We start from the raw sequence: 72089 nt of genomic DNA, 5'->3' as shown, positions 1-72089 counted from the left end.
ATTGGGCTTATAATATATCGTTGGAAAGGTCTTTTCAAGCCCCATCCAACTACACTATTATTGGACCCTTATCAAGGACCAAAATAAACTGAAATGGATATTTTCAAATAAATAAAACCATTTTCAAAAACAGAGAGAAAAGAAATTAATTAAAACTAAACCGCGACACTTGACTTTCGAATCACTTTCACCTAATTCGATTATGTTTCGACGCACAAGGCATTCATCACTGGGTTTGGTTTTGGGGAGACACAAATGGGTGTCTACACTTAGCCTCTCTTATTTCATTTTAATTAAGGAAGACTTATCTTTTAATCCTTAATAAGCAGAAGGAGTCATCTAAAAAATAGCTACAGCTAGCTCAAGGTATTATTTTCTACTTTTCTCAATTTCCTTAATTATTATTATTATGCTAATTAATGTGTTTGTTTTCATGTGATGTTACCAATAGGATTAATGACGATATTAGGTGCTAAATTAGCCCTAAATCTTTCATTACTCGATATTAGAAAGCCAAGCCTACTGGTGAGGTGATAGGTTATAAAAAAAAAAGGGAGTTAATTGCATTTTGCATTTCATTTTTTTTTAATGCATTAAAAATATAAAGTGTTAATGCATTCTTATGTTTGTCTAAGATATATATTAAGAATAATTTTCTTTTTAAGTGAGTCTAAAGACCTAAGGAAGTAAGAGTTTATGTAAAGGATGTTCAAGGATAAAGTGTAACTTACCATGTCCTAAAGATGGTCTATGAAACAACCCTTACGCCCAGAAAAAGTTCCATTTCTTTATCTCAAGTGATAGAATTTTTCAAGAGCTTTCCAATTTTTTTCGATTTTTCTATAATTTTTTATGAATTTTTTCGTTCAAGATATCTAAAACGAGAAAAAGGCACGTTTTTCTTAATTACCTTCTTTTAAAAAATTGAATTAATTTGTTTTTAAGAAACTAATGGTATGAAACCTATATTACACTATAGTAAGTAATTTTAACTTATGGAACTTTAATTTTTTTTTCTTTTATTATTATTAGGATGTCTTAATTTAATCTAAAGATGACTTTTGAAATAAAAGAGTTTTAAGGAACTTTAATTTAGAGATGACTTTAGAAATAAGTGTTTTAATAAACTTTAATTTTTGTTCTTAAATGATTGTTTTTGAGGAAACTTAATCTTATATTAAGATGACATCGAAAATAAATGATATTTTTGACGTAGGGAAAAGTAGGTCGTTATCTAATCCTCCCTAGGGCCAAACAAATTTATAATCACTTAACAAACCTAAATACAAGTATAGAGGTAAGTCAAGGGTCGAACCACTAGGAATGGTTATGTTCAAGTATTTCCAATTAACGCCTAAGCTAGGTCGAAATCGAAGATGAAAGGTAACACTAAACAACTACCTAAACCAAGAACCAAACAAATGAAACACAAGGGAATGGGAATCAACATGCATTCATGATAATCAAGCTAATAAGGGAATCAAGCAATGCAAGCAATGTAAAGACAAATAGTAGGAGCAATTAGGAGCATTCAATTAATCATCCTCATACTCTCTAACCTAGATTTCTCTAGTGCTAAACAATAAGAAGAAACATAATCAAATACTCAACCAATTATGATCAAATCGATATCAAGTGGTCATGTCAATCAATTCAATCATGCAATCAAGTTAAGCATCATGGTTAGCTACTCCAATCAAACTAGACAATATGCAAACCTCTATTAATCAGTTTAATTACAACACAACAACTACTCAAATTCCCAAATCAATCTCAACAATCAATCATACATGTTTACCCAATCCCTAGCAAAGCAACTACTCAAGAATCAACATCAAATCAACAAGCAAGCAAACACAATCAAATATCAACAAGAATTAAAGAGGAACTACACTAATCAAGAATCATTCACTAAAACCAAACCCAACAACATGAAATCAAACAAAGCAATAAAGAGGAGAGAGAGTGAGAAATGCTCGTTGATTGATAATGGAGATCTTCAATACAACTTTCACCTTGAATCTTCAATCTCTAAAATAACCATTGAAATCCCTCAATTTCTCTCTCTAAAACTACTCCTAAACTAACCCTAAAACTAGAGTGAGAAGCTCTTAACTAAGCTAAGAATATGAGAGAGAAATCATAAGCTAGTCTAAATTCATCTTTTCAAAAGGAAATACAAAAGTATAAATAAGCAAAGAAGAGAAAGCAGACGGCCGCGCCATCTCCTTAAACTTGCCTAGGCGCGGAAAAATGGGTACGGAAGGAATAACGGACGCCCCAGGCTGTCTGGGAAGGTGTTGCGCCCGCGGGTACTATATCCTGCTCCCGCGGAAAAAGGTGGCTGGAATAGAGCATGAAGGAAACCGCGCCCGCGACCAGCCCGCGGGGGGTTACTACCCAAAATCAGCCTTTTTTGTGCAGTTGGGCCTACACCCGCGGCTGGCTAGCCCACGCCCGTGGGTCGCCAGGCTACGGCACTGCTGCTTGGTTGCTATGCTCGGGCTATTGTGATGCACTACTTGGCCGAGCTTGTTCGCATGCTTGGCTTGTCGAGCTATGCTCCGTTGACTTCATTGGTTGCACTTGAGCTTCCTCCTCAATATTTGAATCCCGGGAAACCCGACACACCTACAAAATAAGCCAAAGAAACGGAGAAGTGAGAGAATAGCAAAGAAATGAATAAAATAATAAGAAAACCATTAAAAACGCGCATTTCTCTAAACTCACACACAAGCACGCAAATCAAGCATTATTACCTAAAAACGAAACATAAAAGGACAAGAAACATGCATAAAACTACGAGCAAATCTACCTTAGAAACTTTAACTTTATTTTAAGACGATTTTAAAAATAGAAACTTTTATAATTTTATGAACTTTTTAATCTCAAACCCTTTTCATAACACATGAATGAATCATAACTTTGCATACTTGTTTTTAATAAGTAATGATAGTTAATATAAGGTTATGGCCTCATTTCCAAACATGAGGTTAAGATTAATTATTTAGTTGTATAAGGTTGTAACAATTATCTATCTCCATAAAAATAAGCTCATATCCCATTATAAATACCAGATGGATTAATTGACAATCGGATATGATTAAATAGTTTATTGTTCCCTTTTATTTGGAAGTAAGACCTTGATAGGTGTCGTGTTTTATTTGGCCAATTCCATTAAGCCTAAACACATAACCCTTAAAACTTTACAAAAACTACCCTTGAGTGATTTTAAACTTAAAGTGAGATTATATAGTGAACCCTTAAAGTTTCACTCCAAAAAATACCTTGACCCACTAAAAGTCGTCATTTGGGATGCATTCGTTGAATTGTCTTATTCAAAAGACATTTTTGGTGATCACTAATCGGGGTGATTTTCCTCAACCAAGGTGGTTCATTTTACTTTTATGAGTGAATCCGTCAAAGATCACTAAAATCCCACTTACAAAAATGGCGTTTATGTCAACTACCCAAATTAAAAACCCAATGGAATTGGTTATTTAAAACACAGCATCTATCAAACTACGAAGGTTTTGATCTGTGAGTGGATTCAAATCCCGCTATGATCGGTACGTAGTGCAACTTTGGTGCTCAAATCTACCTTATATTAATTATTATATCATTTTATGTGACTAACATGCCTTAAAACTTGACTTTAAACAACGCATTAGTAAGAGCCCATTCTTTAGAACGGAAGAGAAGACGAGTTCTAGACGTTCGATTCTCTTAACCTAAATCCCGAACCCAAGACTATGCCTTAAAATTTTCTTTTTATGGAGTTAGCAGTTAGTTTTTAGTGTTATTTCTCAAAATTGACTATTTTACAATCCGTCCTTATTCGGGTAAAAATAAGGTGGCGACTCTAAGTTTTTAATTAAAAGTCTTGTTAGACACTTAAGTGGAACCTCTATAGACTAATTTGTCCACTAAAAAACCAGGTACCACAGCATGATTGAGAGCATGTTTAATTAAACTAAATGCTTAATTGAGTTTGAAATATTGAAAGAGAATTTTATTATGGTTCATATAATTTTTATTGATATTATAAGCATGGTAAATGAGCTAATTAAGAGTCTATGCACAGGAGGTTTAACTTATATTTTGGTGCCTAAGTGCACTTAAGGTGTTTATACACAGAGGGATGGGATTTGAGTGCCCACGTGCACTTAAGGTGTTCTAAACACTGAGGGATAGGATTTCTGGTGCTTTATGCACTTAAGGTGTCATTTAACACCGAGTTAGTTTAAAAAGGATTCAACAATAAATTTATATGGTCACTAATTATTCAAGAATTAAATTGGTATGTTTTATTGCTTGGATGATTTATAATATTGATTGTGTTATGATTGAGAGTCATCACCAAATCTGAAATAGGTAAAGCAACGTGAAGTGAAAGAGATTACGCACCAAAACTCTTGGAACATATATACCTTGAGTATGAACATATCACTAGTAGAAAAAAGCAATGGCAAGCGGTTTTGAATCGCTTGGGTTTGAGGGGCTTCCAATTGCCCCTTTAAATGGGGAGCGGTTCGAAGCGCATCCCATTTGAAGGTAATGGGAAGCGGTTTTGGCTTCGAACCGCTTCCCATTATGCCTAAAAAAAAAATTGTTTTGATTTTTTTTTTTCACTTAAATTGAAATACAAACAATTAACATATGTATAAACAATTTAACATTATTTTTATTAATCAATTGATGTAACATTACATTTTTTATAAAAAAATAAATAAATTAACAATACATTCTAATTTAAATTGTTGCTATTACTGCTCTTGTTCAGCCATCAGACCCTAACCACGCCACCACCAGCCACCAGCCCTAAGCCATACGCACCAACAAACACCAACCCTCGGCCACGCGCACTACCAGCCTTGAGCCACCAGCCCCCCTTTTACGTATCACCACCACCAAAAAAAAAATCACCTCACCCATCACGACCCCCACCAAAACCCTACCTAAACCAGATCTGCCTGAAACAAACCAATACAACCATACATCACCATAATTTTTTTTTAAAAAATCTCAAAAAACAAAATAAAAGGAAGAAAAAAGGGTTCATACCTTGAATTTCACCAAAACCCCGAAATTAGCTTGATTTTGGGTTTTAAAGGTCAAATTCGACCATGAAAACTCTAAATCTAGAGTTTTCATGGTCGAATTTAACATGAAAAACCTGTAGTTTGTTTTTGAAATTAAAACCCTAGAATTCCATGGTCGAATTCCACAAACAATAACAATTTCGTGAGAAAGAAAGAACAAATTAAAGAAAAAGAGAAAGTGAAAGAAGAGAGGAGAAAAGGACTGAGAAGAGAGAAAGAGATCGAAGATGAAAAGGAAAGAGAAGAGGAGAGAGAAGGAGAACGAGATAGATGGAAGAGGAGAGAGAAGGAGAATGAGAGAAATGGAAGAGGAGAGAGAGAGAGCATTGAAAGTGAAACTAAAGAAAGAGGAGAGAGAATGTGGAATGAAGGGAGAAGGAGCTAAGGGGGTTGGGCGGCTACTCAATACTCAACACTATTAGTATTATTAGTTTTTTTTATTTTAAGAGAATGGGGAGCAGTTCAATGTTCAAACCGCTTCCCATTACAATATTTGGGAGCGGTTCACTCATAACCGCTTCCCATTTGTATGCTTTTACCTTTTTTGGTGGGTTTTTGGAAGCGGAATTCAATAATCGCTTTTCATTTGTGGCTTCCCAATTGCTTTTTTCTACTAGTATATGGGGGGAGTTATGCGACTCTATGTTTGACCATAACTTCTACTGGGAGTACATGGAGTTGTACTTTCCTTTTTATTATGCGTAGGAATTCCGCCACTTACGAGTGGTTCTTTTATATCGGCATAGTTAGCTTCCGTGTTAATACCCCTTTATTGGGGCAGGTTAGGGGGAAACCCGTTTGATGCGTAATCAAGCTAAATAAAGAATTTAGTTATTTCATGATTGGTCATGTTGTATGTTGTATGCTTATAAACAGGTGCAACAAGGTAAGTTTTGGAATATTAGGATAAAAGTATGTTATTGTGTACTGTTTACACTTATGTACTCGGCATTGCTGATTGTTGTGTGTTTGTGTGTTTTTGGCCTTGTCTTAATCTTGGCCCTACGACGAACCATTTCTTATGGTGAGTAGTAGGGACAGTTAAAGAGAAGCTTTCCAGGTGTTGCAGCATATTCATATTGGGGGTTTAAGCGAAGAGCGAATCTTACTCTAGTTTTAATCCTGTATATGTGTTTGCTATTGATTATTGGCTTACTATCGTTTCTTAATGAGACTAACACATTACTTTTAAATATTCGTTTGGTTTTGAAAGAACCTACAATGGTTCCAAGTTGTAGGTTTGACTTTGTTTGACTTTACTTTTGTTTGGTGGACTCTTGGACTTTGACTTATTTTGAAAGATTTTGAAAATGTCTTCCACTATGTATCTTTGATAAATGCCTTAACCGCTATCACGGTGGCGGTAATGCCTTGGATATTTCCTATTTTGTATTTTAAAAAGTTTAAAATAGGTATTTTAAAAGAAGGGAATTTCTAGGGTGTTACATGTCCTTTCCAATTTTGCTCTAACGTAGCTCTTTTTAATATATTGCCGAGCTGGTATGTTGGGAAGGATATCCTTTCCAATTTTGCGTTGGTATGTTGGGAAGGGTTCCTTTCCAATTTTGTTCGGACGTAGTTTCTCATTTAGCTTTGTTTTGTTCTCAGGTATTCACTCCCAGGACAAAGAGGAAGCAACTGGCCTCTGCTTCTAAGGATGGATAGTCGTCCAAATCCCGGAAGACTATAGCTACGAAGGCTAAGTTTTCCCCCCAGGTGGCCAAGACCACGCCGCATGCTACTTCGAAACAGCCTAAAGGAGACCAACCCCAGCTGATACCAAGTGGGGGCTTCAAGTCTATGGAGCCGGAAAATGAAGTGGTGCTGACACCGTCTGGATAGGTGAAGAGGGAGAGTCGTCCCCTAACAAAACGGCCGGCAACATCTCTTGACTTCGCATGTCGAGGACATAACTATGTCTAAGGAGCAAGAATATTATGCTTCTCAGATGGCCAATGAGCAGCAAGGTCAACCCCAAGAAATTGGGGAGCAGCTGCAGCCTACTTGTTCGGCCGAGTTCCGTCTACCATCTCCTCCATCTTTTTCGGCAGGTATATATAGCACTTGCATGCTTAGTACTTGTACTTTGATTTTAATTGTCTAACTTTTTAAATTGAACAATTTTCAATATGGTAATGAACAAGCATTGAAATTCAACACAAACATCTTTTAAAGTGATAAAATTCATACAAGTATTAAAAAAAAATGAACATCTTCAGATATAGGAATGTATTTATTATAAAATTGCAAATGAACACCTTTCAATAGGAGAATGAACATCTTTTAATATGAGAATGAACATGTAATTTAACATAAAAAGAATAATAAGGATGTAATAAATTTAAGTGAATATATATTAATATGAAAATGTAAATGCAATAATATTTTAAGATCATAATTATTACAATTATATCAAAAGTTTATTTTGTTCATTTGTAATTATAATTCGAATATTTATCCTTCTACAGTTGAAAATGAAGTCAAACTAAAATGAACATTTATGATAAATTAAATTACTAGCCAAAATTCACCGAATAATATTTTAAATTCACAAAATAAAGATATTTATTAACAATTTATGTTTAAATCAAATTGATAATTTGTCTATAATTTAGTAATTATTATTTAAATGATATTCCTTCTACAAATGAGCATAAATTTTATCTAAAATGTGTATTTACAATAGGTTAAATTTACTTGTCAAAATTCACTAAAGTATAATTTTAATTAATAAAATAAGTAATACTAATTGGTAATTGATGCTTCAATTCCATAATTGAAATTGTTAATATGTCTTCAAAATTTGTAATTACATGAATATTAATCCTTCTACAAATGAACATGAAGTTCATCAAAAATGAACATTTATGACAAATTAAATTTACTAGTCAAAAATTAACTGAATATCTGGTTAATTCACAAATAAGTAATCTTATATTGATAATTGATGTTTCAGTTCCTGCTATCCAATATTCAAACATAATAATGTAATCGCTATTAAGACTCTAGTTTGTTAGTTTGAATATAAAAAAATGACTTTTGTAAAAAAAACACAAATTATCTCCAAATAACTAATCAATTGTTTGACTACTGTAGCAAGACGAATCACATAATTTCTATATTAAAAAAATAAAATCAATCATATAACCTTAAAAAATCTAAATCATAAAAGCACCTATAGTTTGTAATAAATTGCATCAAATTCATCACAAATCATCAAAGAATAATAAACCAAATGCAGATCAAAATTTCAAATTGGATTAAAAATTCAATCGCAAAAAAAAAAAAAAATAAAAAAAAAATTAAATAAAAAATAAATAAATTATATAAAAAACTTAGGATTTGTACTTTTTTCTTTCCTGAAGTGAACAAATCAACTTATAATTGATTTTACATCTCTCTTTTTGGAGAAATTTCTTGCAATTGTTCTATTTAATCATTTATATTAGACAATTGTGCTTGGTTTTTGTAGAAAATTTCGAGCTTTTTTGTGAATGTTTTTGTAGATTTTATAGGTTTTGATGAGAGTGAAAATAGAGAGAGAAAATACTTCTAATTTTATTTTTGGAGTAGCTTAGGATGTTACTGTACCTGTTTTTTGTGTTTTAGTGGGAAAGTGAGTAGTGGGAGATAGTATTACATGCACTAGGGTGTAGGTATATACAACTACATCCCACTAAGCAATTTGGACTGGGATTATGGACCAAAATGATTTGATTTGTACATATTTATGATTTGGACACGAAATGAATGATTTTGGATTTAAAGAAATGAACGATTTTGGATTAAAGCATTTTTAGCCAAGGTTAGAAATAAGGTCAAGGCTTAAGGAGACTTTTCGAGATTCTTCAACTCTTTCACTGAACTCATTAATCAAAACATGAAAGGTACTCATCCCTTGGTTTGGTTTTTGGGGAGACACAATCAGGTCTCCATACCCGTCCCTTATTAATAGTCCCTTTTGGCCAAATTTTAGTTTTAAAATGTTCACTACATTTGTTTTTTTTTTTTTTTTTTTTTTTTTTTTTTTTCCAACAACCATTAATATTAAATTTTTTAATAAACTTCCCTCCAAACTACAATATTTTTGCAAATTTAACTTTTCCATGTAAAGTTTGTTTTTCCATGTATTTTTTATTACTTTCTCTCTCTTCTTTTTTGCATAGACAATGTAAATTTAACTTTCTAATGTACTTTTTACCACTTCTTATTTAAGTTTATTAATTCTCGTGAAAATTGCCCATAAGAGACTATCATTAAGGAACGGAGGGAGTACATGAATAATGAAAAAAATACGTAGTACTAAAACACATAAAAAAAAAAAGAGAAAGTAGAATGACAATTTATTTTACTAAAGGGATATTGTTCTATGTACGATCTTCATAGTAATCATCTCTTAACCATTAAGAATAGATACCCTTTTTAGTCAATTACTCCCTCCATTTTTAAATACTTGCTCCACTTTTTTTTTTCGGCCGTTTTTAAATACTTGCTTCATTTCCTTATTTGGAAAGATTTTACAATATTTAATTCATTTCTTTCACCTCGTGGACCCAACATAAATAATACTAGATTAGTTCCCGTGCGATGCACGAATATTATAAAAATAATTTATAACTGTGTACATATTTAAGTCAAATTATCACTCAAAATATGTAAAATCTTTGTATTAACATAAACAAAACTGCAAAAATTAAAATAATATAATCAAAAGAAAATTTATGTGTACAACAAAATTTAGTGGACTTTGTAATTAGAAGGACTAATCACATAAAATACATGGTTAATATTTGCTTTCTTTAAGATTATCTATGTGTAACAATTTTTTTTTTGGAGAGAATTTAACTTAAGATAATGTATTGTATAAAAGTATGTTGTAGTTAATATTAACTTTTCAAAATTAAAAAATAAATAAAAAAAATTAAAAAAGTAATGAAAATTGGAAGAGAAAAAAAAAAAAAATTAGGCGGGAAAAAATTGAAGAAACTAACACGTGTACAATTTGAAAAAAGGATGATGTCAGCGATTGTTTTAGTATAGATTATAGATAGATTTTATAAATTTTATATTCCCTCTCCTCCAATTCTGTCCACTACTTTTGCTTTTTACAATTTTTTATTTTTCCACCCACCCCACTACCTCCCTATTTTATTATTTTGTTCAATTTCTCTTAAAACACCGTACATGAAAAAATAGAGCAAGTATTTAAAAACGGAGAGAGCATTATATTCAAAATTTAAACCTGTCCTGTTTGACCATAGAATAAAAATAATAAATACTTATAAACAATTTTGAACACTGCCAAGCAACTGTATGCTTGCTGGATCTACATCTGCAACCTGGTCACCTTATTTGTAAATATACTTGATAATTTTCAAAAATTCCATCTCTCTCTAAACTAATAAACCCTCCTCGTTCTTCTTATTTCCGATGCGATGACGTCATCATCGCGTCGTCCCCCTTACAACATCATCCCAATCCACGACCTCTTAGCCGACCACCCATCTCTCCGGTACCCCGAAGTTCGCGCCGCACAGTCCGCTCTTCGAACCACCGGCGACCTCCGCAAACCACCTTACATCCAATGGGACCCACATTACGACCTCCTCGATTGGCTCGGCTTCTTCTTCGGCTTCCAGTCCGACAACATCCGCAACCAAAGGGAACACCTCGTGCTTCACTTGGCCAACTCTCAAATGCGCCTTCAACCTCCCCCCGACAACATCGACTGCCTCGACCATGCTGTTCTCCGCCGCTTCCGCCGTAAGATTTTGAAGAATTATACCCTTTGGTGCGGGTATCTTGGTCGGAGGTCCAGCATCTGGATCGTGGAGAATCGTCGCCGAGATGATGATTTACGGCGGGAATTGTTGTATGTTGCTTTGTATTTGCTTATTTGGGGTGAGTCTGCTAATTTGAGATTTGTTCCTGAATGTTTGTGTTATATTTTTCATCATATGGCATTGGAATTGAACAAGATATTGGAGGATTATATTGATGAGAATACTGGGAGACCTTATATACCTCAAATTACTGGGGAAAATGCTTTTTTGGATCAAATTGTGAAACCCATTTATAATTCGATTAGTAAAGAGGTTGAGAGTAGTGGGAATGGGACGAACCCTCATAGTGCGTGGCGAAATTATGATGATATTAATGAGTATTTTTGGAGTAGGAGGTGTTTTGATAAGTTGAAGTGGCCAATTGATGAGTCAAGTACTTTCTTTGTGGTTCAAGGGAGGAAGAGACATGTGGGTAAAACGGGGTTTGTCGAGCAACGCTCGTTTTGGAATCTGTATCGTAGTTTCGATCGTTTGTGGGTGATGCTGGTGTTGTTCTTGCAAGCGGCGATTATTGTTGCTTGGGAGCAGGAGGTTAATGGTAGAGGGTACCCATGGTCTTCATTGAGTCATAGGGAAGTTCAAGTAAAGTGTTTGACTGTGTTCTTGACATGGAGTGTGATGAGGTTTCTACAGTCCCTTCTTGATATTGGAATGCAGTATCGATTGGTTTCGAGGGAGACTTTGATGGTTGGAGTTAGGATGTTATTGAAGTGTGTTACTTCTGCTGTGTGGGCGATTGTCTTTGGGACTTTTTATGCAAAGATATGGACGCAGAGGAACAATAATAGGGGATGGTCTGGTGCTGCTGAAAGGCAGATCATTAATTTTCTGCTGGCTGTCGCGGTTTTTGTACTTCCTGAGGTTTTGGCTTTGGTTCTGTTTATTATACCCTGGGTTCGGAATTTTGTGGAGGAGACAAATTGGAAGATATTTTATATGTTTACTTGGTGGTTTCAGACCAGGATATTTGTGGGTCGTGGACTGAGAGAAGGTCTTGCAGATAATATCAAGTATACCTTGTTTTGGATTTTGGTGCTTGCTTCCAAGTTTGTGTTTAGTTATTTCCTTCAGATCAGGCCTATGATTAAACCGACACGTATCCTGGTGAATCTTAAGGATGTTGAATATGAGTGGTATGAGTTCTTCCGTGGCAGTAATCGATTTGCAGTTGGGCTTTTGTGGCTTCCTGTTGTTTTGATTTACCTGATGGACTTGCAGATATGGTATTCTATCTACTCATCCTTTGTTGGTGCGGCAGTGGGATTGTTTTCTCACCTGGGTGAGATCCGAAACATGCAGCAATTAAGGTTGAGGTTTCAGTTCTTTGCTAGTGCAATTCAATTCAATCTCATGCCTGGGGAGCAGCTGCTGAATTCAAGTGGGATTAAAAACAAATTTAAGGATGCAATCCATCGGTTGAAGCTCAGGTATGGGTTTGGCCGCCCTTACAAAAAACTTGAGTCTAGTCAGGTGGAGGCAAATAAGTTTGCTTGGGTATGGAATGAAGTGATTAGTATTTTCAGAGAAGAGGACATCATAAGTGATAAAGAAGTTGAGTTGCTGGAGCTCCCTCAGAATACTTGGAATGTTAGGGTCATTCGTTGGCCTTGTATACTTCTTTGCAATGAGCTGCTTCTGGCACTTGGTCAGGCAAAAGAGCTGGTTGATGCACCTGATAGGTGGCTTTGGCATAAGATATGCAAGAATGAGTACCGCCGGTGTGCTGTGATAGAAGCATACGACGCTATAAGGTATTTGCTGCTTGCAATTGTTAAAAAAGGTACTGAAGAACATTCTATCATTATGGTCTTGTTTCAAGAAATTGATCAGGCTATTGAGATTGAGAAATTCACCAAGACATATGATTTGAATGCTCTTCGAAAAATCCACGAGAAACTTAGTGTTCTTGTGAAGATGCTGATCCAACCTAAGAAGGTTGATCTCAGCAAGGTGGTGGATGCATTGCAGGCCCTTTATGAGACAGCTATAAGGGACTTTTATCTAGATCAGAGACCTACCGAACGCCTGAGGGAGGACGGTTTGGCTCCTCGATCTGCTTCTGGAAAGAGCCTGCTTTTTGAGGATGCCATTGAGTTGCCCGGTGAGGATAATGAATCCTTTTACAGGCAGCTCCGACGTTTGAACATCATTCTTACCTCCAAAGACTCTATGCACAATGTCCCGAAGAATCTTGAGGCGAGACGGAGGATTGCCTTCTTCAGCAATTCCCTCTTCATGAATATGCCTCATGCCCCACAGGTGGAAAAAATGCTGTCTTTTAGTGTTCTGACACCGTACTACAGTGAAGAGGTCATGTACAGTAAGGAACAGCTGCAAAAGGAGAATGAAGATGGAATTTCTACCCTATTTTACTTGCAGACTATATATAAGGATGAGTGGGAGAATTTCATGGAGCGTATGCATCGAGAGGGTCTGACAGATGATAAAGAAGGTTGGGACTGTAAGCTTAGAGACCTTAGACTTTGGGCGTCCTACAGAGGTCAGACCCTTTCTCGCACTGTTAGGGGGATGATGTATTATTATCGTGCCCTTAAGATGTTAGCTTTCCTGGATTCGGCATCTGAGATGGACATTAAGGAGGGGGCACTTGAGCTTGCTACTGCGAGACAGAGCAGTGGTTTGGGTGGTTTTGGCTCTGCAAGGTTATCATCATTGAGAAGTTGGGGGAGTCTGAGTCGAGCCAGTAGTTCTATCAGTGAACTGTACAAAGGTCATGAGTATGGAACTGCTTTAATGAAATTTACCTACGTGATTGCGTGCCAGATATATGGTACACAGAAGGCAGAGAAGAAGCCCCAGGCTGAGGAAATACTGCAATTATTAAAGCACAATGAAGCCCTTCGTGTTGCTTATGTTGACGAAGTTCCCACAGGAAGGGTTGGCAAAGATTACTACTCTGTTCTTGTTAAGTATGATCAGCAGCTAGAGCAGGAAGTGGAAATCTACCGAATCAAGTTGCCTGGTCCTATCAAGCTTGGAGAAGGCAAGCCAGAAAATCAGAACAGCTCCATTATTTTTACTCGTGGGAATGCTATTCAGACAATTGATATGAATCAAGATAATTATTTCGAGGAGACTCTCAAGATGCGGAATTTGTTGGAAGAATTCAGGTATAAGCATGGTATTCGCAAGCCAACAATTTTAGGTGTCCGTGAACACATATTCACTAGTGGTGTTTCTTCTATTGCTCGGTTCATGTCAGCCCAGGAAATGAGCTTTGTGACCTTGGGCCAACGTGTTCTTGCCAATCCTTTGAAAGTTAGAATGCATTATGGTCATCCTGATGTCTTTGATAGGTTTTGGTTCTTGACACGTGGAGGAGTTAGTAAGGCATCCAGAGTCATTAATATCAGTGAGGATATATTTGCTGGCTTCAATTGCACACTACGAGGTGGTAATGTCACTCACCATGAATACATTCAGGTAGGCAAGGGAAGGGATGTCGGCCTAAACCAGATATCAATGTTTGAGGCTAAAGTGGCCAGTGGAAATGGTGAGCAGGTTCTCAGCAGAGATGTATATCGTTTGGGTCATAGGTTGGACTTTTTCAGGATGCTGTCCTTCTTCTACACTACAGTTGGTTTCTTTTTCAATACAATGATGGTAGTTCTGACCGTTTATGCATTTTTGTGGGGCCGCCTATACTTGGCTCTAAGTGGGATTGAGGCTTCTATTGAAGCGGACTCTACTAATAGCAATGCAGCACTTGGCACGATATTAAATCAGCAGTTCATCATCCAGATAGGTCTGTTTACGGCTCTTCCGATGATTGTTGAAAATTCTCTAGAACTTGGATTCCTCAATTCTATATGGGACTTCATTACCATGCAGCTACAACTTTCATCTGTTTTCTTCACATTCTCAATGGGTACCCGTACCCACTACTTCGGCAGGACAATTTTACATGGAGGTGCCAAATATCGCGCTACTGGACGTGGCTTTGTTGTGCAGCACAAGAGTTTTGCTGAAAATTACCGACTGTATTCCCGCAGCCATTTTGTGAAAGCAATTGAACTGGGGCTGATACTCACAGTGTATGCTGGATTCAGCCCTGCAGCAAAAGGCACATTTGTGTACATTGCTCTGACCATCTCAAGTTGGTTCTTGGTGATATCATGGTTACTGGCTCCCTTTCTGTTCAATCCTTCTGGTTTTGACTGGTTAAAAACTGTGAATGACTTTAGTGATTTCATGAACTGGGTCTGGTATAGCGGTGGAGTTTTTGTGAAGTCTGAGCAGAGCTGGGAGGCTTGGTGGAATGAGGAGCAGGATCATCTGAGAACAACTGGTTTATGGGGGAAACTTCTGGAGGTGATACTGGATCTCCGATTCTTCTTTTTCCAGTTTGGGATTGTATATCAGCTGGGTATTGCTGCTGGAAGTAAAAGTATTCTTGTTTATTTGCTGTCATGGATCTATGTCTTTGCTGCTATTGGAGTCTTTGTTCTAACATCATATGCTCGATATAAATATTCCGCTAAAGATCATATCTACTACCGTCTCATCCAGTTCCTGGTTATTGTCTTGATTATTCTTGTGATAGTGGTGTTGCTGAAGTTCACTAGTCTGGAAATTGTTGACCTGTTTACAAGTTTCTTGGCATTTATTCCAACTGGCTGGGGTATTATTTCTATTGCCCTCGTGCTTCGAGGATTTATACGGAAAACTGTTCTTTGGAGGGTTATTATGGCCATGGCTCGTCTGTATGACATCATGTTTGGTGTGATTGTTATGACTCCCCTTGCATTTCTCTCTTGGATGCCTGGTTTCCAGTCAATGCAAACAAGAATCTTATTTAATGAAGCGTTCAGTAGAGGTCTACGGATATTCCAGATTCTAACAAATAAGAAGGCATAGCGATTCCTGACTTGAGAAAGGTATGGTCAGAAATTTGATATAGATTGATTTTTTGATCTTTTCACCACATTTGAAATTTTAAATGTAGATAAACACAACTATTGGTGATCCAACAAAAACTAATTAGAACAAAAATGCATTGGATAAAACTGATATTGAAATTTCCAGCAAATACAGTACCCCAGAAAAAGAGGTCAGACCTTGTTGAACATGAAGAATGAATATTGTAATGAACCAAAAGTCTTAGAGGCTAAAGAACTTACAGTTATTCTTTCCCTGTCCATTGCCAGCTTCATTTATACACTTTGTTAACAAATTTGATAGTGGAGATTATTTTTGTATATATGTGTGGTTGGGTTTATTTTTGCTGGACTGCCAAATTGCCAATAGTTGGGTAAGTATGTGTTGAATTCCTATGAACGTATAAATAGTAATAAGATAAATGAAAATTTGCTAATTACTACGGCGTATTGATGTCATTTTGAAATTACTACCACGTATTAAAAAACCTGTGACTTACTACCGCAAAAAGTTTTAAAATTTTTTATTTTATTCCAAGCTCTAGCCAATTATGACGTCACTTTAGACCCCTTCACTCACGATAACCCCTGGTTAAGTTTTTACACACTAAAATAATAAAAATAAAATCCCTCTAACCCAACCTATTTTCTTTCTCTTCTACACTTAGACTTCAAACTCCATTGAAGAAGACTCTCCAAGACTTCATAATTGAAGCCTTCAACCCACACTTGCATTTCCAACCCATCGACCGACCTTGTCCGGTTGTCCCCCTAAACATCTTCCTGTCACATTATAAAATAAATAAGTAGAAAAAAACCAAATCAAATTACATATTATGCTTATTTGATAGTTTAATTCAAAGAAAAATATAAAACCCCTTTGTTAATCAACCATAATTGCAATCCAAAAATTCTAAATTGCAAAATCCCTAAAATTCATAAAACCCTAAAATCGAAAATTGTAAAAGATTAATTTTTGAAAAGGAAATTAAACGAATTAAATGTTTACTTGGATTAATTAGATTATAGATGGGAAGAATTAGTATGAATTTAGAGCAACAAACTTGGAGGGATTTTACAAATGGTGAAGAGGGAGAAAGAAAGGAAAGGGGGGTCTAGTCAAGTTAGTTATAGGGGGATAACCATGGGTTAGAAGGATTTTATTTTTCTAATTTTGTTTAGGACGTTTAAAAGCTTAACCAGGGGTTAAACATGAGTTAAGGGTCTAAAGTGATGTCATAATTGGCTTAAAGTCGAGCCTTATAGTAAAATAAAAATTTAAATTTTTTTGCGGTAGTAAGCCACAAGTTTTTTAATTCGCGGTAGTAATTTTCAAAATGACACTAATACGCGGTAGGAATTGACAAATTTTCCTAAGATAAATGAAACCATGCATGTCTTTTCTTTTGTTGAATATTCTCAATCAATTTTGAAATCAAGATAATTCTTACTCCCCCCAATCCCTAAATAATAGGTTACATATCAGTAATCATGTTCAAGGAACTGTGTTAATATGTTGCAAGTGCAACTATCTTCAACATTTGAAATTATACATCTCTACCGAATCAATGTAGTCTTTCTTTTGAATTCATTATCATAGTTGGTATGGACAAGTCAAATTTTTAACTAGTATATTTTTTGAAGTCATGCTCTGGTCGTTAGGGTTTTCGCCCTTTTAAAGTACTCAATTCTCTTGTTCCACCTTGATTGTCCTTTACTACAATGCATCCCACATTGCTGGTCTGTTTGATACTCACACTTTAGAATGTACTATTTTATTTGTGTAACCAACCATTTGTGTTGTATGTAAGAAATTGATTAAGAAAAACCAGTGTTGGATGTTTTCGAATTTATGTAATTTTGGTTATGACTAATACAGTGGAATGGGGGGAATTTTTTAATATGTGCTTGGTGTCTGTAATTTTGAAATTAGATGAATCTGATTGGAAGTATGTCACCTTGATGCTCTCTGATGAAGCGAAAGGCCAATTATTTGGATTAATGTATTAAGTATTTTGATTTTGCCTGAGCTTCTGATTGAGCTCTCTTTTTTCTTTGTTGATGCAGGTTTTGCACAGGTGTTATCATTGGAAATTTCTTGAAGAGTTGATGGTGGGAGGTTATATTTCTCAGTTTTGTGTAGTGTGAGGTGTTCTGTTGTGCTGTAATTAGTCCGATTGTCCTTCTGTCTTGTAACTTTAAGGGTGGTAACTATCTTTAGTTTCAACTTCTTTACCTGCTTGCTCTTTGATTCTGCTTGAGTAGGAGGATAGATTCTAGTTTTGCTTGCACATTGTATCTAGCTGTTTGTTAAATTCTTTCTCACCATTCTTTTGTTTAGAAGTACAGTCATGAATTTAAGAACGACTTGGTCTTGTGTTCTTAGCTTTTATGGTCTGTTCATAACTTCATTCTTGAAACATGCAATACTGCAGCAGCAGAATTCAGCCGATTCAAATTACATTCTCTTTTCTTTTTCAGTATACTAGTTGTGGCCCCGTGCGCTTCGCACGCGCTCCCCGGTGATAATTGTCCGTAAATTATGTGTACAATGGTATTGTTACATGTTTATTATGTTTGTGAAATGTCTAAATTTTGTATGAATTTAAATTATTACAGCCAATGTAATAGGGAAGCATTGAAGCCTAGAAAAGAATAGGGGCTTCTCCAATTATTCTTTGAGAAGGGTTTAAACTATGTATGCATTTAAATTATTAAAAGTAATTTAAATTTACCATTTTTGCTAGATTTTCAATGATTTGATGTGTTGTTCAAATAACAATTCTTTAAAAACTTTAGGTCTGATTTAACTGAGTGATTTCATAAAAAACATCATATCAAAAACAAATAACCTATATCATCATATTAGAAAGAAGTAACCTAAAGCATGCTAAGTTTGATTTTTTGCTAATACAAAATAAAATTTTCCTTAACACAATTCACTGTTTTGTTAAACAAATTAATGTTAATAATAAAGTCAATTCATGTTAGCTTTCCCCTTATTTTTCTATCACTTGTCTTAAAAAAATTCTTATCTCTTCTTCCCTCATTGTTGTTGTGTACCCTTTAGTTTAATTTTCTAAGTCAATTGCGCTATTTTTCTTAAGTGGTCTTTTTCTCCCTATTTCTAATTACCCGTCATCTTTAAGTGCTCACTCTCTCTCTCTCTCTCTCTCTCTCTCTCTCTCTCTCTCTCTCTCTCTCTCTCTCTCTCTCTCATTTTAGTAAGCTTTTTCCTAAGCTAATTGTATTTTCCTAAACTTATTGCCCTAATTTTCTTAAGTGATCCTTCTCTTTCTATTTTAAGTTAATTGGCTTGAATATTTTTTATTTATTTATTTATTTATTTTTTTTATTTTTTTTATGTGATATTTCTTAATTTTTCTTTCATCCCTACACATCTAATTGATCCTACTTTCATAATTAATTATTCATGAGTGACCACCCACTCTTTTTCTCTCTTAAGATAATTGCCATGATTTTCTCAAGTGATCTTTCTTGTGTTGTCTCATATTCTCTCTTGCATTTTTGTAAGCCTTTTTCCTAAACTAATTTCCCTAAATTTCTTAGGTGATATTTTTTAAGTGTTCTCTCTCACTCACTCTTTATTTCCCTCCCTTTCTTAATCTAATTTTCCTAATTTCTCTCCTAAGCTAATTGCCCTGATTTTCTTTATTGGTATTTCTTCTTAAGTGACTTTTCTTAAGTGATTTTTCTTAAGTGATCTTTCTTTTCTTTAGTGATCTTTCTTCTCGAGTGATTTTCTTTTTCTTGAGTGATTTTTATTCTTATGTGATCTTTTTAAAGTGGTCTCTCTTTCTTTATATCATTCTAGTAACTCTTTTTTCAAAGTTAATTTCTCTTTTTTATCCTAAGTGATATTTTTTAAGTGGTCTCTCTCTTTGTTATGTGATTTTTCTTAAGTTGTCTCTCTCAAATGATAGTGATCACTCTCCTTCTTAAGAGATCTTTTGTATGTGATCTATCTCTCTCTCTCTTTCTCCCCCTATCTCTCAAGTGATTTTTCTTCAGAGATTAGCTTTAGAAAACGTAATTAGCCTAAATGCTCAAGCATTTTAGTAAGTGTTTTCCTAAGATAATTACTTTGAATTTCTTAAGTGGTCTCTCTCTCTCTCTCTCTCTCTCTCTCTCTAGTAAGCATTTTCTTAAACTAATTGTGTTTTTGTAAGCTAATTGCCCTGATTTTTTTAAATAATCTTTCTTAAGTGGTCTCTCTCTTTCTTTTCTAAGCTAATTGCCTTTTTTTTTTTAATTTTTTTTTATAATGTTATCTTTCTTAATTGGTCTTTCTATCCCTCAAGCCAATTCACCCGATTTTATAAAGTGGGCTCTTTTTTTTTTCAATCTCTTAAGCTATTTGTCATGTTTTTCTTAAGTGATATTTGTTGTGTGCTCTCTCTCTCTCTCTCTCTCTTAATAAGCCTTTTTCCTAGGTAAAAAGAGTTTTCTTAAGCTAATTGCCCTAACTTACTTTAGTGATATCTCTTAAGTGGTCTCTCTCTCTCCTAAGCTAATTTCCTTAATTGTCCTGATTTTCTTATGTGGTCTTTATGGTCTCTTGATTTTCTTATGTGTTCTTTTTTTTTTTTTTTTAAAGTGATCCTTCTTCTAAAGCAATATTTCTTTACTTAAGTGATCTTTCTTCTTCAGTGATCGTTCTTAAGTGATTTCACTCTAGCATTTAGGGAGTATTAAAAGTATTAATGTTTTTTTTTTTTTTTTTTTTTTTTTTTTTTTTTTTTTTGCAGATATTATAATTATATCCAAATTGTTTTTATGATTTTGTTGATATTATAAAGTCAATTCATGTTAGCTTGCCCCTTATTATAAGGAAATTGTGTTTTTTTTTAAGTTAATTGTGTTTTCTTAAGCATTTTAGTAAACCTTTTCCTAAGCTAATTGTGCTTTTTTAAGTTGATTGCCCTTTTGTTTTTTTTTTCTTTTTCTTAAATGGTTTTTTCTCTCCAAAGCTAATTGTCCTCATTTTTCTTAAGTGATCTCTCTCTCTCTCTCTCTCTCTCCCCCCCCTATACTAATTGACCTGATTTTCTTAAGGGATCTTTTTTAAGTGGTCTCTTTTTCCTAAGCTAATTGTCTTGATTTTCTTAAGTGATCTTTCAGAAGTAGTCTCTATCTCTTCCTCGTGCGCATTCTAGTAAGCCTATTTTTTAAGCTAATATGCCTGATATTTTTGGTGATCTTTTGTAAGTGGTATTTCTCTCTCTTCTAAGCTAATTGTCTTGATCTTTCTTAATTGGTCTTTATTCTCTCTTCTAAGCTAATTGCCCTTATTTTCTTAAATGATCTTTCTTAAGTGGTTTCTTGATTTTCTCAAGTGATCTTTCTTTTTAAGTGATCTTCTTAAGATTCTCTCTCTTACTCTCTCCCTATCCTAAAATAGTTGCCTTTGTTTTCCCTGATTTTCTTAAGTGGTCAATTGATTTTCTTAAGTGATCTTTCTTTGCTTAAGTGACCTTTCTTCTTAAGTGATCTTTCTTAATTGATATTTCTTCTTAAGTGACCTTTTTAAAGACATATTTCTTCTTAAGTTATCTTTCTTTCTTCTTGAGTGGTCTCTCTCTCTCTCTTTCATTTAGTATCTTTTTCCTAAGCTAATTTCTCTGGTTTTCTTAAGAGATGATCTTTTTTAAGTGATCTCTCTGTTTTTGTTAAGCGATCTTTCTTAAGTGGCATCTCTCAAATGATCTTTCGTAAGCGATCTCCCTATCTCTCTCTAACTCTCTCTCTCTTTTTTCAATTGATCTTTCGTAAGCGGTCTCTGTCTCAAGTGATCTTTCATAAGAAATAACCTTAAGCAAACGTAATTATATTAAATGGTTCAACATTTTAATAAGCCTTTTCCTAAGCTAATTGCGATTTCCTAACTTAATTGCTCTGATTTCTTAAGTGTTCTCTCTATACAACATTTCAGTAAGTCTCTTCCTAAGCTAATTTCCTTAATTTTCTTAAGTGATCTTTCTCTCTCTCTCTCTCTCTCTCTCTCTCTCTCTCTCTCTAGTTTCATTGTATTTTAGTAAGTATTTTCCTATGTTTATTGTGTTTTCCTAAGTTATTTTCCATGGCTTTCTTAAGTGATCTTTCTTAAGTTGTCTTTTTTTCTTTCTCCTAAGCTAATTTCCCTAATTTTCTTAAATGATATTTCTTAAGTGCTCTTCCCCCCAAGCTAATTGACCTAATTTTCTTTAGTAATCTTTCTTCAATGCTATCTCTCTCTCGTAAGCTATCTATCATGATTTTCTTAAGTGTATTTCTTCTCGTTATGTCTCTCCTGAGTTTCTTAAGTTAAATACCCTGATTTCTTAAGTAATCTTTATTAAGTAGTCTCTCTTTGTAGCATTTTTTTCGGATGTCTTTGTAGCATTATAATAAGCTTTTTCCTAAGCTAATTGCATTTTCCTAATATGATTGCCTGAATTTTCTTAAATGGTCTCCCTCACACACACATTGACACATTTAGTAATTCTTTATTTTAAGCCGTTGCACTTTCTTAAGCTAATTGCTCTGATTTTCTTAAGTGTTATCTCTCTCCCTCTAAGCATTTTAATTATTATTTTCCTAAACTAATTGTTCTAATTTTCTTAAGTTATTTTTCTTAAGTGGTCTCTCTCTCCCCTAAGATAATTGTCTTAGTTTTCTTATATGATCCCTCCCTCTCCCCATCTCTAGTTCCTTAAAATATTGCAAGTGTGTAACATGTGTATCATCCAATATATCAGCACAATAACTACAACATAAGTACTAACCAGCAAAAATATTTAACGTATTTCGTTGAGGTGACATTAATAGGATGGTGTAATAATTATAGTTGTTTAATAATAAGAAATCAGCTCCGGAAATTGAGCAAAACAATATGAAAAAAATAAAGATTTATGTAGACTATTAACACCCCGTATTAGAAATCAACCTTCAAAATCTAAACCCTCCAAATAGGTATGCAATAGAGTAGTATAGATTTTGATTGCCAAAATCTAAATTATAATCCTAAAATAAATAATTTGACAACAAACAAATCCATCCATTTCAAATCTTGTCTTTACATCATCACCTCAATAGATGCTGTAGGAAATATTTCAAGCATCCCACACTTGAGCCCCACTGTGGTCATACACTTACACATGGTGGCGTCCAAAGGGAAGGAAGCTAGAGCAAAAGAGTCACCAACAAGTTTTAGGAACTTGTAAACCGTTCACAGGGTGAAGGTTACACCCCTTCACGATCCATGAGATCGCTAACTCCATAGTGGTCTGGAACCATGAATGGATAGTCGGGGATGAAGGTACAAATCCAATCTAAAAGAGATTGAACCTGCCCTAAAAATAGGCCTCTACTTTATTCTTCTCATATTCATGTGCGCTTTCTGACTAACATACAATCAATATATTAATCCTAAACCTATTTAATCTATGTTGGTTGAATATTAATGTACAAATAAAACTATTATTGGCGATCACTTGAATTAAAATCAAATTAGCCTAAATAAAATTATTAATTATCTTATTAAGCATGATTTCAAATACAAATTTCCTTTGATCTTGCAAGAGAGGGCGTGATCAAGCAATAACAATATATCAAGCAACATAATAATAATTAATACAACAAATCATCATCATCCTAATCTCAATCTCAACAAAGCTTAATAATATTAGCAAGATCCTAGGCATGATACTAACATGATTAATAACAAATCCTAGCATGTCAGTAAACATTAAATATCAAAGCTTTATCCCTAACATGAAACTAACATGATAGAAGAAATAGGAAGCAACCTAAACAAGATACTAGAAAGCAATAAATAATATCCTAACATGATACTAGGAATCAATATAATTTAAGCATGCTTTCTATAAAAATATCGCATTAAAACAACTTACTTTGTTGTCTCGTATCTCTTTCTATCAAAACAATACACACGTCAGTAACTTCAAGGAAAATATTAAATCAAACAATTAATTTAAATATTTGAAATAGGGATTTGGGACCAAACCCTCAGAAATTATCAACCTCTCACGTCTAGGGCGAAGGAAACTTCGAACTTGGCTAGGTGTGTCTAAGTCTCGTGAATGCAGTATTGTGTTTGTAAAAAGGCTAGGCTTAGAAAGAGGGAGAAAGAATAAGCTATTGCTCAAGAGAGAGAAGAGAAAGAATTAGATGATTGTTGATTGTTAGTGATTTTGAAAAAGGGGAATAAAGACCCTATTTATAGAGAAATTAGTCCCAAAACGATCAGAAAAAGATCGAATTCGATTCGGAGTAAAACTGCTCCCATCACGGCGCGACAGCTCCATCACGACGCGATGGCTCCATCGCGACAGACAGCTTCATCGCGATGCGACGGGTCTTGTCGTTTCGCGATGGAGAACGCGTTATCTAAAATCTTACGGAACCCTTAATCTAACTAAATTAGATTAATTAAAGTCCGTACTTATCTTTTAAAATCAGATTTAATCTTTTAAAACACTTGTTTTATTCCAAATTAAATTCTTTATTTTCTAAAAGATATAATTATTAATCCTAATTCCACTAGAATTTAAAATAACCTTCTAGATTATTCTAGAAATTAAAATCAATCCTAATGACTTTAGGAATGATAATTAATGGGCCCTCTACTTGATCATTGGGCCGTATATAAAACTCATTTCAAACCCAATTTAGTATTTTGGCCATAACTTCTTCATTATTCATCGGAATTCAGCTTATAATATATCGTTGGAAAGCTCTTTTCGAGCCCAAGCCAAATACACTATTATTGGATCCTTGTTATGGACAAAACTAAACTAGACTGGACATTTTCCATAAATAGAGTACAAAAAGAAATATTTTCGAAAATAAAAAGAAGTATTTTTACGACCACATCACAAGACTTTTCACATTTCACCTCGTTCGATAATCAATGACGTGAAAGATATTCATCACCGGGTTTGGTTTTTGGGGAGACACAATCAAATGTCTACAGAAGCCCCCACTTTGACTGAGTTTGGAGAAACCTAAGTTTCGAAAACAAAAGTCAAAGTAGCTATAGGGACGGAGAATGATTCCAAATGTTCTGCGATCCTAAATCATTCTTGTAACGCCGATACCTGCAAACTAGCGTTAGTTAAAACAGATTAAAGAGTTTAAGAAACACGTATCTTGCACTGCCGAGCACACGTCTCTGGGGTAACCGATTTGTTTATTACATGCTGGTGACGACCTCCACAGTGCCTCGTGAACACCATCTGAAGGTAACAGTGCCTCGCTATCTTCATTTGTTTGTGACAATCCTCCACAGTGCCTTGGGAACATCGTCGAAGGTGACTGTACCTCGTCATCTCTAGAGTTGTGGCAGTACCTTGCCACGGCAGTACCTCGCCGCTATAGACAATCTCCTCTATACTTCGGGACATCGTCGAAGGCCTCTGCTTGTAGCCACCTTCAGTTTTGTTGTGACAATCTTCCTAGGGAAGATTATCGAAGACCATCGCTTATTGATCCTCAGTTTGCTAATGCTTCGTTTGTATGCATGCTTCAAGGGTGGTGACAATCCTCTTTTTCTTTAGGAACAATTGCCAACACAACTCTTGAATGATGAGCGATAATCCGATTTAGGGAAAGTTGTCAATGCCGCGTAACAATCCGTCCTAGGAAATGTTGCTACGATGAAACGATAATCCGCATCTCGAAAAATTTGCCAAAATCTAATTTTAGGAAAAGTTGCCAATGCTGCGTAACAGTTTGTCATAAGAACTTTGTTACGATCAAAAATCCACGCCTTGGAAAATAACTCTTGAAAGCAATCCATCTCAGAAATTTGCCAATGCTATGTGACAATCCTTTTAAGAGAATATTGCCACAATTGACAATCCGCGCCTTGGAACATTCGCAAAAAAGAGTCGATCGACAATCCACTTTAGGAAAATTTGCCACTATTGAAATGAATGACAATCCACGTTTGAGGAACCTTTGCCGAAATATTAAGTTGAATAAAGACCTATGATAATCCTTTGGGAAATTTTGCCATAGGGGACTTGGTGTATGACAATCCAATCTCGGAAAAATTGCCAAGGAGTTGATGACAATCCGAACTTTGGAAAAATTTGCCAAACGGAGAAGGAGCACGACAATCCATGCTTGGAAACATTGCCAGTTTGAGATGACAATCCAATATTGGAAAAATTGTCGAAGATTTGATGAATGTATGACAATCCGAACTTGGAAAAACATGCCAAATAGAGAAGGAGTACAACAACCAACGCTTGAAAACATTGCCAAAGGTGACAATCAAATCTCAGAAAAATTGTCGTTTGAAGAAGATGCTCTTAAGCCCTGCAAAACAGATCAAATTTTGCCAAAGGACCTCGATAGTTGATTTACTTAAGGTTGACTCAAGGTTTGGTGTTACTTGACTCATTGTGTAAGACTTAATGTTTTTTGCTTGACTCGATGTGATGACACGACATGACTCAATGTGTACATGACTCGTGTGCGCATTATATTGTGATTGTGCTCGTGCGACTCGAAAATGCAGAAAAACAAAAATTTTCCGTCATTTTCAGGGTACCGACTTTCTCCTGAAAAAGAAACACGTGAAAAGAAGAAGTGAAGTGTTTGAGAGCGCATGTTGAATGAGTTTAGTCAAATGTATGTGCTGATGTTATATCTCATGGTGCAAGGATTATAACATCCTAGGCTATCTCAATTGTTGACTTGATGATGAAAGTGTTTAGGTAACTTAGGCACGGAGGCTAAGCACTTCATACTTTGCGATGCAATGATGATTACAAATGATGAGTGATTTTGATATGACAAGGCATGCTTCAACGTTGTGTTAAGATTTCATGACAAAGGGTTCCTAAAGGGAAGCATTATTTGGTCATGTATCTGTGATGTGTGTGAAAGTGACACTAAAGTTAGGCTGCAAAGGCTAAGTGTGTGGAAAAGATATTTTAAGAAGAGTTAAATAATGGTGACTCTTAGGCTGGATAGGCTAATGATGTAGGGATCAAGCCCCCAAGTCTAGCTTTAAATGTATAGGGATGAACATTGGAGATCCCTTGATATGATCATTTATGAATGTAAATATGTATGTAAATGCATTTTATTACGGCAGCACCCCCAATGTGAGGTTGCCTAAGTATCCGTTAGGAATCATGCCGAACGTAGCTCTAGTTGAACCTCACACAAGTGCGTGTATACCTCAAAGAGGTCTTTTAAGGGTTGTAACGCGGTTAGGCTAAAGGTCGAAGAAGAAGGGGATAAAGGCTCAAGACCCTAGATAAGCCCCCAAGGTGTGCAACCTTGCATTTGAATCTTTGTATTCGTATGCTTGAGGCTTCTCCCTTTTAAACTCTTTTTTATTTATATTTTACTCTCTCTTTTTTGCTTTTGTACTTTATTATTTTATTTTTGATAAGTATGGGCAATCCCGATCATGCGGTCTATCACTCACTTGGAATTCATGTTTCTCAGGCACGGTACCAAGCACTCGATAAGAGACGCAATCTGAGACGTGTTCTTATCAAAGATATGTTCATATCAAAGACATTGGAACACTTGCCCTTTTGCACACTTTTATATTGTTTTTTTTTCTTTTTTTTGAATTTTTGAAATTTTGAGATCTAGGTAAAATCACTCAAGCTTTTGTCTTTTTGAAAATTATACAAATTGCACACCATCCCATCCCAAGGTTAGGTAGATGTGGGTTGAAGAAAGAAAGATTTATCATTAGACGAGGCTCAAAGTGGTGTATCAAGAACGGATTGTATATTCAAAAAGGTGAAGGTAATATGATATGGCTACAAGGGTGCCTCAAATCATTAATATACCTTGTGCTTAGTCCAGCGTGGATTTTTTTTTTTTTTTGGAATGCAATGCGATGATCATATGCAAGAAAAGAAATGCTCATTTTATTAAAGGAAAAAGAAAAACTTATGGAATAAATATAAGGAAGACAAAAGGTGCCTATGCTAGAATTATTAGGGAAGGGAAAAAGAAAAAAAGAAGTCACGAAATGTTGTCGTTGAAGCTCGTCTTGTGTCTTTTGCTTTATCATCACCCGGTCTTCTTGCCAGCTGGAGGCAACGGAATCTTGTTTGCATCTATGAGATCTTGAATGAGATTTTGAAATTTGTAACATTTATCCGTGGTATGACCATTTCCTCGATGGTACTTGCAATAAGAGTTGGGATTCCATCTTGAAGATCGCTTTTCTGGCGTTGGATCTTCAGTAGGACCAATAGGTTTGATTAATCCTCGATCATAGAGTCGATCGAAAGCAACATCATAGGTCATTCCGATAGGTGTGAATTCTCTTTTGGGTTTCTTTTTAGGTCCTTGTTTATCCATGGCTAAGACATTGTTAAGGTCAAAGGTACTAACATTGTTATTAGAGTAGGTGTTTTCGGAAGAAAAAGGATTGTCGTTCTTCTTTCCTTTCCAACCACTGTTGTTACTATTGTTAGTAGCTTTCTGTTTTGCAAGATCGTCTTCAATATCAATACCTATGTCATAGACAGCTTTGAAAGTGTTTAAATTGCATTGATATTTCAGGTGCCTTTGGTACTTGTCCTGGAGGTTCTTGATGAACATCCTCACAGATTCCTTTTCAGTAGGAACTTCTACCATCTTAGCAGAAGTTTCCCTCCACTTGTTGAAGAAGGAAGTAAATCCTTCGTTTTCCTTTTGTTTTAACATCTCAAGCTCCCTATGGTCAGTTTCAACTTGGATGTTGCACTTGTATCTATCAATGAAAGCGCTTGTCATAGAGTCCCAAGAAGAGATATTCTCTTTGTCTAGGGAGAAAAACCATTGTTGACAAACAGTTTCTAAAGATAATGAGAACAATGAGTGGAAATCTTTCCTGTCAATTCTTTTAATATTCATTATAGTTTCGAAAGCTCTCAAATGGAAGTAAGGGTTATTTGTTGGCTTAAACTTAGGGATGTCATTGGCATTGAACTTTTGTGGAAGAAGTTCCTTGTCCATTGAGACCCCTTGGGAGCTAATCCCCTGGAACTTATAGTCATTGGAGAGCTTACTTAAGCTTTCTTCCATTCGCTCCATCTGTTGTTGTTTCGCAGGGTCATTGACTTGAAGAGCAATAGTCTTCGTCATCTCAGTTAAACTAGCAAGGTTTTACCTAAGTTCAGTGACTTCTTCCTGAGTTTCCATTTTCTTCTTAGCTTTTCTCTTTTGTCGAATTGGTTTATCAAATAGTAATATTTGAATGAAAATGTTGTCCTTGATTAAACACCATTCTCTCCTTGACCAAGTGCTGTGAAAAGGGAAGTCATGGATGTTTATTATTAATTTTTTGACTCAAACTCAATTCAACATGCAATAGATGGGAAGAGATCATGGAAAAATGTGGGGAGTGATATGCATAGAGAGTGGAAAGATGATATAGATGGAGAGATATGAAAAAATTAGGAATAGAGTGGACCCTCAACTCAAATGACGGAAAAAACGACTCATGTATGAACCTAAGACATGGTCATGGTGTGAAAAAGTATGTACAAAGTGTGTGCTAAGACTAGTGAGTGAAAGTGATATGTTCAAGACTCGTGTCATGACCATGTGACTAGACTCAAACATAGACTAAGTTAAGACCTCATGTATGTGCATTAAACTAGACAGGCTGTAGTATTTCAGTCATAACTTTTTATCTGTGACTCCTAATTGGACGAAACCAACGCCAATTGAAAGATAAAACACGGGGCTACAGATCTATAGTTTGTAAGACTCGTATTTATTTCTACAAATCCGGTTATGATCAACACAAGTTAACGCTTGTGCAGTATACGGGAATAAAAATGCGGGTTGACACAAAGGAACTATGACTCAATTTTAGACATATTTATTAGCTCAAATTAATTAATAAATTAATTAAGAAAAGTCCTTTAGTTATTGGTTAGTTTATTTAGACTTATACACAAGTCAAACAAACGGTTAGTGTAAACACACATAGATTATGCACAAGCAAAAAAATGCACAAATAGTCAAATAAGCACGACATGATGCAATGAGTTTGCAACCTAAATATGAGCAAAAGAGTCACCAACAAGTTTTAGGAATTTGTAAACCATTCACGGGGTAAAGGTTACACCCCTTCACGATCCATGAGATCGCTAACTCCATAGTGGTCTGGAACCATGACTGGATATTCGGGGATGAAGGTACAAATCCTACCTAAAAGAGATTGAACCTGCCCTAAAAATAGGCCTCTAATTTATTCTTCTCATATTCATGTGCCCTTTCTGACTAACATACAATCAATATATTAATCCTAAACCTGTTTAATCTATGTTGGTTGAATATTTATGCACAAATAAAACTATTATTGGCGATCACTTGAATTAAAATCACATTAGCCTAAATAAAATTATTAATTATCTTATTAAGCGTGATTTCAAATACAAATTTCCTTTAATCTTGCAAGAGAGAGTGTGATCAAGCAATAACAATATATCAAGCAACATAATAATAATTAATACAACAAATCATCATCATCCTAATCTCAATCTCAACAAAGCTTAATAATATTAGCAAGATCCTAGGCATGATACTAACATGATTAATAACAAATCCTAGCATGTCAGTAAACATTAAAGATCAAAGCTTTATCCCTAACATGATACTAACATGATAGAAGAAATAGGAAGCAACCTAAACATGGTACTAGAAAGCAATAAATAACATCCTAACATGATACTAGGAATAAATATAATTTAAACATGCTTTCTATAAAAATATAGCAATAAAACAACTTACTTTGTTGCCTCGTATCTCTTCCTATCAAAACAATACACACGTCAGTAACTTCAAGGAAAATATTAAATCAAACAATTAATTTAAATAATTGAAATAGGATTAGGGACCAAACCCTCAGAAATTATCAACCTCTCACGTCTAGGGCGAAGGCAACTTCGAACTTGGCTAGGTGTCTAAGTCTCGTGAATGCGGTATTGTGTTTGTAAAAAGGCTAGGCTTAGAAAGAGGGAGAAAGAATAAGCTATTGCTCAAGAGAGAGAAGAGAAAGAATTAGATGATTGTTGATTGTTGGTGATTTTGAAAAAGGGGAATAAAGACCCTATTTATAGAGAAAATAGTCTCGAAACGATCAGAAAAAGATCGAATTCGATTCGGAGTAAAACAGCTCCCATGGCGGTGCGACAGGGTCCATCGCAGCGTGACAGCTCCATCACGACGCGATGGCTCCATCGCGACGCGACGGGTCCTGTCGTTTCGCGATGGAGAATGTGTTATCTAAAATCTGTACGGAACCCTTAATCTAACTAAATTAGATTAATTAAAGTCCGTACTTATCTTTTAAAATCAGATTTAATCTTTTAAAACACTTGGTTTTATTAAAAATTAAATTCTTTATTTTCTAAAAGATATAATTATTAATCCTAATTCCACTAGAATTTAAAATAACCTTCTAGACTATTCTAGAAAATTAAAATCAATCCTAATGACCTTAGGAATGATAATTAATGGGCCCTCCACTTGATCATTGGGCCGTATATTAAACTCATTTCAAACCCAATTCAGTATTTTGGCCAGAACTTCCTCATTATTCATCAGAATTGGGGTTATAATATATCGTTGGAAAACTCTTTTCGAGCCTAATTCAATTACACTATTATTGGACCCTTATTATGGACCAAACTAAAATGAACTAGACATTTTCCATAAATAGAGTATAAAAAGAAATATTTTCGATAATAGAAAGAAGTATTTTTACGACCACATCACAAGACTTTTCACATTTCACCTCGTTCGATAATCAATGAGGCGAAAGATATTCATCACTGGGTTTGGTTTTTGGGGAGACACAATCAGGTGTCTACAAAGACAATATATACAAATTATAATATTAGAACCATAATAGGTTACTTGATATAAAAAGCTAAACTATATAAATAATACCTTAACATAGTTTATGTGTAAATATGCAAATTCATGAATCATTGATTCGTCAAAGTAAAATTTGTTGAAAGCACACCTATCGAACTCTCACTTCATCAATCCATCACCATAACTTGAAAATTGGCAAGTAAAAAGTAAACTGCCATAGAGTATTTTTCATATTAGTAACAATTAGAAATTGATGAATAAAATTTAACTGTCCTTAAACTAGTATAATGCTTGTGCATTCAAGATTACCTAGAATATTGCACGAGCTGGGCTTGGAGGACCATCTTGTTTCCTAACAAACATACTATTCATATTTTCTTAGTCAGAATAATACTCTCATCACCTCAAATTAAGGTGACAATTAGAGACAACTAATCACAGATGATTGAAAATAATGATATGAAATAGTAGAAAACTACATCATAGAAAATAAGGTTCACACCTAGTCCTTCATTATAAGTTACAAACAAGTCTCAATGTCTTTTTTCAATCAAATGTATGTTAAAGAAAAGTTATTTAAGAATCTAACTGATTTCCAGATAAAAATATAAGTTACGCAGTATAAATTAATCATTACTTCATTAGTTGCCTTTCTCATTTGGGAAATCCAGGCTAACAGCAACCCATTTGTTCTCACAAACTTGCAACAAAGTAACCCCATTGGGAAGATTAGCTATTTCTGGAATATAGGAGTAAACTTTGACGCGGTTGTAAAGCAAGAAACTGGTGATCTTTCTGCTTCTCTAAATCCGAAGGTTTTTCAGCTGAAGCATTAGCCTTTTCACCAGACAAACAAAAATTTCCCTAGTTTTACCTAATAACACAAATTATTTGTTTATAACAAGATTTTAAGACTATGCAAATTACAGGGGTTAATTGGAGAAAATTACCATGATTCATAGATAATACAGACGACAAAACTATGTTTAGAATTCTGAGAATGGCCTTAATGCCAGTGCAAAGTGCTCTATTGAGACATGCATTAATTAATTTCTTTTACTGTTCAACATCTAATGTTATTGTTTCTGGACTAATTTCTTCACAAATATCTTAAAGTGAAAATATAAGGAGATAAAAATCTACCTATATTTGAACCAGATACATTACTTTTGTTTTGGGTGTTTTTGTCCCTCGGGAGAGTTACAACTCGAAGACTGGTCTGGTGGCGCCTGCACCTGCAAAATAACGGAGACTCCGGGTGGTTGGAGCTCCGCCTCCGACGATCGAGTTAGAACGTGTTGGAGAATATGAAAAGGTGCGGAAAAGTAGAGTGAGATCTTCTCGGATTCCGAGATCAGGTGTTTTCTTTGATGTAAGAGAATGTAGGGTTGTTGTAATAAATGTATCTGCCCCATAAATGGGGGAATATCTCCCTATTTATAGGGTCATTGGAAAAATTACCCTTTTTTAGGTCATCCTGACCTAATTTGGTGGGCTGCGCCGTAATATGCCTTTCTCGGGATTTGGGCTAGAAAGGCAGCCTTTTCTCCCTTTTGATTGGCGCGACACGTGTCATTAGGTGAGAGATCCATTTGGGCCTCCCGGAGGCTGACATGTGTCATCTTATGATAGGGCCACGTGTCTTGGATAATTTTACCCAAAACATTTGTCCCTCACAGAAGTGACGTGGCTTGCCACGGGGCATCTGTGACATTTGTCACACATGCATTGGGTGGTCAGTTTTACTGTTCACCCATCTAGGAAAATTACAGGGTTGCCCCTGGATTCACCCTCTATAAATATTATCATTGCCCCTCATTTTTCGCATATTCACGAAAAAACTATTGAGAGAATCTGAGAGAATCTTTGACTTTTCAAAAGAACTTTCCTCCTGCCGCTTGCTTTCATCCGTCTGACTCAGTCGGCTCAAGCAACTTTCAACAGTACCTTCACGAGGTAACCATCTACTCTTTCTCTCTCTTTATATTTCGCTTTTCCATCTGTGTTTGTCTTTCCCTTTTTATAAATGGTATCACAAACACACACGGCACGACTTTGGTTAGCTGTCAGCTGGTCACATGGGACGGCTGAATCTAGGACTAGGGGTGCCGCCTGCCCCAATCTGCACTCGTCCCCAAATCCGACCGTGTCTGTGTCTGTGTAGGACACTATGGCCAGAATTAAGAGGACAGCTCAAGCATCCAATGATGAAGAGGACGAGAGTCCTATTAGGGTGCCTAGGAATGAAGTCTCCTATCATCCGTCTGGCATCCCAACTACGCCGGATGACTCCATCTTGGATGAGTCAGAAAATGAGTCTAGCGAAGAGACATTCGGCTCCGAACAGGGGTCGTCCCAGTCGGATGCTGTCTCAGGTGCCTCTAAGAGCGAAGATAGGCCGCCTGAGGCTGTCGAAGAGGAATCTGAGGGGAAGGCCGCCTCCGTCGAACGAGGCTAGGAGGAGACTTCTTCCTCTTTTCAAGAGCGGTACATCCCATACTTTACTTACATTTCCGCTGCAACCCAAAGGCTCATGCGGAAAAACTTAGAAGAGATCAGGGACACCTATGTGATGGGGGCTGGTATAAAATAAACGTCCCAGCCCATGACGACATAGTCGTCTGGCCGCCTGACCAAAGCTATGGGGATTCTTATTTTGGATGTTATGCGGCCACAATACAGGCGGGTGTAGGGAATATTTCAAGCATCCCACACTTGAGCCCCACTGTGATCATTTAAGCATGGTGGCGTCCAAAGGGAAGGGAGATAGAGTAAAAGAGTCGCCAACAAGTTTTAGGAACTTGTAAACCGTTCACAGGGTGAAGGTTACACCCCTTAACGATCTAGGAGATCGTTAACTCCAATAGGTCTGGAACCATGCCTGGAAGTTCGGGGTGAAGGTACAAATCCAACCTAAAAGAGATTGAACCTGCCCTAGATAGGGCTCTACTTTATTCTTCTCGTATTCATGTGCGCTTTCTGACTAACATACAATCAATAGATTAACCCTAAACCTGTTTAATCTATGTTGGTTGAATTAATGCACAAACAAATCTATTATTGGTGATCACTTGAATTATAATCATATTAGCTAAACAAGATTATTAATTATCTTATTAAGCGTGATTACAAGTACAATTTCCCTTTAAACCTGCAAGAGAGGGCGTGATCAAGCAATAACAACAATAATATATATCAAGCAACATAATAACAATCATTATCATCATAATAATAATCTCAATCTCAAAGCATAATAATATTAGCAAGATCCTAGGCATGATACTAACAAGATTAATAACAAACCCTAGTATGTCACTAAACAATAAAGATCAATTAGCCCTAACATGACACTAACATGCTATTAGGAAAGAAATAGGTAGCATCATAAAAACATACATGATATTAGAAATTTTAGTTAACCCTAAACTTGATACTAGGAAGCAATAAAACATCCTAACATGATACTAGGAATCAACAAAATACTCTAAGCATTATTTCTATATCAAAAGAGCAATAAAGCAATTAAATTAGTTACTTCGATGCCTCGTACCTCTTTCTAATAACAAAATACACACGTTAGTAACTTCAAGGAAAAATATTAAAACAGTAAATCTAATCAAAGAATTATAATAAGGTTTGGGACCAAACCCTCATAAATTATCAACCTTTCACGTCTAGGGCGAAGGCAACCACGAACTTGGCTAGGTGTGTCTAGAGCTAATGTATGTGGAATTTTGTAAAAGGGAAGGTTTAGAAAAAGAATAGAGAGAGAAGGAGAGCTTCCAGCTTTTTTAGAGAGAGAATAGAGAAAGATGATTGTTGTGAATGATTTGAAAACGCAGGCCAAGGACCCTATTTATAGAAAAATAGTCCGGAAACCGATCGGAAAGAAATCGAGTCCCATTCGGAATAAAAACCTCCTGTCGCGAACAACAGGAGTTAGCGCCAGACGACAGGAGTTAGCGTCAGACGATAGGTATTAGCGCCAGGCGACAAATATTAGCGCCAGGCGACATACCTGTCGTTTGACGCTGGAACAGTTTTTTACGGATATTGTTTTTATCATATCTTTTGATCTAGAAGTCCAAATAAGTCATATAATATATCTTTGGAAAGCTCTTAAAGTATAATTTCCAACCCAATTTGAATCAGATTAAAATCTTTTTTAGATAAAAAGATATGGCCGAAATAGTGAAAGGGTGCCAGTTTTAGATAGAGTTTCGTATTCCTTTCATATCTTTTTCGTTATAGCTCGGAATTAATATTATAATATATCATTGGAAAGATAATTTCAATATCTATCCAACCATTTAAGATTTGGATAAAAATTATGATTCACAAAAATAATATCTGACTGTCTTTAAACATCTTTAAATTCGAATAGAATTAGGACTTTAAAAAGGAAAGTTTTATTCAATTTCAAATTCTTTGATTTTATCTTTTCAAAAAGGATAATTAAGATCTTTTAGAAACTCATAGAATCTTCTAATTAATCCTAATTAGTTTAGGAATAGGATTAAACCTTTGGACCCTCCACATGATCATTGGGTCGTAGGTAAAATCCGGTTTAGGCTCAGTTTAGTATTTTGGCCATAACTTCCTCATTATTCATCGGAATTGGGCTTATAATATATCGTTGGAAAGGTCTTTTCAAGCCCAATCTAAATACACTATTATTAAACCCTTATCATGGACCAAAATAAACTGGATTGGACATTTTTCTTAAAGAGGGTACGAAAAGGAATATTTTCAAAAACAGAAAGAGAGATATTTTAATAAAAACCACGCCACTAGACTTTTCACATTTTACCTTGTTCGATAATCAAGAAATGTGAAGGATATTCATCACTGGGTTTGGTTTTTTTGGGAGACACATTTGGGTGTCTACAGCGGGCCTTCGGTTCCCACTAGATCCGGCCGTCGAGGAGATCCTTGATGGGTACCGCCTGGGGGTTTGTCAGCTAGCGCCCAATTCTTGGGTCAATATTTTAGGATTTGTGTCCGCCTGTAGGATGCAGGGAGTAGAGTCTAGATTTTAGGCATTCTCCCATATGCATTACCTTAGTAAAGCTCCCAAGTCATCTGGACCCGGTTGGTACACTTTATCTTGTAACAAAGGTTACATGATGACTCTGGGGAAGGAGAATAAGTGGAAAGTTTGGAGGAATAAGTTCTACATCATCTCTTCTCCTAATACCATCCAGGATAAAAAGTTCAACTCTTGGAACCAGAACCCTTATCTTTTGGGTCAAAAAGCAATTCTCTCGCCTGTGTCTGATGAAGGCTGGGATCAGATTTTGACGCATGGGCTATTTAAAGTCGAAATAAAGACGGTAAAAGGGGGATCTGAGAAGGAGATCATCCCAAATAGCTACATCCCTAGGTTTGAGTGGCTCATGGATCCCTATCTCCTGGCCGCCTGTGGCCTAAGCACAGAAAAAGGTAGAGGTGGGGAGCTAGATGAGTGTTTTGCAGAGAATTTCTAAATTTTTACTTTGCTAGTTTTTCTAACCACCCAGTCGGCCTTTTTGCAAAAGAAGCTATGTCTCAACTGGACCCTAGCAAGAAGCCAGGCAACTCAGCCACCGCATACCGCCAGATGATCCGGCAGAAAAGCCAGATCTTCAAAAAAGATCAACTGGAGCATGTAAGCTCTCTTGCATACGCCAATTTCTTCTTGGACTTGAATTTTATGCTTTTGCTAAGTGTTGTGTCTTTTCAGGAAGGATCCGTGAAGCCGCCTGTGCTGCCGGCTTTGGAGTAAAAGCCCCCCAAACAGCCCGCTTCTAGGGAGGGGCCAACGCCCACAAAGCATCGAAAGACGATTTCTCACAAACCCTCTACGAGCCAATCCGAATCCTACCCCTCAACAAGTGGCAAGTCGCCGGCTGCGATGGCTGCTCTTAAGCAGGCGAAGGAGTCCAAGTCTTCAAAAGACAAGCCTCCGACGAGTGCTGCCGGCTCTCCAGGCGGTTTTTCCAACAGACGGAAGAACAAGAACGCCCAGGATCTGGTCGTGATTCCAGGTACCTCCGCCTTTGACCCTTTACCTTACCCTTGCAGGGTTAAGACTTATAGCCAGTCGCTATCAAGCTCTGAAGCTAGCCGGTCTATTGGCCAGACCTATGCCAGCCTCTCACCCAATGTTGCATGTGCAGATGCTCCTCAGACACCAGATTCTCGGCAAATAGCCAAGGACATGCTGAAGGCCGTCTCTGCTGAACAATGTGACTCCATTAAAGGATTCCGCTCCCTCAACTTCGATGTCATCCTGGCAAATCTGGCGGAGGTAGCTTTCTTTTTAAGTTAGGCTATTATTTTGAATTTTGACCTAGCCGAATGCATATTAACCGCCTCCTCTGTTGATCGGATGTAGGCCATGCTGAGAGTTAATGGTCTTAAAAAACCATTCAACGACAAACATAAAGAGGTAAGAGCTGCCAACCTAAGGGCCGCTTCCAATCTTGACAAAGCCATGTATGATGTAAATAAGACTGAGTTGCTGACTCAAGATATCCTGTACTCACATGCGGCTGCGAATTTGCAAGTGAAAAAATATTTGGAGGCGGCCTAGAAGAAGGTGACCAAGCTGAAGGCGGAATTGAAAATGGCCAAGTCTGAGTTGGAGAAGCTTCAAGATGCTTGGCAGGGAGACGGATAGTCTCAAGGGCCAAAGTGAGAAGTTACAAAATAGGCTTGCCAAACAAGAGAAGCAGCTCACATCCAAGTGGACCGCCCGGGTTGAGGAAGAGAAGAAGCTGCTCATTCAGGAGAACGAGGCCGACTGCGTCACTCGTATGAAGATGGCGTGGAAGTCTCTGTTCCTCCATGACGATTACTCCGTCTGGGAGTATCGTTATGAGCAAGCTACTAATGAGCTTGATGCACAGGCGGACCAAGAGGCAGAGGACGGAGCAGATATCCGAGGTAAGGAAGAGGACAAGGAAAACAATGAGCAGCATCCGACCAACGATGAAGTGGTGGATGAAAATGAAGCTGAGTATTCTCCTAAAGCTGATTAATTAAGTTTTTTCTACGGTCGGATGGCCATTTCAAATACATTTCCGGCCTGCGTGCCGAGTATCTCTGTTTTTACCGATTGAGGAGTCGGGTTAATTCAACAATTTCTCTGTTTTCCCCCGGATGTATTCCAGGTAAAAATATTTGGTTTTGCTGGCCAAGGGGTTAGCTTTTGTTTATGAATCAGCCAGCCATCTAGTCGGCCTTTATTTAAAAGTTAAGCTCTTTTATATGCTTGCATGAATGTCTGCATCTTATTTGATACAGGCGGCGTACCGGGTGTTATTGCCCCTGGACGGCTGTATGCTTGGGTTCAAGAGTAGGTTGATTGACTTGGAAATTTTTTATACTTAAAAGAGTATGACTAATTTCTAAGTCAATCAATAACTATGGTGATTGCCCCAAACCAAGCGTACAGCTTGCCACTGACCATTGACCATTCGGTTCTTTTAGACAAACGGCCTTGAACTTTTTTCTAGGCGGCCGAATGACTATTATGCTTGAGCCTTAGCCCTTAAGTTCTCACCATTACACTCAAAAGGAGCAGGCGGACTAAAATGTTTTATCTGCTCTCGTCCACCTGCATTGCTTCGTTTGCAAATACACACGGCCTAACAGCGCTTGAGGTATAGCAGGCGGTCATATAGGGGCCGCCTGCCCCACTTAAATAGGTATGAAGGGGCAACTTAACCCTCATAGGCTACTAACCCAGACGGCTATGAGTGAATCAATTAGGCTACTCAGTCTAGGCCATCTGTGTATATTAGAAACAATAAATTCATTTGAGTTATACTCAATGCATCAATACCACCCGAATGTTTTTCTAACAGGCGGGTCGCCTACTCCCAAGCGGAGTAGTTATTATCCAATTATACACCTATCCATCCATCCCATTGGGAATACTCTGTATAGGTTAATAATTTCAAGCCGTAATCTAAGTAAGGGCATTATGCAAATTTCGGATGTGTTATTAGGCACAACCTCACTCAATAGTCCGCTTGTATTCCCTTTAGATTACTTTTGTCAGATGGCTATGAGTTGACCAATTTGATCGTTCAATCTTTGACATCTGTATGTGGTTGTAGAGCACTTTGTCACCCAGATGGGAGTTACTCTCCGCGACGATTCCACCCGGATGGGCGTCGCCGGACGCCTTACTCATGTTGGAGAAGACGAATTATAAAATTTAATATCATCCAGCTATAGGCCACATGTATGTTAGATATTTGTTTAGCCACTGCGTTTTTAACTCAGTTTATCATCCGGCCTAAGGCCTTATTTCATTCGGTTATCAGCGATGTTCGTCTATACCTTGTACAGGCGGTACTTAGAAAGTTGCGCATGTATACAAAAGGATAAACAATAACAGTGAAAACGAAAAAAACTTTTTCATTAATAAGTTTTTTCATTTATAAAAATTTACAAACCCTTAGAAGTAGTACTTTTTCAAGTTGTCTACATTCCAAGTCCTAGGCAGCCACCTGCCGTCTGGAGTTTCCAGGCGGTAGGTGCCGTCTCTTACTTCTTCATAGATCCGGTAGGGGCCTTCCCAATTAGGAGTTCGCTTTCCATGCTCGTTGGCCCTACCGGTTGCCTCTATTTTTCGTAACACAAAATTCCCAACTTTCAAGGGCCGTTTGTGTACTCTTTTGATGTAGGCACGGGTCATTCTCAGACGGTAAATCTCATGATGCAAGGCGGCATTGCCCCTGCGTTCCGGGAGAGCGTCCAATGTTAGCCGCATGGCCTCCCAGTTTGCCTCTTCATCGTATAGCATGACTCGTAGAGTCGGCTCATAATGCTCGATGGGCAAGACGGCTTCAACACCGTATACCATGAGAAATGAGGTTTCACCAGTCGCCCCTTTTTCAGTTGTCCGGATGGCCCATAGGACATGAATTAATTCTTCAGCCCATAAATCACCGGCTCTTTCAATTTTCTTTTTGATGTCGTCTGAGATGAGTTTGTTGAAGGCTTCAACTTGGCCGTTTGCTTAGGGTCGGCCGACTGATGCAAAACAATGTGAAATCCCTTGATCTCCCAACCAAGTCTTGAGCTGAGGAATTTCAAACTGAAGGCCATTATCAAACACCATAGATATAGGTACCCCAGACCGGGTGATGATGTTATTCCAAATGAAAGAGATGACATCCTTTGTCTTGGTGCTCTTGACCGCCTTTGCCTCCACCCACTTGGTGAAATAATCCATAGCCACCAGAATATAGCGCTTTTCGCCTGGTGCAGGCGTATGAGGACCTAAAATTTCCATGCCCCATTTAGCAAACGGGACTAGGTTGTGGATTGTTGTCAGGTCGGTTGCCGGCTGATGGATGAGCTTACCAAATCTTTGGCACTTGTCACACTTTTTGACCATCTCCATGGCGTTTGACTCAAGAGTAAGCCAGAAGTAACCTTGGCGTCTGGTCCTGACAGCCAGAGATCTGTTGCCTATCTGAGAAGCGTAGTATCCCGTGTGCAGCTCTTCAAGAACTTCTTTCCCCTTTTCCGGGGTAACACACTTCAAGAGAGGTTTTAGGAAACCCGCCTTGAAGAGCTCTCCATTTCTCATCTCGAAGTTTGCAGCACGTTTCTTTAATACGGCTGCCTCCTAGGGTGAATCAAGTTGCGTACCGTCTATCAAATACGCCCGGATGCCATCCATCCAGGTGGAGCTTCGGTCAAGTACTCTAATGGGTTCTTCATCAGATATACTCCGTTTTTCCATAACTTCCCAGAAGACTGACCGAGGCGTATCACAGGAGGCGGAGGATGCTAGTTTCGACAGAGTATCTGCCTGATTTTTTTCAGACCTGGGCACTTGGCAGGGATGTTCATCGAGAAGTTTGAAGCAAACAAGAAGGCAAGCCTCTTGAAGCTATCTATACATTCGGCTGGCAGGTTGCCGAACCATTGTTGGGCTATGCCCTTCAAGGTAGCTAGGAAACATCTGCACCACATAGCATCCTCCAACCCCTGCATGTGCATAAGGTTGGAGTAGGCCATGAGGTGGTCCTCAGGGTTGGAGGTACCATCGTAGGCACCAACCAACACATTATTAACCTTGGCCGACTGTGCCACCTCGGTTATCTCCTTGGTGAACGCAAAAGCTTGTTCACTTAGTTTGAGTAGACGGAGCTGCCAGTCCAAAGGTTGGACATTATATGCCGCCTGTCCTCCAAAGAGGGCCGACTGCGTGAAATGAGGGGTGTATGGCTCATATGCCATCTGAGACACATATGGGGCATTCCCAATCATCTGAGGGCCAAAATGGACGGACTTGTCGCCTGTATGGCTCTCATGCAAGGACTGAGTATTCCTTGTGGATGTATTCATGAAGCTAGCTGGAAAGCTCGACGTAGTAGCTGACTCAGACAACTGCTGATTCCAATTTTGCTCGATGACATGTCGAGCATCGGTAAAGGTTTTCTTGCTGCCATCCGGTTGGACAGCTCGAATGACCTTCCTTGTGCCCGTTTAGGGAAGAAGGATCTTAGTCCAGTCAAGGGTAGGCGTAGTCTTCTCCTTTAGATGTGGAGTAGGCTGCCTGACTCTGACTGATTTCCTCCTCGCAGCTTGAGGAGATTTTTTGGCTGACTGACCCTTGCTAGAGCCAGCCGTCCTTTTTTCGATCAGGTCCTTGATCTCACCCTTGAAACTTGTCATGAATTTCATGAGTTCGTCTCGGGTTACTGGAGCCTGACCTCCTACCATCTGGGTATTACCAGGTGGTGGTCTAGCATATTTGCTGGTACCAGCTTCATTGTTTACTCGCTCCAGCTTATCCCTGGAACGGATGTGTTTAGCAATGAGTGACCCATTCGTGGCCACATATGTTTCGACGTCAACATCGTGGTCGTCTTCATGGTCTGTAAAGACCTCCCCATCAACCATAGGACGGCTAAGGTCTGGCGGCTATATAGACTCTTTTACCATCTTTGAGGTTGTAGGGAATATTTCAAGCATTATGATAACCCCAAACTTGAACCCCACTGTGATCATACACTAAAGTACGGTGGCGTTCCAAAGGGAAAGACAAAGAGCAAAAAGAGTCGCCAACAAGTTTTAAGGAACTTGTACCCAAAAGACAATCCAAAGGACCGTCAACTACTCCATAAGGTCTTGAACCAAACAGGGTCCGGGGATGAGGGTACGAATCCAATCTACAAAAGAAAGGACCCGCCCTATAAAACAGGCCTCTACTTTGTTCTGCTCGTATTCATGCGCGCTTTTCGAATAACATACAAACATTATATTAATCCTACCCTGTTTATCTATGTTGGTTGAATATTAATGCACAAATAAGACTATTATTGGCGATCACTTGAATTAAAATCACATTAGCCTAAACTAAATTAATAATTATCTTATTAAGCGTGATTTCAAGTACAAATTCCCTTTAACAATCATAAAAGGTGTAATCAAGCAATAACAATAAAACATAAATAATATCAAGCAACATAATAATCAACAATAAATAATAATCATGATAACCATAACGATGATAATAGCATGATAAGGCATAATAAAGCTTGATAATAATAGCAAGATCCTAGGCATGATACTAACAATAAAGATCAAAGCTTTAACCTAACATGGTACTAACATGATATTAGAGAGAGCAAAGGCACCCTAAACATGATACTAGAAAGCATTAAATAACATCCTACCATGATACTAGGAATTAAATACAATAATAAACATGCTTTCTACATTGAAAGAGAGTAATAAGATTACATACTTTGAAGCCTGGTACCTCTTTCTAATAACAAAATACACAAGTTAGTAAACTTCAATGAAAATAATAAAGAATAATCAAAAAATTAAATAATAATCAAATTAAATAAAGTTTAGACTAGTTTTGGACCAAACCCTCAGAAAATATCAACCTTGCACGTCTAGGGCGAAGGCAACTTCGAACTTGGCTAAGAGACTCTAAGTCTTGTGAATGCGGAATATTGTATTTTGTAAAAAGCTAGTTTAAAAAGAGAGGGAAAGAAAATAATTAAGTAATTCTTGAGAGGGAATAGAGAGAATTGAGAAAGAGTTGATGATTGTGAATTGATGATTCTGAAAACAGGAATCTGGACGCTATTTATAATGAAAATAATCCGGAAAAACACGGAATTTGATAAGGAATAAAACTCCACGCTGTCGCCAGGAATGGACTCTGTCGCGACGCGACAATGTCTGTCGCGAGGCGACAGGGTCTGTCGCGTGGCGACAGCCTGTATAAGCGCGTTTTTATCTTTACACGGAATCCGATCTTTAATCAACTTGATCTACGGAATCCGTACAGAAGATAAAATACGTATTTAAGATAATAAAACAATATTTTATTCCAAATAAAAAAACCTTTAAAGATAATTAATTATTAATCCTATCAATATTAGAATTAAAAAGAACTTTCTAGAAACTTCTAGAAAACTATAATTAATCCTAATAACTTTAGGAATAACAATTAATATTGGGCCCTCCTCTAGATCATTGGGCCGTATTAAAATAAAACACCGGGCCCAGTTTAGTATTTTGGCCATAACTTTCTCAATATTCATCAGAATTGGGCTTATAATATATCGTTGGAAAGGTCTTTTCAAGCCCCATCCAACTACACTATTATTGGACCCTTATCAAGGACCAAAATAAACTGAAATGGATATTTTCAAATAAATAAAGCCATTTTCAAAAACAGAGAGAAAAGAAATTAATTAAAACTAAACCGCGACACTTGACTTTCGAATCACTTTCACCTAGTTCGATTATGTTTCGACGCACAAGGCATTCATCACTGGGTTTGGTTTTGGGGAGACACAAATGGGTGTCTACAGAGGTACTCTCCCCATAGACGGCACCAAATCTTTTGGGTGTTTTTGTCCCTCGGGAGAGTTACAACTCAAAGACTGGTCTGGTGGCGCCTGTACCTGCAAATAACGGAGACTCCGGGTGGTTGGAGCTCCGCCTCCGATGATCGAGTTAGAACGTGTTGGAGAATACGAAAAGGTGCGGAAAAGTAGAGTGAGATCTTCTCGGATTCCGAGATCAAGTGTTTTCTCTGATGTAAGAGAATGTAGGGTTGTTGTAATAAATGTATCCGCCCCATAAATGGGGGAAATCTCCCTATTTATAGGGTCATTGAAAAAAGTACCCTTTTTTAGGTCATCCTGACCTAATTTGGTGGGCTGCGTCGTAATACGCCTTTCTCGGGATTTGGGCCAAAAAGGCAGCCTTTTCTCCCTTTTGATTGGCGCGACACATGTCATTAGGTGAGAGATCCATTTGGGCCTCTCGGAGGCTGACACGTGTCAGCTTATGATAGGGCCACGTGTCTTGGGTAATTTTACCCAAAACAACTTTGTATTTGTCTGATATAATAAATATGTTTGTTTGCAAGCAACATATTATATACATTTAAATTGTACACATCTAATATTAACCGACCCTAGGTTTTGGACTTGTTTCCTTGAGGAGCAACTTATGGGGAAAGTATTATCAACTTTTTCAAAATACTTTTTATTTTTTCAGAGGGAAAATGGTTTCTTCTCTTCTTACAAAAAGCGTCATTATTTCAACAAAAGCAGCAAATTTATACTACTTTAGTCTGCAGATAATTGACAAAATACCTCATAATCTCATATGATTACTTTTACGGTTTTACCTAGTCCTTAACGAGTAGGCTTACATGACAAGGAAGTATCGGCAAATGTATTAAAACTCATAATAGTAATATAGACTGAAACCAATGCAAACAGCTAAGTTTTTCTTGATTACCCAAAAAATTAATTTTTTTTTTAAAAAAACTGATAGATTAATTCTTAATTCTAAAGGGGACTTACCCTTGATAAGAGAACCATAATCTTCTCTAGGATTGATCTTTCCGTTCTTTTTGGATTTGGTTTTGGGTTCCCTTCCTTCAGCTAACTTAGGTCTAGTGTCCTGTTTAAAGTAGCAAATGTAAACCATGCAATTACATATAATCACAAAATTGATTGTGAAAATAAAACAGTATAAAATGATTAATCTTGTTATATGACTAACAGTTCTATTGTAACCTGTTGAAAATTTTCAAGGGTAGTCAAAGAAATGGCCTTTCACATTAGTAGTATTCACTTTGTGATTATGACGCAGCTGAATCTTTTGACCTTTGATCCCACTGCCGCATCTAGCCATAGGGACACGTTTCTTCTTAGGGCGGATTTGGTTCAGCATTAATTGGTACTACATCTGGAGGAATTTCTATTGGAGGAGGTGGAGGCGGAGGCAAAGCTTCCGCCGATCCTTTAGCATTTCCATTTTCATCATGTGGATCCATATTCTATCACAAATCCGTCACAACACAAACAAAAGCATAGGTTAACAGAATCAACTACTGTTTAAGATTTGAGATTTTATTATTTATTATGTTTATTATAATTTCCAAATTCCGATAAAAAAAGAAGTACTATTCTGATGATCTTGCTTCTTAACTTCTGGCGTTTTCTTGGTGACTGGCCTGACTGCTTTTATTATGTTAAGCACTTAAATGTAAATTTTCTAACCAAAATCCAACTGTAATGACATGACAATAACATTTGTTTTGTTCGTAACCAGTGTCAAATTGGTACAACTATAGATTAAACCCAAAACCATCAAACCAAATCTCGTAAAACAGAAATGATCTCACACATAACAATACTCTAAAATACAATTAAACTTGAGAAACTATCATGAACTCCTATCTAAACTATAAGACATAGAATGAACTCTAAAACACTATTATTAAGTAATATCTTATTTCAAATCAAAGTTAGAAACCAATCCCATATTCAAACCGAATGAAACAATTATACTAACAAATAGTTGAAATTGTAAAATTGAAAAATCAATTAGAAACCAATCCCATATATTCAAACTGAGTGACGGAATTAGTAACAAGTAAATTAAATTGTTAAGCTAACAAAATTAAATTGTGAAGCTGATAAATCAATAGAAGTTAGAACTTACTCTGTATCAAATTGAATGACAGAATTACTAACAAATAGATTAAATTGTTAACAGACAAATCAATTAGAACTACTTTATTAGTGACCAATGACCACAACTATATTTTGAATATTTAGTAATCAATCAGCTATAAATACCTTGAATAAAGATCACCGAACTCACCAACACTGTCGCTAGAAACACCACGCAAAACTGCATCCAACAAAAAATTGCAATAATCAAAATCGAAGCCAACCATAACAACAATAAGCTATAACCCAAGATAATATACAATAAAAAAATTAACTAAGTTTTTTAAAGCAACTATATTCGTTAATCTTAAGTACAAACTAAATAACCTCACAATCACCACCAGGGGACACAACGCAGCACAACTCACCACAAAATGCAAACATTAAATCTAATTCCTAAATACCAAAGGTGATAAAACCATAGAAGTAAATGATCGGAGAAGATCTACCCATGAAAATGAGAAAGCAATAAGAGAGAGAAAGAGCCATGGAAAAAAGACAGAATGAGTGATAGCGAGCAAATCAAGGGGAAAAAAGAGAAACAGAAATGACTCACAATGGCAACCACAAAAAATAAATGACCCAAAAAAGCTATTACCGTCCGCACACTGTCCCACTGTAAGACATTGACAACTTTGACAAAGATATACATCTAAAATCTTTGTTTCCTAGAATGAACCAATCCAATCTGAAAGAGATATCAACAACTTTGATAACCAATCCAATTAGAAAGTGATATCAAGATTATCAACAACTTTGATAACCAATCCAATAGGAAAAAGATATCAACAACCTTGATTCCAGGCCAAACAAATCAATCTGAAGTTGTTAGAGCTATAAACGAAACGAAAACCATAAGGTTAAATTTGCTGCTATCAATGTCGAAGCTAAGCCCCACATCTTATCAATCATTAAAAATATAAGCTAATATACAAAACAGCATAGTATAGTTTGATTTATGCAGCAAATGATCATATTCTAAGAATTGGTATTAGTAACACAATATTGAATTGTACCATGAGCTTAGACTATGGTCCCTTTGAAGGTGTGGCCTTGATAGAATCACGAGTGACTGAAACACCTAAGGCGTAAAAGGATTTGTACGTATTGGAAATAACTTTGCCTCGCGCTTAACATTATTCAAATTTAGAGAAATAGGGATATTCTCTGCTCCATCATTTCTCCTAAAACATGCACAATTGAAGCATCAGTCTCTTGGGAAATAAAAGAATCTCAACCACTCAAAATGTAACCCAAAAATCAAATAGAAAACAGATTCAAAGTGAAAAATTAGTCTTTCATTTTTAAAAAATGAAGTTTGTCTTTGCCTGTAAATAAATACTACCCGAGTACTACGTAAATATTTACCCGATACTCTTAAACATATCAAATTAGCAGACCCATGAAATGACAAAATAAAATCCCTTATTAATGTACCAAACAACTATTGAATAACTTTAAACAATCAAGCATTAGTATTAACCATTTAACAATAATTGATAAATAAAATTATAATCAAAGAAATGGATAATCTAGAAATTAAAAAGAACTCCGTAATTATCAAGTTTAGAAGTCTACCGGCCGAAAGCTGAGTGACTGACCGAGTTGGAGCGAAATTTGAAGTAGGCACAATCTAACTCATCTTCAAGAATCCATTAGACCTAACTGAGATACTCCTAAGCAAAGTAACATAAGCTTCTCCTCTTGATTCTTCTCAGTCACACTTGTACAGTTCTGATTAGTACTACACAATCTTTCACCCTAATTCCCACTCTCTTTCTCCCTTTTCCAAAGCCACCACCATTGTCGTTGATGCGTGGTAATCTAGGTCGTTGAAAACTAAAGCACCACCAATCAAACAATTAAGAAAATCAAACTTATTCCTAGTATAGGACAAGTCCGAGTCGAACCACGAGGAATGAGAGGGAGATTGCTATAGTCTATGGTCAAGCTACTTCGGAGAATGAGAGATAAGATGAATTGGTTTGTAACTAAGGTATCAAATATCTAAACAAATCAAAGAAATTCAATAAGCTAAACACTAGGGATTTAGGTTCCACATGCAAGCTCAATGATTACGCTAATCGATGGATGACTTAATTGATTCAAACTTTGCAAAGGACAAACAATAGTCGCAACTAATGGAATCCAAAAGCTATCTTCTATAAGCCAAGCTAGGGTTCACTATGAATGGCTAACTAGGAAAATCACAATCAAATTCAATCAATTAAAGCAATTCTCAAATCAAGGGTTCATGTCATTGAAATTTGCTATGCAATCTAGATTAATCTTATAGGTTGATCACTCCTAGTCTAATTAACCACATGCACAACTATGTCAACCAATTTAATTGCAACAATTCAATCAACCAAGAATCATCAACTAGCAATAATCATCAATCAAGCATGTTTCCCCTTCTCCCTAGCTACTAATCTACTCACTAATCATGGTGGAATTGAAAAACAATAAAAATTGAATAACAAACTTCATCATTTCAAGCTTAATTAAAGAGAAAATGAAACATTCAACAAATTCTCAACCAAAGATCAAAATTCAAATCAAACATTCAAGAATTTAAGGAAATAGCAAGCTAAAGTAAATTCAAAGGAAAGAAATCTCACAAACTTTCATTGATTGAAGATGAAATCCAAGCTCAAAGTTGAAATCAAAGATGAAATTGAAGTACAAAACAAGTAATCTCAAGTTTCTCTCTCTTCTATTTCTGGAAATAAGTCTCAAGTACATATAAAATCGTCTACCCCTAAAAAAGGAAAAGTCAAGGCTATTTATAACAAATCGAGCGAAGGGAGGTGGAGCACCCCGTGCGCACGCACCAGGCAGCCGTGCGCGTCCACAGTAGGTTCTCTGCGCGCACAGAGGGGCCTGCGCGCGTGCACCCCTGCTGTTGTGCTCGTGGCTTGGCTTCCCTTGCTCGCTCGTCGATCCTTGCGCTCTCGTGCATCCTCATCATTGGTGCTCTTGAGGTGATGCCCGCGAGGAGGGAAGCCTTTTAATCTTCAAATATTTTCACACCCCGGACCTAAAATCAATGAGAAAACATCCACAAGGGAGCGGAAAACAAGATTTCAAAACTTCACTTGCAAGAAATCAAGTAAAAGTAAGAGAGAAAGCAAAAAGAATAGAAACTAATCTAAAATAGCAAAATAAGAACAAAAAAAATCATGAAAAACTCATAAAAGTAAACGAAAAACCAAAATGAGTTATAAAGACGGAAAAAAAAAATAAAACTAAGAAAATTATATGAAAATAATGAAAGAAAATATAGAAAATGAACCTAAATCTTATTCTTTTGAGCGCCATAAAAGATGCTCATCAGCCGTCTATCTACTCAAGTAGCTGTGTAGGGAGACGAAGAGCCAAATTGTTCCTGATAAGCTGCAGACCAAAAACAAAACTTATTAGAACCCTTAAATCAAATTAAATTTGAGATATTAAAATCAAAATTAAACAAATTAATTATATTAAAGTGATCAAAACCTTCATGTATACGAAAGCTGGGACTTGCAATATAACTTGACTTGACAATTAGAACTAAAAAAATCCATATGAATATTACGATATGAACCAACACACTTAGAGCAAATGTTACTAGGGATCTTATTTTAGGCACAATTACTAAACTATCAAATTGTTTAACTTACTTTGAGAACCGAACCATATTGAACAATTGAACCTGCATTCAAAAGCACAATCCAATTTGATTACTAAGTTCTAGTCATATAACAGAAACATGCAAGACATAAAAAGACCTTTATTTTCGTTTCTATCCTGCATTTTTCATTTCCCTTGTATGGAAACAAAACATGCCTTTTCCTTCTTAAAGCATATTGTTTAACAGTATCATTGAGAGACAGCTCAAATTGACTTTAATCACCAAAAACAAAAAAAGTGCTTGTAACATTTGTAAAGCACTAACCATAACACTGTATTTGTTTGACTTTGAGGTGAGCCACGGAACTCATCATTGAACCTATGCTCCAGAATCCATATGAAAACTCCCAACACGATGATAGATAAACTGGTAACACACCACAACCTTGGAGTTAGTGGCCACAAGAAAGCCTAGGCATCGGAGTCCTTGGTCTTTACAGGGGCCACAACAACAAGACCTGACTCAATAAAAGGCTGTGTAAAATCTACTATTCTTGCTCTTTTGGTGGTAATTACAATATCACCAACCACAACATTAAACACTTGTAGTAAAAAAAAAAAAGAAGCTATAAGACCATGTACTTTGTATGTTGATATTAAGTGAAGAGAAATCAAACATTATGCACTTACTCTAGCCAAATTCTCAATAAGATCGTGGATTTTCTCATCATGTTGAATGCATTTTCTCTATAGGATATGTAACACAGGCTTCATTAGACCATATTACTCAGAAATCCCCATTTCTCATTTTGAAAAAAAAAATCAAAATCCTAATTCCCAAACTCAACACAAAAAAAACCAACCCAAAAATCACATGTTAAACTGAAGCTCTTATCATAAAAAAAAAATAAAAAATAAAAAATAAACAAAAAACAAAAAATAACACCCAATTTTCCAATTGATGTTATTATAGCCAGCATAAAGTGTATTACTCGAACAAGAAAAAGCTAAAGCAAACACTAATTGGTATAAAATGAGTATATATTTACTTATCCCTATTTTAAATTTAGATATTTGTCATATATTCATTGACCTCATTATAGCGTAATTTTGAGATTCAGCCTATACAAATGCCATATTATATACTTCATCAGCTACTCACATATCAGTTATGTAACGAAACTTGTAACAGCTTGCTAATAAACCCAAATCATCACCATTTACCTTTTCTTTCGAATAAATAATTTTTTTTGGGAAGGGGGATACACCACTGAGGTCAAAGATATAAAAATGTCAAAGAATCTCACCAGAAATTTCTCAGCTTCCAATTGTTTGCCTTTTGAGCCTCAGCTGCATAGCTTTAGCAGCAAGTTTATTAGCATTCAGAGGTTTCTTATCAAATCAGAATCTGCCTCTCAAATAAAATCAGAATTTGAGCTCGAGTCATCTTGAGTGTCACTTTCGGCTTTTTTATGCTGGTTCATGAATGCACTCATAGAATCCCCATCATAAGGTAATGCATTGCCAACACAATAAAATTGACCTGCATTTTTGCTGCCTCCTGAGGCTGATTACAAGTAGTCTCTTCTGTACTTAAACCCTCCTTCATTGAAATTTTGAAACAATGGATACTCAACATAGCAAGTTGGGAAAAATATTAAATAGAGACAATAGAGCCCACAATCTAGCACACATTACCCATTGTGAATCTTTATAGAGATAAAACATTGACCTACAAAATTTTTCAATAGCTAAGCTTGGGTTCACATTAGAATATAAACAATTAAGATTGAACTCAATTCCATAAAGATTGAGCCTTTGAGCAAGTATGGGCATTTCGACATATACTCTAATTGAATTTAATGCCATATAGCTTATATAAGTATTATAAACTTGGGAGAATCCTAAATTCCATTACTGTATTAGTGTAACCAAGCAAATGCATATAAAGAAATGGAAAAGAATTGAAAGGCAATTTTACCAATAAAAAATTAATAAATAAAAAACCAATTTTCTCAAGCTCAATGGGAGAACTCTGAAGCTAAATTAGAGCGAAAAATAACAAGAATTTCACAAAACCCAAACAATTAATAAATTTTTATTCAAAATTCTGAAAAAATTCACCAAAAAAATAATAAATGAAAGACCTCACAGATAATCAATCACTCATATACTCCTAAAAATCAAAAAACCTAACCTCATAAATGTATCGAAATTGTCCAAATTACCTTACAAATACTTACCATTTCACCAATCAACAATAAAAATATTAAAGGCTTGCTTAGCAGTCTCCAACCTAGCAGCATCACTCCACTTTACATTAGGCTTTTCTCTGTTGATCGCCTAATTAAGCTCGGACCACATCTTAGCCTACTTGATCAGCATCCTCGCCATCCTTACTCTCCCCAACCTTCAACTTCGCCTTTGTCCAGGCAGCAACAGCCGCATCGACGTCATTAGAAGGGCCCAACACCTCCTCCTTTGCCGAGAATTTGTCTAGGTTAGAAATCCAAAGCAAGCTGAAAGGGAATAATAATTTATGTAGGATATAAATACTCATAACAATGTGAATCATTTGATATATTATCATATTCAATGACATTTGATTACTCCGACATAAGAAATTAAATTCACAAGGTGAAATCATCATACACAGGAAAATACAACACTCAAAAAGTAGTATCATCTTATGTAGCATACAGCAATAAAAAATATACATTCTTAAATATAATACACAACACTCTGCCAAGCCGACCTTTTTATTAGAAATGCCAGTTCTGAATTTAACCACAAACGCAAGGTTATATACTGATATATTCATTATAATAGACGTGCAGGATGAAAGAGTATCAATGATTTGCACCAAAACATAATTTCATAATCAATTAATTAATAACTAAGAGGTCTGATTTCACAGTTCAGTCCTACCATTAAAGGGTTATGCAACATATTGGCAGCCTAATTTGATTCAAACATCAACTAAGGCTATAAAAATCAGTTAATTTAAGGGATTGTTGACAGATGTCTAATTAAAAAAAAATCAGTTAATCAGTCAACAATCCTCAAAAAAAAAATCAATTAGCAAAAATTTCAACTTTCCTCAAATAAACCTTAAGTAAGAACAGAACCAATAAAAGTTAAACCTATATTTAATATCTAAGAAAAATATTTGCCTAAATTAAGAAAATAAAAATATTCACAATAAATTACTTGTATAAAGATAAGAACACAAATGAATTCGGACTTGAAAAGTGGGCGTGGGTCGTTATAGTGGTGTATCGCTTATGTATTAGTATCGCTTATAATAGAGTTGGATCAAATCTCTAAGGCTTAAGGGTAGTCTTGGTTGGCTGATGAGTCAAACTATTCAACCTAAGAGTCATCTTCTTCTCCTTGAATCAATGGGGAAAATGAGCATGATTCTAATAGGTGGTAGCACTAATTAAGATGATAAATATGTCATCTTGTGAATAATGAATAATGATGAAGCTACCTGCGAGGCTAGGATGGAGTCTCATATGCTAGAATACATGAAAAATGTATTCCTTCCCACAAATGATACATCTTGTAGACGACATGCACCCACTTAAATCAAATCCTTTAAATATCATGGAGTCCCAATAGCTATGTCCTGAAGTCACAAATACATTAAGCCTAGCCAACCACTGCTCTGGTCACTGAGACCCACGCTCAGTTTCACCTTCAGGTACTTTGTGCATGCATGATTGTAAAGGGACATTCCTACAAAAGATCAAAGTGAGCATTCTAAGCTGGGAAATTCGTAGCTGCTGATATGATTCGTATAACATACTATAACATACTAATGTCTAAATAGAGTCAAATTCTTGATACAAACATAACCTAATGCAAAGAATCAACAAAGTCCAGTTTCATGCACTTACAATGGGGAAAAAATCACTTGGACAGTTGGATGAACCCTAGATTACTACCTCTCTCAACTCTCTTTTGTTTTTATATATCATTATTTTCTTAGCTCTCCAATTATTATTTTTACAAAGCTTTCTATTATCATAGCTATAAAGGTTGAGGCATTTATGTCAAGGACATACCCTATGACTTAAGAATTTACAATTGATGTGATATTTATGATAATATTTATAAATTTGACATAAACAATAGAAATTTATGCCTCAACTTTGTAAGCTATGATGCTCAAAAGCCTTGTATAAAAAATATAAAACAACCTATTTAATTGTTTAATAAATATCCGCTTCTAAGAAAACTAATGTGTACATGTAAACATGTAATGCATGATAATGCGTTTTCTTTCTCCTACAGCTACTCAGTTGTCTTCTACAGTTTTCCAAATTTTAAATAGCCTTTTAAAGCTTGATACCTTCCTTCCCCTCACTTCTATTCTTTCTTGCTTTGTATTGTTCACAAATATTTGAATGCTTGTTAGCCTGAGAATTTAATTTTGTATGGAATAAACCACTATCTCGTTCCATCCTTCATTCTCTCCCTCCTTCCTTGTCTAATAATGGTTTGGAAAAATTTACAAACTTAATCCTTACTTGCCACCCCTATTCTCATTACCCGTCTCACTCTTTTCAATCTTCCTTTATATTCTAACACTTAACTTCTATAGTTTTACAAAATTGTTTCAAAAAGTACTACTTCATTTACCTAATTATTTATTATATACTAATGGTGGTCCTCTAAAGACCCCTTAATCTCTTTCTCTTTCCTCAAAGCCCCTCATGTTTTTTTTTCTTCGTTCCACATTCATAATTTTTCTCCATCTTCCTCTTCCATAGCCTCTAACTCTCTTTCACAATTATATACTAATAATGGTCTCTTGTAATGCTTCTCCTCTTCCTTCCTCTGTTTCTCTAAATCCTCTCTGTTCCTTTTGTCTCCTCCGTTGCCTTGTCTCCCTGCTCTCTTTGTTTTTTAATAGCTCTGAAAATTATAAGTCGCACTTGCTCCTCTCTCACTTAATCCTTCCTTTTTTGGCTAAAACTCTTTCTCTCATTCTCTTTCTTTATTTCCTAATCCTTCTTGTCCCCATTTCATCCTCTATAAGGCTTTAAATTTTTAAGTTGCACTTCTCCCTATTCCCCTTGCCCCCCCTTCCTCTCTCTCGCCAACTCTTGTATCTCTCCTAGCTTTTCTACCTCCCTCTTTGTTTAAGCCTCCCCATCTTTCTTTTTCTCCTGGTTCTTCTCTCTCCCTCCCCCGAGCCTTCTTCTTCTTTATTATCACTATATCATACACTCTTTATCCTTTTCTCTCAGTCCCCCTCTCCCTTAAATGCTCATTTTATTTCTCTTCCAACCCTCTTGTATTTATCTTGGCCCTATTTCTCTTTCTCCTTCTCTCTATCTCATCCTTTTTCCTTTTCTAACCCTTATTTCAATCCCTCTCTTTTCACCCGACTCCTCTCTCCCATTTATCCTCATTCTTTCTCTCCCGGCCTCTCCCTTTCTTTTCCCGGCCTATCCCCTTTCTCAGCTCTTTTAAATTGCTCTTTCTGTCTTTCGGCCTCCCCTTCTCTCTCTCGACCCCTCTCTTACTCTTCTAACACTTCTTTTTCCCAGTTCCCTTTTTCTCTCCTTGATGCATCTCACTCTTCTAACCCCTGTTACTTTGCTTTAGCCCCCTCTCCCTTTCTTTCCTTTTCTCTCTCCTTATCCCCCTATTTCTTCATCTCTCTCTTTCCCTCCTTCTCTCACTATGGTTTTACAAATCAGATGACTTATTCTTGTTCCATCTTCTAAAAGGTTGTGAAAATATAAAAGTCTTTGAAAATTCCTAATCCCTCTTGTCCTTGTTCCATCCTGTAAAAATCTTTGAAAATTATAGGTTGTTTTTTTATCCCTCTACACTTAGCCCTCCCCCTCGGTTCTTTCTCCCCCCTTGCCCCTTTACCTCCCCTTCTTTCTTTCTTCATCGATCCATCTAGCTCTTTATCACTCTATCTCTGTATCTCTTTCGGTCACATGCACTTTTTCTTTATTGCTCTATATGTTTCTCTTTTGACCCTTATCTCTCTCTCTCTCTCTCTCTCTCTCTCTCTCTCTCACACACACACACACACACACACACACGTAGGCTTGTTTATCTCCAAATCTCATTCACCTTTTATCCTAGCCCCTCTTACTTTCTCTATCTCTATTCTCTCGGCTTCTCTCATCCAGTCCCTTTTTCTCTCATTCTCTTTCTCTTGGCCTCTCTTTCTTTATCTCTCTAGAACCCTCTCCTATCCTGGCATGCCCTCTCCCCTCTCTCTTCTGGTTTGCTCTAGCTTTATCACTCTCCCGACCCCCCTTTTCCCCTTGGCCTCTTTATCTTTCCTAGTTTTCTTAGAAATACATATTTAATCTACCAATTAAATTAAAATTAAACTTACTCAATTGTACAAAGCCACAATATGGAACATTAAGTCTCAAAACTACCTTGGGCAACAGAAAGACAACAGCACTTCCCTCCTTCCCCATGCAAGCAGTTCGTCTAACTCTATGATTAAATACATTTCGATCTTGTGGGGGGATCAAATTGCAAACATATAGAACAAAATAATTGGAATTTAAGATATATTTAAAGATAGAAGTCTTTGTAACTAAAAAGTAATTTAGCCTGATTGATTTCTAATCAATGCTTCCAAAAAGAAAGAAGTCTTTGTACTAAAAATTAATTTAGCCTTGATTTCCAATCAATGCTTCCATCAACAAGCATCATAGGATCATTATTTATTTCATCATAATGATTAAATCAGTATATAATCATAACATCAAAACTTCATCAAAGTGAAAGAAAGTTCAACTTATAATAGTAGTAACATCCATTAATGCGATAATAATGTTACCTGCAAAACACAATCAACGCCTGGTATGTCCAATCCACGAGCAGCAACAAAGAAGAACGCCACTTGAAAGACTCGTAAGTGATTCAGAAACTTTTTTTTTCTAGCACTCTAAAGGCCATATTAATATCAATAAGTACAAAACTAAAAAATAAAAAAATCATAACGATCCAACTACAAGCATATAATCTAAATCGTACCTGTTTCATTTTCCCATGAATAGGGATTATTGAATGACCCTTCAGTACAACAAATTGTGGAAGCACAACTCCCCAGTAATCAACACAAGCGCAAGCCATAAAGAAGCTGCACAAGTATAGACTAAAATACATCAACCATTATATACTACGTGTAAAGAATCACTTGTAACCTACATTATAATCTTTTTGGATTTGTATTTGACAAGAAGGTCAACAAGCTCCGATGACTTCCTATCTGCCTCACAATCCAGATAATACAGAAAAAGAAAGAGATATTACCAATGCCAAGAATAATGTCAGAAGAATACAAGTATCATAAATATAATTCCTACTTTGCTAGTGGGTAAGGAGACGCAAAAACCACAAAATAATCTAAGGAGACCTAAAAACCACACTTAATTCTTGTCGCCTCAGAAAATATCAAAGTTTTATAAATATCAAAATTACAGCATAATTGACCTTTAAAAATTCTAATAGCTTTACTAATTGTAGCTATAGTTCAATAATCTAGCATAGAACAACAAAAAGTTGACTTACCTCTCAATTAACTTAACGATAAACCCAATAGAGAAATTGATATTCGATGGTTTTAAAAAAAAAGTATCAACATACCTCAGAAGCTGCTTCAATATAATGGTCGAAAGAAAGCTTCAAGCTAATGGAGAATTAATTCTCTGCCTTCTTCACCTCGTAGACAAAATATTAGGATTCTATCAACACCAGGCCAAGATTAATTTCACCACGAAACAAAGAAAATTCCATCTTTATTACATCGAAAATCCCAAAAAAGAGGAAATTCACAACAAAATAAGCAAAAAATCAAACCTTTCTCCCAAAAAAAAACAATAAACCCTAAAATAATCGCGTCAAAATTAACACTTCCTTCCAATTTCAAATAATTTATTTAAAAAAAAAAAAATCAAACGAAAAATTAGGGCTAAGTACCTGCATATTATACCGACCACTATCATTTTTCTTATATCAACCCGTAACTTCATCAATTAACACGCGTGAACCACCATATCCAATCGAGGACCGAGATCTTCACCTTCAACCTGCTTTAACTCTCAAAAAGAATAAAACCCAATTTCTGAATTCTTTCATAAAACCCTAAAAGTAAATGATAGGAGGAGAACTCAGAGATTGAAGAAGAAAAGAAAAACGAAGGAAATGGGACATTGCTCAAAATAGAGGAGGAGAGAGAAAGAGAGTTGGAAGAGAGAGAGCCAAATGAGTGATGGCGAGGAAAAAGGGGAAAGCAAGAACAGCAAAAGACATCGAATGGCAGAACCGTAAAACAAACCCCAGATGGAGGGTAGAATCGTCCGTCCTACTATTCATAAGGAACAGTGCCGGTACTCTTCTCTCTTTTTAAAGAGTGTAGATTTATCATCTTGCTTTTTTATTTTTTTTATTATTTTTAAAGGGTAAGAAAAAAAAACATTTGGAAATCTTCTTGCTCTTGTACGTTGGGGCCTTGTCTGATGATTGTTGAAAGCCTTTGGGCGGATTGGGTACTTGTACAAATACGTAGTATCTTTTTATTTTTAATTATTATAATGTACTCGCAGTTGTTTTCTTTTGGTAATATGTCTTTGCCATTTATTTTTGACATTTTTTCCTAGGAGAGTTGAGTCACTTGAGTATATAAAAAAAGATTGATGAGGTAGGAGGGTAAAATATGGGTGTGCTTATAGAAAAAGGGGGGAGAAATAAAGTACTTACCCACAACAAAATAGAGTAGAAATTGAATTTCTATGAGAAATTACAAAGTCTAATTAAAATTTCTTATTAGATTTGTGAAGAATTCTAATGATTATTTATTGACATGTGAATGACCATATACTTATATATAAATGAACGTTCAAGTTATAATGAGAACCTCACGAATAATAGGAACTGAGAACCTTTTATAACCGTAGGATATAGGTGAAATGAACGGGCGAGATCGTATCTTACACAATTCTAATTTTCGTTTCAAAACACAAATACAATTTCTCTCTCCTCCCTAAAAAGAACTTTCTTTCTCTACCTCACTAAGAACTAGGCCTGTTCACGGATCGGATATCCGATCCAAAATGTGATTTCGGATCGGATATCCGAAGACTCGGATATCAAAAATTGATATCCAAATCCGATTTGAAAAATTCGGATATCCGATATTCAGATATCCAAAATTTTCGGATCGGATGCTTCGGATATCCATTATCCAATATTAAGTAAAATTGTTATGATTACTTTCTAAATTTCACTAATTTTACCGTTTTTTTATCACTAAGTTGTACAAAATATTTTAACAAAAATAGTAGTCCTTTTGCAATTAATATTATCATCAAATATATTAAGAATATTACAATAAGTTAATAATAAAGGGTTAGTTTTATATGAACAATTTAAAAATTATATATATATTTCACTATTTTAGGCTTTATATTTCGGATATCTTTTGGATATCGGATATCCGAAATTCTGAAAATTAATATCCAAATCCGCATCCGATATCCGCTTATTCGGATCGGATATCCGATCCGAAATGAAAACTCGGATCGGATATCCAAAAATTCGGATCGGTTGCGGATCAGATTTTCGGATTTTCAGATTCTAGGATAGTTTTGTACAGGCCTACTAAGAACAACGATAGTCTGCTCTTCAAGCTTTCAGAACTTTGTCCGAAAATTAAGCGTAATTTGTCAATGCCAAGTTACAATTGCATTGATTCATCGGAAAATCATATTTTTCGATGTTTTATCTCTTTCAATCAACTGCAATTTTGGATTTCATCTAAATTCCTAACTACAATTTCTTCTACGACAATGAACCTCACACGAAATCTGCAAATTCAAGCTCAAAGTTAGGTATTACTCGCCATTTTAAAGTTTATATTAGTTTTAACTAAAAATTTAAAGCAATTAATGAATTCTGATTTTTTTCCGTTGTTAATTTTCCTGTAAATTTTAGAGCTCGGGTTGGTACTAAAGAATTTCGAGTGTTTTCTTGTGAGATTTTCACACCTGAATTAGTTTAATTTATTTAATTTTGGTGTTTTAGATGCTTTTTATATTGAATATCAGAGTTTAATTTTGTACGTATATGAAAGATGATTTGTACCTTTATTAGTGAAATGTAGACCTAACTGATTTGTGGATCTCTAAGTTTATAATTGATGAATAATTAATAGTATATTTTTAGTAGATTACTTATAATTATAAGTAAACGGATTTTCTTTGAAAAGTGAGATATGTGCACACCAAGTGTTTGACAAATTGCCCGACTAAATCCAATTCTATGTATTATCTCCCTCTAACTTCTTACATCCACCTTCACTAATTATATATCTATGAGTGCATGTACGAGAAAGTTTCATAGTTGTTTGTGTATTTTTTAATTTGTTGTTTTTTGATCATTTGATATTGTGTGTACTATGGAATAAAATGATAATGCAATTAGGCGAGGTAATAAGAAAGCAACATGCTGATAATAGTTTTCATGAGGTAGCCCCCTTTTGCGGCTTATATGAAGGGTGAAAAGCTCCCAGCCTTACAAGTTTGTAAGCCATACACTTTAATTGGAAAAAGGCATAGATTGATCTACGACTTTACAACAAATGTTGTAGCTGCTTTACTACGCCCTCAGTTTGGCATCTGCTTTTCTAATATGTTGTAGCTTTCTTTATTTCTAATAGACTAAACTGAAATCATGTAAATGTAAATCAAATCAGTTTAAACTATATATCCTTATTAAAAGTAAACTTAATCACTCCCAAAGTAGATAATGATTTTGTTAGCAATTGCAAAATACAGTCTAAGGGATGTAGCTATGTGTAAGACATACATAGGTTTGACAGGGATAGTTGCTGGTTGATTAGGTGTTAAAATAGGTGAAGTTTTATTAGTTGAAACTTGGATGTAGCTCTGTGTAAACTTGAAAATTCAAATGCATTTGCAAGGTGGCTGGGCTATCATGACATTGCATCATTATAGAGCCACAATAGTGGCCACACATGAGTAAATCATAACCAAGAAAAAGTAAACGAATTATATTTAAAGTAAATGAGTTAGTGTTTCAAGAGTTCTTTAATAAGGTCCTTAAGATGCAAGCAGGGGTTTCTGCCTATGACAGCTAAGTTTGATAAGAGCGAATTTGTGCTCTAGATGCTTGTCTTCTCACAAAGCATCTAGAAACATTCGGTGACATTCAATGGGAGATAACAAGTAAGGTTCTGGCGGAGCTGTTATATGATGTTGCTATGCTTTGCTCATCCAAGTCTCATGTTGTGCAATAAAGCTAAGGCGAGGAATTCTCATGTTAGTGTGGCTGTTAATAGCTCATCTTGGTTTACATTGGGTTTGAAAATACAAAAGATGAATAAAGTTGGAAAATTTAAAATCCTATATTAGTTGTCTAAAGTAAATAAAAAAGTATTTAAAGTGACTAAAAAAGACTCTAAAGTAAACCTATTGGGCTCAAGTGATAGAGCACTATGCGGATGCATAGAGATGTAGGTTCGATTCCTACATAGGTAATCTCTAAAAGTAAATACAAAACACTCTAAAGTATATCAAAAGAACTAAAAAGTAAATCAAATTAGCTCTAAAATATACAAACAATTAATTAGGTTTAGAGGCCTTGAGTTTTCATTAAATCAAAAATTTTCAAAATTATTGTAATCTTTTTTCAAGATTGGCTGAGTACCCAATCTCAACTCTATTTCTACCTCAAAATAGCTCTAAAGAAATCAAAAGTGGAGCAAATTATGTCTAAAGTAAATAAAAAAACGCTAAAAAGTAAATCAAAATATCCTATAAGTAAATAATTTCAATTTTAAAGTAAATACTCGTACTATTTACTCAAAAGTAAATTAGAAAAACTCAAAAGCAAAATAAAAATATTGGCTGAGGACCCAACCTTAACTCTATTTCTACCTTAAAATAGCTCAAAAAGAAATCAAAAGTGGAGCAAATTATGTCTAAAGTAAATAAAAATCGCTAAAACGTAAATAAAAAATGCCAAACACACGTGCTTTGGGATTAGTTAGGCCCAGCCCATGGCTCGGTCCACGAGTTTCGTGTTATGTTTTAGCGTTTTTTTATTTACTTTTAGACATAATTTGTTCCACTTTTAATTTACTTTAGCCAAAACTCTACAAACATAAAGAGTGATCAAATATAAAAGAAGAATGAGGTCATAGTAAAGGTTTTTATATTTAATGTAAATAAAACAATAAAAGTAACTAAAAATTTAGAAATCAGATTTTAAAACATAGATTTTTTCTTTTTTTAACGCTAAAGGGAAATTGATTATATATTACATCAAGATGACAACAGTCAACCTAAACAAAAGATTGTTCAAAGAGATTAAAAGTGACAGTATCCTACTACTTAGGGAAGATATAAAATAAACTAAACAACAAAAAATTAAAGCCAACATAATGCCAGCAAAAGACCAGCAGAGAAAGACAAGATGAGCAAAAGGTGTTGAGCAGCCGTCATCATCCTGAGTGCCATTAGAAGAGCCTTAACCTCATCAATTTCGGGTGGCCACCAGGCCTACAATCTTCTTGTTCCCGTGAATAACACTTTACCTTCATGATCCTTCGCAATTACATCAATTCCCACCCATCCTTCTTTGGCCAAGGATGCGTCTGCATTCAACTTCACCCTTCTAGCAGGAGGAGCTACCCGCTTGTTGCTGCTCCTTTGAGAACTTCCCTGCTGTATCCCATAAATCTTCTTATTGTAACTCCCCTGCTCTTGGACCAGTCTAGACAGCCTAGTAAGAAGAATGTCGTTTGGTGTGCATTTATTCTTAAAGACTTTGAGATTCCTCTCACCCCAGATGATCCAAGTCAGGTAAGCAGCTCTATGCAGAGCTTTAGCATCAATATCCTTCTAAGCAATATCCTCTCGCACCAACTCTCACCCATAATCACGCCGATAACTTCTTAAATACACAAAATTAAATAATAAAAATAGTTTCATCAAATAAATAAACCTACGTGGGATTTGAACCCACATCTTTTGTGCATTTGCACAATGCTCTACCTCTTGAGCTAATAGGTTAATGTATATAAAAAATTTGAAGTAAGAAAAATAAACTCAAAAGTAAATAAAAAAACATCATAAGTAAATTTAAAAAAAAAAAAAAACATATACAAAACAAAGAAAGAACATTCTTATATGTTACTCACTCTATAACCTTTGACACATGAAGATAAAGAGGCAAAGAAAGACCATCTTTGAGACTATGACTCGGTTCTTGAAGGCTTACACATGAAAACTACTTAGCAAAAAAGTAAAAGATCCGTAAAAGTTCCGTTGTTAGCAATATACTTGTAGAATTATAAGAACTATACCATATTCTCAATCAAACAATATGTCCACGTTACTAACCCTATTCAACTCTCTAACTTACTCAGCAACAGTCAGTGACACAACACCACATCCCCTGACTACAAATAGCCACACCACTAACACAACGCCCAGCTGCCACAATACCCTTACTGCTACTACCAAAAAGCAATCTCACACATCAACTCTTCACGCAACCATTAACATTAACACTACACAACCAAAAATACCAAACTTAATTATTACCATCAACTCAAAAGTAAATAATATAAGTTCAAAAGTAAATAGTATGAGCTCAAAAGTAAATTACATAAGCTCAAAAGTGTCCGGATTTAGTTATCACATAAGCTAATCAAATTAACAACATCAACATACCACTCTGAAATTATACAAAAAGTAATTAAAACCCATACGTAATTCAATTTTACCATAATTATTTCGTGAAATTCAATATTAAAAACAACTAATAAAAACTCTAGATTGGAACCCTAATAAACTGTAGGGAGATCATCATATATTACCTTAACAAAAAAAAAACAATAATTAGTTATATTACATTAGATCGTGAGAATCATACAATTAAAACTTTAACACAATACCCTAATTCAATCAATTTAATAGGAAAACCACAATCAAACATATTAAAAAATAAATAAAAAACGATTCAGAATTAAAAAATTTCAACCAGAAATCCAATTAAGAAAATCCACAATTCGAACATATTAAATTCAGTAAACTCAATTGAAATCTCAAGAAATTCAATAATCAAAGTTGTAAAAAAATTACGGATTTACCTTAGTTGTATATCGTTGGAGAAAAATTCGCCACAAAGAGGGGTAAAACTTCAATTAAAGCAAATGCAATAATCAAATTCACAATAATCAAACAGAAAATAGCAATAAAAGCTTCAAATTTTTGACCATTTAATCTGATTAAAAAATGCAAACACACAAATTAATCAAAAAAAAAAAAGCTAAAAACCCTAGATTCAAACTCGAATTAATCGAAACCAAATTGAGCAAACTTTAACTGAATCGAGAAAATTAAACAAACTAATAAATCGAAATTTACATACCTTAACAGGAAAATGCGATAAATTGATGAACAAAACGGAAGAAATCGAAGAGCGTATCAAAGAAAATCGCTTCACAGAGATTTTGGAGGAAGAGAGAGAAATCTAAAGAAAATAGATAGAGAAAAAAACAGAAACGGAGGAAATCCTGGGTATTCATTCAAAGCAAATTATTACGATAATACCCTTAATGAAGTGGATCTAATGTAGACCGTCTGATGAGTCGTGATCAACGGTGCAGATAGGTTCTTAGTTTCTATTATTCAAGTGATCTCGATTCATATATATTGCTATGAACTAAATTTACATTCTATTATCCTACAAATAAGATCAAATTGTCATTATGTTAGGGTAATTGAACTCAATTTTAATTATTTTTGTCCAGATATTTCAATTTATAAGCTAATAACACATACCACAAGTTAAATCAACTTAAAATATAGTATACCAAATATCATTATACTATAATCATAAGAAATCATTACTATGATGAAAATTATTAGAAATCATGAACTCCTACTATTAGAATTTCATATTATTGAAGAGTAAGACGAATAAAAGTTAGGTTTTGATTATATTTTTCGAAAAATAAACAAAATTATCAAGTAACAATCTGATTATTGGTCGTTCTTTTGTAGAAATTTCCTTCGATTTATTGATTTCGTCTCTTACAACTAATGTTTTAGTAGAGATTTAAGAGCATTTTGATTTATTTTTCAAGAAAATTTTAGAAAAACATTGGTAGTTAGGAGAGAGAAAGTGCTAAAACTATGAGGAGAGAGAAAATGAAAAGAGAAAGTGGTGAAATTATGAGGCGAGAGAAAATTCAAATATTGGTAAAATTATAAAAAATAAAAAAACAACTCTGATTTATAAAATCAGATAGAGAATATGGGAAATAGATTTTTATTGTTAATAGGTATTAATACCTACACTAGGGTGTAGGCATTAATAACTAGTGGGTAAAGAATAATTTAGAACGCTGATTCCACCCAAAATTCACTAGTTTTGGGTCGAAATTTGGGTTCTTGAGCCAAAATTAGCTTGAATACGAGGTTAAAACTAATTAAAACGAGCTTCTAATCTAATTAGAAAGCAAAATCAGATATTTAAATCCATTTACATCACCTTAATTAATTATTAGTTACAATAATTAAGAGTTCGTTTGGCATTGTTGTGGTTTTTTGTATTTTAAAAGTATATGATATATGTCCCATAATGAATCAAAAATTATATAAACTTATTAAAATCATGATAATTTTGAAAACTGACAACAGAAAAGTGAAAACACTTTTTTCTTGTTTCCTGTTTTTGGTTTTTGGTTTTCAAAAAAACAGGAAACTGAAAACCAAAAATGATGCAAAACAAGCCCAAAATGAGCGCAGCTCTTATACCCCTGTTGGGTTTCGTGATGTCCGACATCACGCAAAACAAAACCCTTCCCAAAATCCGCACACAAATTAAAGTAACTGAACATACATATTAATTAATAATCACCTAATTAATTAACTAACCAAGAAAGAGAAAAGATGTTTATACCTTTGACGTGTGTTTCGCTCTTTCCAAGCTCTTACTTGAAAGCGTTAAAGCTCTGCACATGCGCAAGCCTCCAACAGCTCTCCGCTTGAGGCCCGACCCGAACGGCTCCTACCCCGAAACTTAGTCGAGGCTAGACCAAGAAATACTAGAGTATTACGAACTTAAAGGTTTTCTCACCTATTGGGAGATGCCTTATTGAGTTCAACTCAAGTGAATAATCCAAACTCCTAAAGTTGGTATTTATAGGCAAAGGCTACTAAAAACTTCAATCATCTTTCCATGTGGGAGAAATGATAGAGTGAGAAAAGTAAGCAATTAATTTAAATTGTAAATTAAATTAAAAGCCATGAAACAATAATCAAATGACAAGTGTCATCACATAAGGAGGGAGTAGGTAAGGACCATAAACCCATCCTTAGAGGGCAAACATAAACCCATCAACCCCATGTGCATGGCACACTTGGTCAATATAAAGAAGATCGACCTTAATCCTTGGGAGCCAAGGCACGCCCAAGTCGCGATCCTTCCCTTGGCTGGGCATGCCATCATGCCGCAAGCCCACGAGTAACGCCCGCAAGTGAGCAGGAGCACAAGCCTAGCAGCGCACCTTGTAAGCTCGGCTTGCTTGCTGGGCTTGCTAGGCAACCCGGCTTGGGGTGCTTATAGCGCTCAGGCACACGAGCAGCCCCACAAGCCTCGGCCAGCCTAGCTAGACCTTGCGAGGGCTGCGGTGACTTGGTGCCTTGTGGCTTGCGACACTCGATTTCGACGCTCTAAGCTGAGAATCCGACGTCTTTGTTCGTAATAATCTAATGACTAATCCTATCGGATTAATTCGTCGTTTTGGTTCGGTTGCTCGATTGGGTGTGATCCAAAGGGATCCGTCAAGATTAAGCTGTAATATTAATTATTCATTAATATTACTGATCAGAAGCGGCCTCCAGCTAGGCATTCCGATCACTTAACCTCACTGAATAATTAGCTTTCTAATAATTCTGAATCCTCTACCGGAATAATACACTTGTTCAAACGATACCATTACTTTCAAAGACAATGAAACAAGCCTTCTGCGAAATGGTCAGGCAACAATCTCTAACATTTATTTGTTGGAAATATGTAATAAAAGTTTTAAATTTAAATTCCAACATTTTTAGAATTTTCAGTTGGTAATCCTTGGTATGGATATCAGTCTCCATCAGTTGAACATAGGTTTAGGAAAAAAAAAGGTCAGGTTAAACGGGTCGGGTTCAGGTCAACACGATTAGCATCAGGTTAGGTTCGGGTTTTATTTTCTGACCCGTTTAAATAAACAGGTCGGGTTCAGGTTGGGGGTGCTTTAGACACCCATTTGTGTCTCCCTAAAACCAAACCCGATGATGAATACCTTTTGCGTCGAATAATTATCGAACGAGGTGGAAGTGTGAAAGGTCAAGTGTTGCGGTTAGTTTTTATTAAAATTCTTTCTCTCCGTTTTAAAAAAAACTCTATTTTATAAAAACAGCCAATCCAGTTTAGTTTGGTCCACGACAAGGATCTAATAATAGTGTATTTGGATGGGGCTTGCAAAGATCTTTCCAACGATATATTATAAGCCCAATTCCGATGAATAATGAGGAAGTTATGGCCAAAATACTAAACTGGGCCCGGTTTGATCTTTACATGCGGCCCGATGATGTAGGGGAGGGCCCAATGTTAATTATTATTCCTCGAGTTATTAGAATTAATTATAGTCTTCTAGAATTCTTTAGAAGGTTCTTCTTTGATCCTAATAGAATTAGAATTAATAATTATATTTTGATAAGTTTTATTTGGAATAAAATATTATTTTATGAAAAATACGATTTCAATTTTCATACGGACTTTACAAATCGATTTTGATTGATAAGTGGACTCCGTGTTTGAAAGCGCATAGGAATCCAGGTTGTCGCCAAACGACAGGCCTGTCGCCACGCGACATACCCTGTCGCCAGGCGACAAGGTCGGTTCTGCAGCGACAGAGTGGAGTTTTATTCCTTATCAAATTCTACTTATTTCCGGAATGTTTTCTTATAAATAGGGTCCTGAACCTCCGTTTTTAATCATTCACAATCATCATTCACAATAATCAATTCTATTCTCTCAATTCTCTCTATGCTCTCATGTCTCTAACTTTTCACAAACAAAATTCCGCATTCACGAGATCTAGACATACCTAGCCGAGTTCGAAGTTGCCTTCGCCCTAGACGTGAAAGGTTATAATTTCAAAGGGTTTGGTCCCAAATCTCTATGTCCATTATTTGATTTGATTGTTTGTTTTTTTATTTTCCTTGAAGTTACTAACGCGTGTATTTTGTTATTAGAAAGAGGTACGAGGCATCAAAGTATGTAATCTTATTGCTCTATTCTCGTAGAAAGCATGTTTAAATTTGTTTAATTCCTAGTATCATGTTTAGGATGTTATTAGTGCTTTCTCGTATCATGTTTAGGATGCCTTTTACTCTTTTTCAATATCATGTTAGTATCATGTTAGGGCTAAAGCTTTGATCTTTAATGCTTAGTGACATGCTAGGGTTTGTTATTAATCTTGTTAGTATCATGCCTAGGATCTTGCTATTATTATGCTTTAGCGTTATTATGATTATTATTATGATTTATGATTATCATGTTGCTTGATGCTTATTTATTGTTATTGCTTGATCACGCCTTTTATACATGTTTAAAGGGAATTTGTACTTGTAAGCACGCTTAATAAGATAATTAATAATCTTGTTTAGGGCTAATATGATTATAATTCAAGTGATCGCCAATAATAGTTTTCTTGTGCATTAAATTCAACCAACATAGATTAAACAGGTTTAGGGTTAACCTATTGGTTGCATGTTAGTCAGAAAGCGCACATGAATACGAGAAGAATAAAGTAGAGGCCTTTTTAGGGCAGGTTCAATCTCTTTTAGGTTGGATTTGTACCTTCATCCCCGAACCCTATTGTAGACACCCATTTGTGTCTCCCCAAAACCAAACCCAATGATGAATGCCTTGCACGTTGTGTTATTATCGAATGAGGTGAAAGTGATTCGAAAGCCAAGTGTTGCGGTTTAGTTTTAATTAAATTCTTCTCTCTGTTTTTGAAAACGACCTTATTTATTTGAAAACGTCCATTTCAGTTTATTTTGGTCCATGATAAGGGTCCAATAATGGTGTAGTTGGATGGGGCTTGAAAAGACCTTTCCAACGATATATTATAAGCCCAATTCCGATGAATATTGAGGAAGTTATGGCCAAAATACTAAACTGGGCCCAGTTGTTTATTTTAATACGGCCCAATGATCTAGAGGAGGGCCCAATATTAATTATTATTCCTAAAATTATTAGGATTAATTATAGTTTTCTAGAAGTTTCTAGAAAGTTCCTTTTAATTCTAATATTGTTAGATTTAATAATTAATTATCTTTAAAAGATTTTTATTTGGAATAAAATATTGTTTTGTGATCTTAAAAATATATTTTATCTTCTGTACGGATTCCGTAGATCAAGTTGATTAAAGATCGGATTCCGCGTGAAGAAAAACGCGCTAATACAGGCTGTCGCCAAACGACAAGTCTGTCGCCGCGCGACAGACCCTGTCGCCTCGCGACAGACATTGTCGCGTCGCGACAGAGTTAATTCCTGGCGACAGCGTGTAGTTTTATTCCTTATCAAATTCTATGATTTTCCGGATTATTTTCATTATAAATAGCGTCCGAATCTCTGTTTTCAAAAATCATTCACAATTATCAATTCATCAACTATCAACTTTCATCAATTCTCTCTATTCTCTCATCCTTAATTCTTTCTTTTTCTCTCTCTTTCTAAACCAACCTTTTACAAACACAATTCCGCATTCACAAGACTTAGAGTCTCTTAGCCAAGTTCGAAGTTGCCTTCGCCCTAGACGTGAAAGGTTGATAATTTCTGAGGGTTTGGTCCAAATCTAGTCAAAACTTTGTTTAATTTGATTTTGACTTAATTCTTTAATTGTTCTTTATTATTTTCATTGAAGTTTACTAACTTGTGTATTTTGTTATTAGAAAGAGGTACGAGGCTTCAAAGTAAGTAGATTAGCTTACTTCCTATTTCTTTCACAATGTAGATTGCATGCTTATTATTGTTTATGATTCCTAGTATCATGTTAGGATGCTTTTAATTCCTAGTATCATGTTAGGATGTTATTTTATGCTTTCTAGTATCATGTTTAGGGTGCCTTTATTCTTTCTAATATCATGTTAGTACCATGTTAGGTTTAAAGCTTTGATCTTTATTGTTTAGTGACATGCTAGGAGTTTGTTATTAACCTTGTTAGTATCATGCCTAGGATCTTGCTATTATTATTAAGCTTTATTATGCCTTATCATGCTATTATCGTTATTATTTATTATTATCCTTTATTATGTTGCTTGATATTATTTATGTTTTATTGTTATTGCTTGATCACACCTTTTATGATTGTTAAAGGGAATTTGTACTTGAAACACGCTTAATAAGATAATTAATAATTTGGTTTAGGCTAATGTGATTTTAACTCAAGTGATCGCCAATAATAGTTTTATTTGCGCATTAATATTCAACCAACATAGATTAAACAGGTTAGGTTTAATATAATGTTTGTATGTTATTCGAAAAGCGCACATGAATACGAAAAGAACAAAGTAGAGGCCTATTTTATAGGGCGGGTCCTTTCTTTTGTAGATTGGATTCGTACCTTCATCCCCGGACCCTGTTTGGTTCAAGACCTTATGGAGTAGTTGATGGTCCTTTTGGATTGTCTTTTGGGTTTACAAGTTCCTAAAACTTGTTGGAGACTCTTTTTGCTCTTTGTCTTTCCCTTTGGAACGCCACCGTACTTTAGTGTATGATCACAGTGGGGTTCAAGTTTGGGGTTATCGTAATGCTTGAAATATTCCCTACAGTTTTTGGCGACTCCACTGGGGAGGATTTTTATTTATATTCCTGAAATTTATTTAATTTTGGCAATTATTTAGAATGAGCGGATGAGACTCGAAAAATTCTAAGTATTTCATGTGCGTGATTTGATTAACATTATTGTCATATGCATTAAAAGGTCCTCATGGGAGCACCCCATGAGTCAATCCATAGGAATTTTACACGTAGGAAATTTGAGAAATATCTTTCATGACTAGAATCGAAAAGATGATGCGAAATCTGGAAAATTCGAAGAACACAGAAACTTGCCAAGGCATGTAGGAACTAGCGTCTAGAAAACAGGGCTTGTCGCCCGTAAAAAGTTTCTGTCGCCTGGCGACAGGAGCTTTTTTGCGGCGACAGTCCCTGTAGTCTGGCGCCAAGTTCTTCCAATACCGAGCTAGGGGTCTGCCTTCTTGCTTTGACCATTTCTAGTGTTGTTGGCTCGATTTTGCTTATTGATTGAGTCATTTTCTCACTTTTCTGAACCCATATGTGTTCTACATATGGATATAACCCTCTGGGGGTTCCTGCTTCACCTGCCCAATGGAATATCCCACTGTCATGTGCAAAGTTCAGATTTGGGTACGTGTAATGTTTGTGAATCCACCAAACCATGGAGTCGAGTCCGATTTCATCTCGCACTCGCGGAATCCTGTCCATTTGTTCCAACCCTCCCGGTAGGCTTGTGTGCAATGCATATGGATTCTTAACCATGGACCTTTTTGACTTAACCCATATCCTCGACCTTTAGAGAACTAGAGCCATGGTTAGGTTGCAAACTCATCTTGTGACTATGTGAACTACTTGTGCACCCTTGCTTGTATA

At 35.8% G+C, this 72089-nt stretch overlaps 1 long non-coding RNA gene, 1 other non-coding gene and 1 pseudogene across 7 annotated transcripts; 2 read left to right on the top strand and 1 right to left on the bottom strand.

Annotated features, from left to right (window-relative positions):
- The first annotated feature begins 10440 nt into the window (after positions 1 to 10440).
- On the top strand, positions 10441 to 18265 carry LOC145574727 (callose synthase 12 pseudogene; annotated as a pseudogene). The gene is made up of 2 exons (XR_014098160.1): positions 10441 to 15843; positions 17911 to 18265. The product of XR_014098160.1 is annotated as a callose synthase 12 pseudogene (transcript).
- LOC145577286 (small nucleolar RNA J33) lies at positions 13464 to 13544 on the top strand. The gene has a single exon (XR_014098735.1). It is a non-coding gene; the product is annotated as a small nucleolar RNA J33 (small nucleolar RNA).
- Positions 18266 to 49440: 31175 nt separating the features above from the next.
- LOC145576570 (uncharacterized) lies at positions 49441 to 58662 on the bottom strand. Of its 5 annotated transcripts, none has more exons than XR_014098453.1 (7): positions 57366 to 58662; positions 57169 to 57276; positions 53833 to 54080; positions 50665 to 52858; positions 50390 to 50421; positions 50023 to 50123; positions 49441 to 49767 (listed from the first exon to the last, which is right to left on the bottom strand). It is a non-coding gene; the product is annotated as an uncharacterized LOC145576570 (long non-coding RNA). The 5 variants fall into 5 exon arrangements; XR_014098454.1 differs by lacking the exon at positions 50390 to 50421 and having other exon boundaries at positions 51647 to 51942; positions 52583 to 52858; XR_014098456.1 differs by lacking the exon at positions 50390 to 50421 and having other exon boundaries at positions 51647 to 52858; positions 57366 to 57471; positions 57978 to 58662.
- Between the last annotated feature and the right edge of the window lie 13427 nt (positions 58663 to 72089).

The sequence above is a fragment of the Chenopodium album genome, chromosome 13, assembly GCF_948465745.1.
Source record: "Chenopodium album chromosome 13, dcCheAlbu1.1, whole genome shotgun sequence".
Classification (NCBI taxonomy): domain Eukaryota; kingdom Viridiplantae; phylum Streptophyta; class Magnoliopsida; order Caryophyllales; family Amaranthaceae; genus Chenopodium; species Chenopodium album.
Note: the sequence above shows the minus strand (reverse complement) of the source record. Positions and strands in the feature narration are given on the sequence as shown.